Source organism: Oncorhynchus tshawytscha, linkage group LG20 (genome assembly GCF_018296145.1).
Source record: "Oncorhynchus tshawytscha isolate Ot180627B linkage group LG20, Otsh_v2.0, whole genome shotgun sequence".
NCBI lineage: Eukaryota > Metazoa > Chordata > Actinopteri > Salmoniformes > Salmonidae > Oncorhynchus > Oncorhynchus tshawytscha.
The window spans coordinates 13,964,538-14,036,626 of NC_056448.1; the positions used below are offsets into that span (position 1 = coordinate 13,964,538).

At 42.3% G+C, this 72,089-nt stretch overlaps 2 protein-coding genes, 1 long non-coding RNA gene and 1 pseudogene across 4 annotated transcripts in view; 3 read left to right on the forward strand and 1 right to left on the reverse strand.

Annotated features, from left to right (window-relative positions):
* Positions 1-3,755: 3,755 nt before the first annotated feature.
* On the forward strand, positions 3,756-31,264 carry LOC112219735 (annotated as a pseudogene).
* Positions 31,265-31,997: 733 nt separating this feature from the next.
* On the reverse strand, positions 31,998-43,194 carry LOC112219428 (zinc-binding protein A33). The gene is made up of 6 exons (XM_024380662.2): positions 42,394-43,194; positions 41,794-41,889; positions 41,479-41,712; positions 40,960-40,982; positions 40,735-40,850; positions 31,998-33,049 (listed from the first exon to the last, which is right to left on the reverse strand). Exons 1-6 carry the CDS (start codon positions 43,024-43,026, stop codon positions 32,505-32,507), a joined length of 1,647 nt encoding a protein of 548 aa, XP_024236430.1. The 5' UTR covers positions 43,027-43,194; the 3' UTR covers positions 31,998-32,504.
* Positions 43,195-47,612: 4,418 nt separating this feature from the next.
* LOC121840192 lies at positions 47,613-53,394 on the forward strand. The gene is made up of 5 exons (XR_006079448.1): positions 47,613-47,787; positions 51,496-51,562; positions 51,700-51,890; positions 52,530-52,655; positions 52,932-53,394. It is a non-coding gene; the product is annotated as an uncharacterized LOC121840192 (long non-coding RNA).
* Positions 53,395-59,934: 6,540 nt separating this feature from the next.
* Positions 59,935-72,089, forward strand: part of LOC112219430 (calsenilin-like) — a 16,122-nt gene continuing 3,967 nt past the window's right edge. The window contains exons 1-2 of one of the 2 annotated variants that reach the window (XM_042302229.1): positions 59,935-60,089; positions 67,793-67,973. In XM_042302229.1, coding sequence (XP_042158163.1) covers positions 59,955-60,089; positions 67,793-67,973 — 316 coding nt within the window. In that variant the 5' untranslated portion in view covers positions 59,935-59,954. Of the gene's footprint in view, positions 60,090-67,792; positions 67,974-71,816 lie in introns of those variants that run through there. The other variant, XM_042302230.1, reaches the window with a different exon arrangement.

A 72,089-nucleotide genomic window follows, 5' to 3' on the forward strand; every position in this document is an offset into this window, starting at 1 on the left:
TATATACAGCAGGGAGAACAAGTATTTGATACTTAAAAAAAAAAAATCTGGTATTTTACCAGGTAAATTGACTGAGAACTCGTTCTCATTTGCAGCAACGACCTGTGGAATAGTTACAGGGGAGAGGAGGGGGATGAATGAGCCAAACTTGTAAACTGGGGATTATTACGTGACCGTGATGGTTCGAGGGCCAGATTGGGAATTTAGCCAGGACACCGGGCTTAACACCCCTACGATAAGTGCCATGGGATCTTTAATGACCTCAGAGAGTCAGGACACCCATTTAACATCCCATCTGAAAGATGACACCCTACACAGGGCAGTGTCAAACACTGGCATTGGGATATTTATTTTTTTAGACCAGAGGAAAGAGTGCCTCCTACTGGCCCTCCAACACCACTTCCAGCAGCATCTGGTCTCCCATCCAGGGACTGACCAGGACCAACCCTGCTTTTAGCATCAGAAGCAAAACAGCAGTGGTATGCAGGGTGGTATGCACTGCCGATTTTGCAGGTATTCCTACTTACAAAAAATGTAGAGGTCTGTCATTTTTATCATAGGTACACTTCAACTGTGAAAGACGGAATCTAAAACAAAAATCCAGAAGATCACATTGTATGATTTTTAAGTAATTCATTTGCATTTTATTGCATGACATAAGTATTTGATACATCAGAAAAGCAGAACTTAATATTTGGTACAGAAACCTTTGTTTGCAATTACAGAGATCATACGTTTCCTGTAGTTCTTGACCAGGTTTGCATACACTGCAGCAGGGATTTTGGCCCACTCCTCCATACAGACCTTCTCCAGATCCTGGGTTTCTGGGCTGTCGCTGGGCAATACAGACTTTCAGCTCCCTCCAAAGATTTTCTATTGGGTTCAGGTCTGGACACTGGCTAGGCCACTCCAGGACCTAGAGATGCTTCTTACGGAGCCACTCCTTAGTTGCCCTGGCTGTGTGTTTCAGGTCGTTGTCATGCTGGAAGACCCAGCCACGACCCATCTTCAATGCTCTTACTGAGGGAAGGAGGTTGTTGGCCAAGATCTCTCAATACATGGCCCCATCCATCCTCCCCTCAATACGGTGCAGTCGCGTCCTGTCCCCTTTGCAGAAATGCATCCCCAAAGAATGATGTTTCCACCTCCATGCTTCACGGTTGGGATGGTGTTCTTGGGGTTGTACACATCTTTCTTCTTCCTCCAAACACGGCGAGTGGAGTTTAGACCAAAAAGCTCTATTTTTGTCTCATCAGACCACATGACCTTCTCCCATTCCTCCTCTGGATCATCCAGATGGTCATTGGCAAACTTCAGACGGGCCTGGACATGCACTGGCTTGAGCAGGGGGACCTTGTGAGCGCTGCAGGATTTTAATCCATGACGGCGTAGTGTGTTACTAATGGTTTTCTTTGAGACTGTGGTCCCAGCTCTCTTCAGGTCATTGACCAGGTCCTGCCGTGTAGTTCTGGGCTGATCCTTCAGCTTCCTCATGATCATTGATGACCCACGAGGTGAGATCTTGCATGGAGCCCCAGACCGAGGGTGATTGACCGTCATCTTGAATTGCTTCCATTTTCTAATAATTGCGCCAACAGTTGTTGCCTTCTCACCAAGCTGCTTGCCTATTGTCCTGTAGCCCATCCCAGCCTTGTGCAGGTCTACAATTTTATCCCTGATGTCCTTACACAGCTCTCTGGTCTTGGCCATTGTGGAGAGGTTGGAGTCTGTTTGATTGAGTGTGTGGAAAGGTGTCTTTTATACAGGTAATGAGGGGATTGTGCAATAAATCTACTGGTAGACGCTGCACTTCCCAGGAGTCACGTGTATCCCCTGTCGCAAGCGGAGACGGTGGCTATGGAGACATATGTCTCCAAATCCCTGCGTCAGGGGTGCATTTGGTCATCCATTTCACCCACCTCCTCAAGTTTCTATTTTGTGAAGAAAAAGGATGGAGGTCTGCGCCCGTGCATTGACTATAGAGGTCTCAATCAAATCATGGTGAGGTACAGTTACCCCCTACCTCTTATCACCACGGCGATTGAGTCAATGCACGGGGAGCGCTTCTTCACTAAACTGGATCTCAGGAGTGCGTACAATCTGGTGTGTATCCGGGAGGGAGACGAGTGGAAGACAGTGTTTAGTACCACGTCAGGGCATTCTGAGTACCTCGTCATGCTGTACGGGTTGATGAATGCTCCATCAGTCTTCCAATCCTTCGTAGATTATATTTTCAGGGACCTGCACGGGCAGGGTGTAGTGGTGTATATAGATGACATTCTGATATACTCCGCTACACGCGCCAAGCATGTGTCCTTGGTGCGCAATGTACTTGACGACAGTTGGAGCATGACCTGTACGTCAAGGCTGAGAAATGCCTGTTCTTTCAGCAGGCCGTCTCCTTCCTAGGGTATCGCATTTCCACATCAGGGGTGGAGATGAAGAGTGACCGCATAGCAGCCGTGCGTAATTGGCCGACTCCCACCACGGTGAAGGAGGTGCAGCAAATTTTAGGGTTTGCCAATTACTACCGGAGATTTATCCAGGGTTTTGGCCAGGTGGCTGCTCCCATTACCTCACTGCTGAAGGGGGGTCCTGTACGTCTGCAGTGGTCGATTGAGGCGGACAGAGCTTTTGGGCACCTAAGAGCTCTGTTTACCTCGGCTCCTGTGCTGGCCCATCCGGATCCCTCTTTGGCATTCATAGTGGAGGTGGACGTTTCCGGGGTTGGGATCGGAGCCATGCTCTCTCAGCGCTTGGGCACGCCACCGAGGCTCCGCCCCTGTACTTTCTTCTTGAAGAAGCTCAGCCCGGCTGAGCAGAACTATGATGTGGGGGACCGGGAGTTGTTGGCTGTGGTTAAGACTTTGAAGGCGTGGAGACATTGGCTTCAGGGGGCTAAACACCCTTTCCTCCTCTGGACTGACCACCGCAACCTGGAGTACATCCAGGCAGCTAGGAGACTGAATCCTCGTCAGGCAAAGTGGGCCATGTTGTTTACCCATTTTGTGTTTACCCTGTCCTACAGATCAGGTTCCCAGAATGTGAAGGCAGACGCACTGTCCAGGCTGTATGACACAGAGGAGCGGCCCATGGATCCCACTCCCATTCTCCCGGCCTCCTGCCTGGTGGTGCCGGTCGTGTGGGAGCTGGACGCGGACATTGAGCAGGCATTGCGTACAGAGCCCGCTCCACTCCAGTGTCCCGTCGGGCGTCAGTACGTTCCGTCTGCTGTCTGTGACCGGTTGATCTATTGGGCCCACACATCACCCTCCTTTGGTCATCCGGGGATTGGTCGGACAGGGCGCTGTCTGCCTGGGAAGTACTGGTGGCCCACCTTGGCTCGGGACGCGAGGGTTTATGTTTCCTCCTGCTCGGTGTGCGCCCAGTGTAAGGCTCCTAGACACCTGCCCAGAGGTAACCTACATCCCTTACCCATTCCACAACGGCCTTGGTCACACCTGTCGTGGATTTTCTAACGGATCTTCCTCCCTCACAGGGAAACACCACGATCCTGGTCATTGTGGATCGTTTCTCTAAGTCCTGTCATCTCCTCCCTCTGCCCGGTCTCCCTACGGCCCTACAAACTGCGGAGGCCCTGTTTACACACATCTTCCGGCACTACTGGGTGCCTGAGGATATAGTGTCTGATCGAGGTCCCCAGCCGGTTCTGGCACCGTGGCATCAGAGTCAGACCGAGGCTCCTGCGGTGGACGATTGGTTCAGACTCGCGGAGGAGACCTGGGAAGCCGCCCATGGTCACCTCCAGCAGGCCGCACTGCGACAAAAGACCAGCGCGGACTGTCACCGCAGTGATGCCCCGGTGTGGCTCTCGACCTGAAACCTGCCCCTCCGCCTGCCCTGCCGGAAGCTGGGTCCGCGGTTTGTGGGGCCATTCAAAGTCCTGAGGAGAGTGAACTAGGTATTTTACAGGTTACAGCTTCCCCCCGATAACCATATTAACCCCTCGTTCCATGTGTCTCTCCTCAGGCCAGTGGTGGCTGGTCCGCTCCAGGAATCTGAGGTATGGGAGGTTCCTCCTCCACCGAGGGGGCCCCGGCGTACTAAGTCCGTTCCATCCTGGATTCGAGGTGTCAGGCGAGGGGCCTTCAGTACCTCGTGGAGTGGGAGGGGTACGGTCCGGAGGAGAGGTGCTGGGTTCCGGTGGATGATCTATTGGACCCTGAACTGCTGCGTGAGTTCCACCATCGCGTCGACGCAACGCTGGAGCCGCGCGTCAGGGGCAAAAAAGTATTTAGTCAGCCACCAATTGTGCAAGTTCTCCCACTTAAAAAGATGAGAGAGGCCTGTAGTGTTCATCATACGTACACTTCAACTATGACAGACAAATTGAGAAAAAAAATCCAGAAAATCACATTGTAGGATTTTTAATGAATTTATTTGCAAATTATGGTGGAAAATAAGTATTTGGTCAATAACAAAAGTTTATCTCAATACTTTGTTATATACCCTTTGTTGGCAATGACAGAGGTCAAACATTTTCTGTAAGTCTTCACAAGGTTTTCACACACTGTTGCTGGTATTTTGGCCCATTCTTCCATGCAGATCTCCTCTAGAGCAGTGATGTTTTGGGGCTGTTGCTGGGCAACACGGACTTTCAACTCCCTCCAAAGATTTTCTATGGGGTTGAGATCTGGAGACTGGCTAGGCCACTCCAGGACCTTGAAATGCTTCTTACGAAGCCACTACTTCATTGCTCGGGTGATGTGTTTGGGATCATTGTCATGCTGATAGACCCAGCCACGTTTCATCTTCAATGCCCTTGCTGGTGGAAGGAGGTTTTCACTCAGAATCTCACGACACATGGCCCCATTCATTATTTCCTTTACACGGATCAGTCATCCTGGTCCCATTGCAGAAAAACAGCCCCAAAGCATGATGTTTCCACCCCCATGCTTCACAGTAGGTATGGTGTTCTTTGGATGCAACTCAGCAATCTTTGTCCTCCAAACACGACGAGTTGAGTTTTTACCAAAATGTTCTGTTTTGGTTTCATCTGACCATATGACATTCTCCCAATCTTCTTCTGGATCATCCAAATGCTCTCTAGCAAACTTCAGACGGGCCTGGACATGTACTGGCTTAAGCAGGGGGACACGTCTGGCTCTGCAGGATTTGAGTCCCTGACGGCGTAGTGTGTTACTGATGGTAGGCTTTGTTACTTTGGTCCCAGCTCTCTGCAGGTCATTCACTAGGTCCCCCTGTGTGGTTCTGGGATTTTTGCTCACCGTTCTTGTGATCATTTTGACCCCACGGGGTGAGATCTTGCGTGGAGCACCAGATCGAGGGAGATTATCAGTGGTCTTGTATGTCTTCCATTTCCTAATAATTGCTCCCACAGTTGATTTCTTCAAACCAAGCTGCTTACCTATTGCAGATTCAGTCTTCCCAGCCTGGTGTCCTTTGACAGCTCTTTGGTCTTGGCCATAGCGGAGTTTGGAGTGTGACTGTTTGAGGTTGTGGACAGGTGTCTTTTATACTGATAACAAGTTCAAACAGGTGCCATTAATACATTAATACAGGTAACGAGTAGAGGACAGAGGAGCCTCTTAAAGAAGAAGTTACAGCTCTGCGAGAGCCAGAAATCTTGCTTGTTTATAAGTGACCAAATACTTATTTTCCACCATAATTTGCAAATAAATTCATAGAAAATCCTACAATGTGATTTTCTGGATTTTTTTTTCTAATTTTGTCTGTCATAGTTGAAGTGTACCTATGATGAAAATTACAGGCCTCTCTCATCTTTTTAAGTGGGAGAACTTGCACAATTGGTGGCTGACTAAATACTTTTTTTGCCCCACTGTACATGTATTTATTCCTCTGTTCCCCATCATGTCTTTGTGTAAGATTGTTTGTGTTACGTGTGTATTGTTGACACGCCAGACTGGCTTGTTTTTTCTGTGTTATTTTTCACAAAGATGTTTATTGTTAAACATAATCCTTGTGACTGTTTTGCACTTTTGCCTAAATAAAGTGTGCGCCTGTTCACAAATCTCTGCTCTCCTGCACCTGACTTCGCTAACAGTACGCACACATTCTGACATATTTCTCTTACATTCTGTGCACAAATGTGTGCATTTCTCCTTTGCCAAGATAATTGACCTGACATGTGTGGCATATCAAGAAGCTGCTTAAACAGCATGATCATTACACAGGTGCACCTTGTGCTGTGGACAATAAAAGGCACTCTAAAATGTGCAGTTTTGTCACACGACACAATGCCACAGATGTCTCAAGTTTTGAAGGAGTGTGCAATTGGCATGAGACTTGAATGTTCATTGCTCTACCATAAGCTGCCTCCAACGTCATTTTAGAGAATTTGTAAGTACGTCCAACCAGCCTCACAACTGCAGACCACATGTAACCACGCCACCCCAGGACCTCCACATCTGCATTCTTCACCCCATGGGATTGTCAGAGACCAGCCACCTGGACAGCTGATAAAACTGATTAGCATTTCTGTCTGTAATAAAGCCCTTTTTTGGGAAAAAAAACCTCAAGTCTGATTGGCTGGTTCTGGCTCCCTAGTAGGTGGGTGTCACATCCATTGTAAGGAGGAGACCAAGGCGCAGCGTGGTATACGTACATTCTTCTTTTAATAAAGAAAGAACACTGAACAAACTAACAAAACAACAAAAAGAACCGTGAAGCTAATATGGATAGTGCAAACAGGCAACTAAACATAGATCAAGAACCCACAAATACCCAAGGAAAAATGGCTACCTAAATATGGTCCCCAATTAGAGACAACGATAAACAGCTGCCTCTGATTGGGAACCATATCAGGCCACCATAGACATACTGTACAAATACCTAGACCTACAAAAAACCTGAGATATACAAAAACCCTAGACAATACAAAAACTAGCATACCCACCCTAGTCACACCCTGACCTAACCAAAATAATAAAGAAAACATAGATAACTAAGGTCAGGGCGTGACAGTGGGCCTGGCTTCCAAGTGTGTGCCCTCCCAGGTCACCCATGGCTGCCTGCGCCCCTGCCCTGTCATGGGAAATCCATAGATTATGGCCTATTAAATTTATTTCAATGGACTGATATCCTTATATGAACTGTAACTCAGTAAAATCGTTGAAATTGTTGCATGTTGTGCTTATATTGTTATTCCTTGTACATTTGTTTTAGTCTAACCTTCAGTTGAGTATTATACACTCAAGTACTTTGTTTTTCACCTGACATGTTCTAGTCAGGTTGCTTGTGCATGAAAGCATTAAATCTTCTAATTAGTATACATATTATAATAACAATGTCATTGTCAGGAACTGGTTATCTTCCTTCAAAACAAACTCTTTGCACCTAGATCTGACTTCAAAGAACCCTGGGATGCCACGGGGATTGGGTCCTGATTGTGATTAGAATGATTTCACAGAAGACTGATACCTTTTCATTTCTGTCTCGTGCATGTTGTTACCCTGTTGGTTTTAAGATTTTTTACCTCCACCAACACTTTGCAGGCCAAGGTCATGGTGGCAGGCCAGGGTAAATATAGAGCTGTCAGTTGGGTCTTTGTTTGGGACAATCTAGGCTCTCAGTGCTGGGCTCCACTGAGCCCGTTGGCACAGCATAAAGCCCTCGTTCAGACTGCTCCATTTTCACATGCCTGCCATTCACGGGTGCATTACCATGGGAACTGGGTGACAACTGGCTGCTGGGGGGATAGAAAGGGAGGTCGATAAAGTAGAAAAGTGTCAAACTGGAACCCCGTGTGAAAATGTCTTATTTTCCAGTATTGGAACTGTTGTTAATGATGGTGATGTCTAGGATGAATGGTTATTTTCTAGTGATGGAACTGTTGTTAATGATCTAGGATGAATGGTTATTTTCTAGTGATGGAACTGTTGTTAATGATCTAGGATGAATGGTTATTTTCTAGTGATGGAACTGTTGTTAATGATCTAGGATGAATGGTAATTTTCTACTGATGGAACGGTTGTTAATGATGGTGATGTCTAGGATGAATGGTTGAGTTTTGACAGTACAAAAAAGGCTTAAAAATCAGCTGAATACAAATTAAACATTTTGTTTTGCAAAGAGAGAATAGGGAGAGGTCTCTCTCCTCTTAAGGCTAAGTGAGACGCCTGCGTCTCACTTAGACAACAGGAAATGCAAATGCGCAACGCCAAATGCTAATAGTACTCGCTAAAACTCAAACTTTCATTAAAACACACATGCAGGGTACTCAATTAAAGCTACACTCGGTGTCAGATTTTTAAAATGCTTTTCGGCGAAAGCATGAGAAGCTATTATCTGATAGCATGCAACCCCCCGAAATACCTGTAGGGAACGTAAAACAAAAGAATTAGCGTAGCCGGCGCTACACAAAACGCAGAAATAAAATATAAAACATTCATTACCTTTGACGAGCTTCTTTGTTGGCACTCCTATATGTCCCATAAACATCACAATTGGGTATTTTTTTCTGATTAAATCCGTCCATGTATACCCAAAATGTCCATTTATGAAGCCCGTCTGATCCAGGAAAAAGCAGCTTTACAAAACGCAACGTCATTTTTTTTTATTAAAAAAGTTGCCGATAAACTTTGACAAAACACTTCAAACTACTTTTGTAAACCAACTTTAGGTATTAGTAAACGTTAATAATCAATCAAATTGATCACAGGGCGATCTGTATTCAATAGCAGCATGTCTTGAAATGATGGTCCATTTTCTCTCTCTCAAAACTTCCTGCTGTGTACTCGATAACAGGAAGTGCCTATTTCTCATCTCACCAAGGATTAACTTCAAACCAATTGACAGTACTGGCGACATTGTGTGGAAGCTGTAGGCATTGTAAACTGGTCGCTATCTATTTTCCCTTGCCATAGACAATACAGGCAACTGGCGGAAGGATATATATATTTTTTTTTGTGAACAGTTTTCCTTGGGCTTTTGCCTGCTCCACACGTTCTGTTATAGTCACAGACATGATTTAACTAGTTTTAGAAACTTCAGAGTGTTTTCTATCCACACATACTAATCATATGCATGTACTATATTCCTGGCATGAGTAGCAGAACGTTGAAATTTTGCGTGATTTTTAACAAAACGTTGAAAAAAAAGACCCGATCTTTAAGAGGTTTTAAAGCTGGATCCGTAATGGCGAAACTACCACATCCATTTGTGATATTACAACAACAAAGAAGTTACTTCAAACAACATACACTTTTTTCCCCCTCATTTTTGCACATGTGATAGAACAGCGGAGTACTCTAATTAGCTTTTTTTTTACCACGATGCTGGATGCTCCTCTACCTTTCATCAAATAAACAAAAACAGAACAAATGCATTGGGGCGACGAGTGGCGCTGTTTCCCTTTATGCGGATTTCAACTTCAGAGGCATCTTCTTAGACACCATTCTGCCTGTTATGATGTCAATGGAGTCAGGCCACCCATTGGCCAGAGGACAAGGCTGAGCAAAGGGGACATCGCACAAGCTCGCAAACTCTACAAGTGTACAAGACATATCCAACTTCACAGACCCCCTGACTCATGTAGGCTTTTCACCCCTTGAAATGTCTGAGAGAACATGAGAATAAACCCTGCACAAGATCTGACTACTACCCATTCAAAGGATACGGATTGATTCTTTAGTTTCCAAAAATTGGAATTGAGTTTATTGTTGTAATCTGGAGAACTCAAGCCCCAGGAACAGGCCACAGTTGTTACAATTCAACAACCAATCAATCAGCAACCATCAAGTGCTTGGTATTGTGCCTCCTTTTTAAGGCTAAGGGAAATCTTAGTTGAGACAGCTGAAACAAAAGCTTGTCTTTTGTATCCCAGCAAAGTTTCTCTATTGTAGCTTACTGTATCCATTTCTGTGGTGTGTTTAGAGTGTGTATCTTTTTCACTGTGTGCTGTGTTGTGTTTCGTGGGCAGGGTGTGGGGACCGCCTACAGGACAGTAGTGGAAACTTCTCCTCTCCTGATTATCCCAATGGATATGCAGCCTATGTCCACCGTATCGGGAGGATCTCTGTCACACCTGAAGAGAAAGTAGGTTGAAAACAGCCACAGGCTAGCCGTCAAACTCAGTTCATATCTGTGCAGTGAGTTTCTCAGTGAGTTGTGAGTTCTGTCAGTTCACTTGACAACAAACAAATCGTATCCTACAACCAAAGGAGATGATAGTTCTGGTTGAATTTTATTGAAGTGCATTGGCTTCAGTCTTCCCTGATTAGAATTGTTCAGAAATAGCCTCTTAATAGCCTCAGAAGTCTGTGGCTCTGGAGTTGAATCCCTGCCTTGCAGCCAATGGCTTGTAGGTTTAAATCACAATTTTTTTGTGGATTTCTTGGGAGCAGCAGGTTTCCTATCGGTTAAAACCTCTTAGGGCTGAAATCCCGTTAACGGGATCGATATGACAACAGCCAGTGAAAGTGCAGGGCGCCAAATTCAAAACAACAGAAATCTCATAATTAAAATTCCTCAAGCATACAAGTATTTTATACCATTTTAAAGGTAATCTTGTTGTTAATCCCATCACAGTGTCCGATTTCAAATAGGCTTTACAGCGAAAGCACCACAAACGATTATGTTAGGTCAGAGCCAAGCCACAGAAAACACAGCCATTTTTCCAGCCAAAGAGAGGAGTCACAAAAAGCACAAATAGAGATACAATTCATCACTAACCTTTGATGATCTTCATCAGATGACACTCCTAGGACTTCATGTTACACAATACATGTATGTTTTGTTCGGTAAAGTTAATATTTATATACAAAAATCTCAGTATACATTGGGAGCATTATGTTCAGTAGTTCCAAAAACATCCAGTGATTTTGCAGAGAGCCACATCAATTTACAGAAATACTTATCATAAATGTTGGTGAAAATACAAGTGTTATACATGGAATTAAAGATATACTTCTCCTTAATGCAACCGCTGTGTCAGATTTCAAAAAAGCTTTACGGAAAAAGAAAACCATGCTATAATCTGAGAACAGCGCTCAGAGAACAAATACATGTATCTGCCATGTTGGACTCAGCAGAAGTCAGAAATATCATTATAAATATTCACTTACCTTTGATGATCTTCATCAGAATGCACTCCCAGGAATCCCAGGTCCACAATATATGTTTGATTTGTTCGATAATGTCCATCATTTATGTCCAAATAGCTACTTTTGTTAGCGCGTTTGGTAAACAAATCAAAACTCAAGAAGCGCGTTCACTAGTTGCAGACGAAATGTCAAAAAGTTACGTTACAGAACGTAGAAACTTGTCAAACAATGGTTGGAATCAATCTTTAGGATGTTTTTAACATAAATCTTTAATAATATTGCAACCGGAGAATTCCTTTGTCTTCAGAAAAGCAAAGGAACAGGAAATTACCTCTCATGTGAAATGCGCGTGACCATGGCGTGACTGCTGCCAGACCTCTGACTCATTCCACTCTCATTCGGCCCCACTTCACAGTAGAAGCCTCAAACAAGTTTCTTAAGACGGTTGACATCTAGTGGAAGCGCAAGATAGGAAGTGCAAGATGACCAATATCCCACTGTAACTTCAACAGCGGCTGAGTTGAAAATCAACCAACCTGAGATTTCCCACTTCCTGGTTTGATTTTCTCTCAGGTTTTTGCCTGCCATATGAGTTCTGTAATACTCACAGACATCATTCAAACAGTTTTAGAAACTTCAGAGTGTTTTCTATCAAAATGTACTAATAATATGCATATATTAGCAACTGGGACTGCGGAGCAGGCATTTTACTCTGGGCACGTCTGGGCACCTTATTCATCCAAGCTACTCAATACTGCCCCAAAGGCCATAAGACATTTTAAGAGCATTGGGCCAGTAACCGAAACGTCGCTTGTTTGATTCCTGACTAGCCGAATTGGTGAGAAATCTGTCAATTTGCCCTTCAGCAAGGCACTTATTAACCTTAATTGCTCCTGTAAGTCGTTCTGGATAAGAGCATCCTGACTGGTTACATCACTACCTGGTACGGCAATTGCTCGACCTCTGACCGCAAGGAACTACAGAGGGTAGTGCGTACGGCCCAGCACATCACTGGGTCTAAGCTGCCTGCCATACAGGACCTCTACACCAGGCAGTGTCAGAGGAAGGCCCTAAAAATTGTCAAAGACCCCAGCCACCCCAGTTATAGACTGTTCTCTCTACTACCGCATGGCAAGCGGTACCAGAGTGCCAAGTCTAGGACAAAAAGGCTTCTCAACAGTTTTTACCCCCAAGCCATAAGACTCTTGAACAGGTAATCAAATGGCTACCCGGACTATGTGCATTGTGTGCCCCCCCAACCCCTCTTTTTACACTGCTGCTACTCTCTGTTTATTATATATGCATAGTTACTTTAACTATAAATTCATGTACATACAACCTCAATTGGGCTGACCAACCAGTGCTCCTGCTGTCCCACCACCCACCACCCGCCAATCCCTCTTTTACGCTACTGCTACTCTCTGTTCATCATATTTGCATAGTCACTTTAACCATATCTACATGTTCATACTACCTCAATCAGCCTGACTAACCGGTGTCTGTATGTAGTCTCACTACTTTTATAGCCTCGCTACTGTATATAGTCTGTCTTTTTACTGTGATTTTATTTCTTTACCTACCTATTGTTCACTTAATACCTTTTTGTACTATTGGTTAGAGCCTGTAAGTAAGCATTTCACTGTAAGGTCTACATCTGTTATATTCAACGCACGTGACAAATAAACTTTGATTTGATTTGAGTGCCTGCTAAATGACTCAAATGTAGTGTGCTACCCTTAACAAACTTTACTCCTTCCTTTCTTTTCTCTCTCACTGTCTCTGTCTGTCTGTCTGTCTGTCTGTCTGTCTGTCTGTCTGTCTGTCTGTCTGTCTGTCTGTCTGTCTGTCTGTCTGTCTGTCTGTCTGTCTGTCTGTCTGTCTGTCTGTCTGTCTGTCTGTCTGTCTGTCTGTCTGTCTGTCTGTCTGTCTGTCTGTCTGTCTGTCTGTCTCTCACAGATCATTTTGAACCTTACCTCCATGGACCTCTACAGGACTCACTTGTATTGGTATGACCATGTGGAGGACGGAAATGAGTTCTGGAGAAAAACCCCTCTGAAAGGTCTTTACATGGACGAAGATTTAGAGTGGAACCCATCCACAGGGAACTCTTCAGAGAGGCCTGCGGTCTACATCTGCCAATACAGTTTTTCTCAGTCGCTTTGGTGCATTTTTCACATCATCCCTAACATGTGCAAAATTATAAGTGCATTTCTCAGAACAATTTGTACAAACTGCAATATACAATAGATATATTTCTAAAGCTAGTTAGTCACTAAAAAACCTTAGTACATCTCTCAAAAGTAAATATTCATGCCAATGATCATGACAGTGTCATCAGAATGATAAGTCATTGAGTCATTGTTCACGAACAAGGTCGTCAAAATGTTTAGGCATGTTGTCAATGTAACTGTGTACTTTGACAGTATTACCTGATGTAAACTTAGGCTACAGTTTGGATGACAGTTACTGTATTGAAAATGCACAAGGCTGCACTTCTATGGCATATATCAATTTCAACAGTACTATTTACATATTACTGTATGTGGGTTATTGATTGAAAGAGACTGGACAACCCAAGGGGCACAAAGGAAAAAAAACTAAATTAGAAAGAAACACAGGAAACCACCCCTAAGGCACAATTTTGCCCGCAACACTGTTGTGCTGTCTCTACACATCCAGACGTTCCTGTCTGTCGGCCCACATAGTCTCATCCACATCACACAAGATATTTTCCCTTCCAATGCAACGTGGAAAGAATCTTTTGGAATGCCTTATCCATCCTCTGCAGGCGTCTACTGTGATGTCCTCACATGCTGCATCCATTGCAGCCAGCAGGGTCATCTGTGTGTGTGGCTGACAATCGTACACCTTCCACCTCCATGCTGAAAATAACTCCTCAATTGGGTTAAGGAATGGTGAATAAGGTGGGAGGAATTCTATGAGCATCCTCGGGTGGGTCACAAACCATTGCCTTATGATGTTTGATCGATGGAAACTCACATTATCACAAATGACCACATACTTTGGCAAATCCTCTCTAAACAGACCCCTCTCATCATCAGGGATGAGAGCCCTGTAGAGAGTCTCTAAAAAGTTGAGTAGATGCTGGGTGATGTATGGCCCTATAAGGGGGATATGGGTTAGGACACCATGCTCCGAAATAGCAGCACACATGGTGATATTTCCTCCCCGTTGGCCTGGCAAATCCACAGTAGCTCTGTGACCGATGATATTCCGACCCCACCTTCTGCATTTGGTCAGGTTGAAGCCAGCCTCATCCACGTATACAAAGTTGTGAGAGGGTTCACTTGATTCCAACTCCATTATACGCTATATCCCAGAACACACAGTTGAATTTGTTTTGGTAAGGAAGAGTGACATAAAATGTACATATATTGCATGGTCCTTCCACAGCAATGGAAATGTGTGCAGTTTATGCTTACTGTACTATGTACCACTATAAAATGTTGCTGTAAAGTAGTTACATAGATATATGTTTTACCTGTACATACTGGTACCGTAGCTCCTTAACTCTGTCCTCATTCCTTTGGAATGGTACACGGTACAGCTGTTTCATACTCATCTGGTTTCTATGCAGCACCCTGTCGATGGTTGAGATGCTAACCGTATGGATGTTTTCAAAGACATCGTTGTCTTCTATAATGGTCCTTTGTATTTCCCTGAGTCTCATGGGATTGTTTGCTAGGACCATAGTGCAAATAGCCTCCTCCTGTTGAGGTGTGAAAAGGCGTCCTCTGCCACCGGTTTGAGGTAATCTTGCAGAAAAATGCAGTGATGTATCGCACACTTTCACATAGACAAAAACTATGCGAACACACATTTTACTGTAAAACATACAGGTGGGTGCATGTAAGGTGCAGTATGTATCTGTATAGAGTATATTTCTGTATGCTGTGAAATACAAGTGGACTACTGTAATATGAAGCATTGTAGGGAGTATACAGTATACTGCTTATATTCAGTAACAGTGCACTGTACATTGGTGGACATACCTGTTCTCTCTTCGAAAGGTTTGAACTATTGAGGACACGGTTGATCTCCCAATATTCGGCTGCACCCTTCGACCCGCCTCAGCCATTGTAAGGCCATGATTGACAACATGGTCTACAATAGTGGCCCTTATGTCATCAGATATGCGCCTATGTCCTCTTCTGCCTCTTCCTCTGTTTTGCCTTCCACCACACATCCTTGCTCCTCTTTTTAATTTATTTATTTATTTCACCTTTATTTAACCAGGTAGGCTAGTTGAGAACAAGTTCTCATTTGCAACTGCGACCTGGCCAAGATAAAGCATAGCAGTGTGAACAGACAACACAGAGTTACACATGGAGTAAACAATTAACAAGTCAATAACACAGTAGAAAAAAAAGGGGAGTCTATATACATTGTGTGCAAAAGGCATGAGGAGATAGGCGAATAATTACAATTTTGCAGATTAACACTGGAGTGATAAATGATCAGATGGTCATGTACAGGTAGAGATATTGGTGTGCAAAAGAGCAGAAAAGTAAATAAATAAAAACAGTATGGGGATGAGGTAGGTAAAAATGGGTGGGCTATTTACCGATAGACTATGTACAGCTGCAGCGATCGGTTAGCTGCTCAGATAGCAGATGTTTGAAGTTGGTGAGGGAGATAAAAGTCTCCAACTTCAGCGATTTTTGCAATTCGTTCCAGTCACAGGCAGCAGAGAACTGGAACGAAAGGCGGCCAAATGAGGTGTTGGCTTTAGGGATGATCAGTGAGATGCACCTGCTGGAGCGCGTGCTACGGATGGGTGTTGCCATCGTGACCAGTGAACTGAGATAAGGCGGAGCTTTACCTAGCATGGACTTGTAAGATGACCTGGAGCCAGTGGGTCTGGCGACGAATATGTAGCGAGGGCCAGCCGACTAGAGCATACAAGTCGCAGTGGTGGGTGGTATAAGGTGCTTTAGTGACAAAACGGATGGCACTGTGATAAACTGCATCCAGTTTGCTGAGTAGAGTGTTGGAAGCAATTTTGTAGATGACATCGCCGAAGTCGAGGATCGGTAGGATAGTCAGTTTTACTAGGGTAAGTTTGGCGGCGTGAGTAAAGGAGGCTTTGTTGCGGAATAGAAAGCCGACTCTTGATTTGATTTTCGATTGGAGATGTTTGATATGAGTCTGGAAGGAGAGTTTACAGTCTAGCCAGACACCTAGGTACTTATAGATGTCCACATATTCAAGGTCGGAACCATCCAGGGTGGTGATGCTGGTCAGGCGTGCGGGTGCAGGCAGCGAACGGTTGAAAAGCATGCATTTGGTTTTACTAGCGTTTAAGAGCAGTTGGAGGCCACGGAAGGAGTGTTGTATGGCATTGAAGCTCGTTTGGAGGTTAGATAGCACAGTGTCCAAGGACGGGCCGGAAGTATATAGAATGGTGTCGTCTGCGTAGAGGTGGATCAGGGAATCGCCCGCAGCAAGAGCAACATCATTGATATATACAGAGAAAAGAGTCGGCCCGAGGATTGAACCCTGTGGCACCCCCATAGAGACTGCCAGAGGACCGGACAGCATGCCCTCCGATTTGACACACTGAACTCTGTCTGCAAAGTAATTGGTGAACCAGGCAAGGCAGTCATCCGAAAAACCGAGGCTACTGAGTCTGCCGATAAGAATATGGTGATTGACAGAGTCGAAAGCCTTGGCAAGGTCGATGAAGACGGCTGCAGAGTACTGTCTTTTATCGATGGCGGTTATGATATCATTTAGTACCTTGAGCGTGGCTGAGGTGCACCCGTGACCGGTTTGTAAACCAGATTGCACAGCGGAGAAGGTACGGTGGGATTTGAGATGGTCAGTGACCTGTTTGTTGACTTGGCTTTCGAAGACCTTAGATAGGCAGGGCAGGATGGATATAGGTCTGTAACAGTTTGGGTCCAGGGTGTCTCCCCCTTTGAAGAGGGGAATGACTGCGGCAGCTTTCCAATCCTTGGGGATCTCAGACGATATGAAAGAGAGGTTGAACAGGCTGGTAATAGGGGTTGCGACAATGGCGGTGGATAGTTTCAGAAATAGAGGGTCCAGATTGTCAAGCCCAGCTGATTTGTACGGGTCCAGGTTTTGCAGCTCTTTCAGGACATCTGCTATCTGGATTTGGGTAAAGGAGAACCTGGAGAGGCTTGGGCGAGTAGCTGCGGGGGGGCGGAGCTGTTGGCCGAGGTTGGAGTAGCCAGGCGGAAAGCATGGCCAGCTGTTGAGAAATGCTTGTTGAAGTTTTCGATAATCATGGATTTATCGCTGGTGACCGTGTTACCTAGCCTCAGTGCAGTGGGCAGCTGGGAGGAGTTGCTCTTGTTCTCCATGGACTTCACAGTGTCCCAGAACTTTTTGGAGTTGGAGCAGGATGCAAACTTCTGCCTGAAGAAGCTGGCCTTAGCTTTCCTGACTGACTGCGTGTATTGGTTCCTGACTTCCCTGAACAGTTGCATATCGCGGGGACTATTCGATGCTATTGCAGTCCGCCACAGGATATTTTTGTGCTGGTCGAGGGCAGTCAGGTCTGGAGTGAACCAAGGGCTATATCTGTTCTTAGTTCTGCATTTTTTGAACGGAGCATGCTTATCTAAAATGGTGAGGAAGTTACTTTTAAAGAATGACCAGGCATCCTCAACTGACGGGATGAGGTCAATGTCCTTCCAGGATACCCGGGCCAGGTCGATTCTTCCTCCTCTTGGCTGATGACCCTGTTCGTTTCCTGGTCCATCCATTATTGGAAAATTGCAACGCTGTTTTGTGGTCTGTCTATATATGCTTGCCAATTGATTCTTCATGAGATGCACCTTTGAGCAATTTAGACAACTGGTTGATTGTTGGTTGAACTAACACTTTACATTCCTTCATGAGTGAGGGTCAATTTCACCTGCACGATTCATCAATTCACGTTTTTGTACAAAAGGTCTAATAGAAATGTGTAAAACTATGCTTTGACAGTTTATGACAAATAGTTCAACAATTTTGCATGTAATGGCTTACGCAAGGAACTAATGCCTAGATGTTTTGAGGGGTAAGACTATTCAACAGAGAACCATCTACTATATTTTGATCAACATGACATGAGCAATTGCTAATGTGGAAAAAAGCTGACACTTGTACATTATCAATTGCAATTTGTTCAAAGGAATAAGAAATTGCTTTAATGATGTGCACAAGTGACTAGACGACTTGGAATTTGTACAAGTAGTATCAAGAATTGCACTTTTGATCTAAGAAATGCACCAAAGCGACTGAGAAAAACTGTAAGTAATTTAGAAAACATCTGTGCCTAATTTAATGTTCACCTGAGATTTTGAATTCCTAGAGCAGAACAGTTCATGAAAATGTAGAGAATTTCAATAGAATGTACAATATGTTCAGAATAATACACGGATGCATAAAGATCAGGCTTCACCAGCTGTCTTGTGTAACTGAGATTGACTAAGAGCTGCCCGTCTCAGTGTTGTTAGGCCTCATTGTTTCCACGGACTGTCGGCTATGGATAGATTCCAGGAGCAGCAGCAACTGGGTGGGCAAGGGTTTCTCAGCCATGTATGAAGGTAACATCAGCCATTTCACCACTGACCATATTGTCTGTATATTGTCTAAATGTCCTTCTTTTAGTGTCTGAAAAGCCTTAGTTTTCTGCAATATTCAAATGACGTAAGCGCTATAAACACAACACAAATCTCATGTTTTGCCACTATATTCCCTTGATTTAAAAAAAGAGGGAAGTTGATATTGTTGTTAGAAGAATTCATGGAAGGTGTAGCCCCCTTCCTCTCTCACCAGCCATCTGTGGGGGAGAGGTGAAGAGGAACAATGGCCAGATCCAGTCACCTAACTACCCAGATGACTACCGGCCCAGCAAAGAGTATGTGTGGAAGATCACAGTAGCGCAGGATTTCCATGTGGGCCTCTCCTTCCAGTCATTTGAGGTAAAGATTATGAAGCAGAAAGGGAAGTGGAATGTCATTTTCACTCAATCATGTACTTGTATGCAGTGCTTGACTTGGACTGAAATAGATGCCGGAAATTATTTTGGGTGACTGTACTGTTTATATTTAGGTGCCGGTTTATATTTAGGTAATTTTGAGCTAATATTTTAAACTCAGCAAAAAAATAAATGTTCTCTCACTGTCAACTGCGTTTATTTTCCGCAAACTTAACATGTGTTAATATTTGTAATATGAGATTTTTATGATGCTTTATTTTAAATAACTACACAATTGGTGACTTGTTTTTTAATATATGGTATTGGATTAAATCATTAATATATGTTTCAGATTAAATCATTTATTGCCAATTCTTATAAACAAGGCTAACCCTCTTCTGCCCTATGCATAATTCCTAAATATGTGCCTAAATAACATACCCAAAATGTTTTAAAAAATCCTGAACTATATGGACTGCGGCATCAATGTGGTACCGACAGAGAACAAGCATATGTGAAACTGCAACTGTAGTGTCAAGACATTATGTGGGCATTCCTGAGTAAGTTCAACAGGAGATAAACCATGGCAGAAAATACTCTGAAACAGTATTTTGCCCATCCCCGGGCAGGCTTGGGTAGAACATGTTAAGGCAGTTGTCCTTGTGTTTTTGTTCCCTGTAAACAAAACTCATATTACACTGCCCCAAGAGCCCAGTGTCGAGCCTTCTTGTGGAGCAAACCCATTTATAATGTCTTTCCAGTTTATTTTTCACCAGCTAACTGGTTTTCAATTGAAGGATGGCAGGCTGTTCAACCTGTCTTGGCACATTGTAGATCTCCGATAGTTCTTTATAAGTTTCAGCTTACTGAAGGCACGTTCACCTCCAGCAACTGTTACAGGCATTGTACAGAAGATTCACAGTGCAATGCACACCTCTCCAAAAATGCTCTGCAGCTGCATCTTGTGGATGTCCGTTAGGAGCTCTACAGGAGAAAGACCATCTGAAAAAGTGACACCATATATTGTCTTTAGATGTCACAATTCATTTTCAAATCCATCTGTGAGATCTTTTGGAGTACTTGTTTCTCAATTTGTGGCAAGATACACACATTTTGTTTTTAGTCATTTTCCTAAATGTAAGTGTTGGTGAAAACTCCTCGCATATAGTTGCAATCGTGTGGAACCGCATGTCCAAATGATTGTTTATACTATCCAGAGCCACATAAAACAGTGTGTTGAGAAATCCAGTGTCTGACTTCTGTTCATCTGCTATGTCATCTTCAGTCTCATCAGGGAAACGTTTTCTTTTTTTCTGGCGGCTCCTCTGTTCTCTGTGAAACTGAGTAGTTGAGTAGCTTCTGCCAGAAGAGCGTCCCATTGATTACACAGAGCCTGTATTTCTTCCTGCAGTGCCTTAATGTGAGCTGCTTCAGTGTCCAGAGAAATATTTCCCGACGGAAGAATTAGGCTTAATTCTCAATGCACTGCAAAACCTTTACCCAGAAAGTGAGCGGGAAGATTTGCCTTGAAAGACATGAAGTAGCTTTTCAGACCTTTTGCCTCGGATTTGGCTTGGTTTGTCAGGCTGCAGGTAGCAAGAGGCATGTCTAGGGCCTTGATGATAGACGGTAAATTAGTTACCACTGGTTGGACCGCAGCAATATGCTCACTCCATCACGTGTCTGAAAGGCGTTTAAGACAGGAGCCAGTCTTTTCCTCGAGAATGGCCCATCGTTCTGGGCTAGCACTTGACAGATTGTAAAGACGATTCACACAGCCAAAAAAGACTGATACTTCTGGGCACGACTGAGCTGCACGTAATCCCCCAAGATTAAGAGTTGAGAGAGTGGGAGGCACAAGGTGAGTATGTGGCCAGTGGATTATTTTGCAGTATGTTTGCTTGAATTCCCTTCACTTTCCCTGACATATTTGCACCATTATCATAGCCTTTACCACAGCAATCTGCTATGTCAATACCATGCCCTTCCAATATTTCACTGCCTGTCTTTCTAGCAAAATCTTTAAATTCAAGAAAACGTTCAATTATTTCCCAGTGACCTTGTCACACCCTGACCATAGTTTGCTTTGTATGTTTCTATGTTTTGTTTCAGGGTGTGATCTGAGTGGGCATTCTATGTTGTGTGTCTAGTTTGTCTGTTTCTGTGTTTGGCCTGGTTCTCAATCAGAGGCAGGTGTTAGTCATTGTCTCTGATTGGGAACCATATTTAGGTAGCCTGTTTGGTGTTGGGTTTTGTGGGTGATTGTCTCCTGTGTCAGTATTTGTACCACACAGGACTGTTTTGGGTTTTCACAGTTCTTGTTTTTGTAGTTTATTCATGTATAGTTTCTTTATTAAAGAACCATGAATTATAACCACACTGCATTTTGGTCCGCCTCTCCTTCCCAGGAAGAACCTCGTTACACACCTGTTCCCTGAACTTTATCTTTGTGTACATATCTCACCAATAATACATTTTGCTCAGTACGAGAAATGTTGGGAGTTGCATCACATATAACCAAGTAATAGATTGCATCTTCTCTTTCATAAAGTATTGTTTACAAAACCCTTTGACCACATATTCCTGAGAACTCATTTTGGCTCTCAGGGCTGAGGTAATGAGTCAGCCGTGCTCCTTTCTTTTTGTCCCTGACTTTCTGTAAGTGATCACGTAATAGCAGGTCATAATTTGACAACAGTTCAAGTAAGCCTAGGCAATGTCCATTATGCACATCAAGATGGAGTGATTTCCCCTGGAATGGCAGATTCCTAGAAGCTAAGTACAGTGTCACATCCACAATCCTTTCTAGAAGTGCTCAGTTTTTTTTCTGACTGGATTTGTTTCTGCCGCTGACTGTCTATACCTGTAGCTGTTGTTACGGTATGCGGCAGATCTTTCCATTTCCAGTAACAGCTCTTGTGAAACACACCCTCCTCATTCTCTGGTAGTTTGTCATACATGCCTCCGCCATTACACTGATGATATCTTATAGTCATCTTTACTATTCAGAACTGGGTGATGGTTTACTTTGCTCATGAGAACACACAGAATGCAATATAATGCCTTTACACTCTTACTATAAATAAGCCAGTCTCTCTGCACCTTTTCTCTTCTGTTTGCTGACTTACTGTACTGTTAATAGTTGGGGAATGGCTTGCCTTCTGAGTCTGGGGGCATGATTTTATACAGTTTTGTCTCCTCACCACACCTGTTGGCTAGTCTGCGAACCCTTGCTTCTCTTTCATGATCTTGTACTTTCTCTGGCCACAGTGCTGGATCATCTAAAACCTCATCTTCCTCACTTCTAATCTGTCCATACTCTTCCTTTCCGTTATCACTTGCTTTACTTGCAATCTCTTCTGTCACTCCTTCACTGGCACTGCTGCTACGCCTATGTAGATATTCCATAAAAAAGCAGCCGTTTCCAGCTACAATAGTCATTTACAACATTAACAATGTCTACACTGCATTTCTGGTCAATTTGATGTTATTTTAATGGACTAAATGTTTTGCTTTTCTTTCAAAAACAAGGACATTTCTTGGTGACCTCAAACTTTTTGAATGGTAGTGTATTTACTAAGCCAGGACTGTGCAAATGCTGGCCCGGGGGCCGTATGCGGCCCGCGACCTGATTCAATATGGCCCGCGGAATCATGCTCAGATCACGTAAAGATTTTGTGATAGTAAAGTTTTGAAAAACATATTTGTTATTCAAATTAAAAGCCCAATGAATACTCGCCTATGTGTAATGATTTAACTCCTACCGCTTGTGGGACATTTATTTTCAAGGCACGTATAAATAACTGGACGAGGACAGGCAGTGACTGACAGGTTGATATACACGTCACAGTTACAAATAGTAGCTAGCTAGAAATTGTGCCAAAATTAGTTTTTCAAAGATTTCAAAGAAAAGGAAAGTAGACAATTGAATGTTGGGTGTTCCAGCAATAGTGGACATCAAAATATTTATTTATTGAGGTATCAGGGAAAGCTGTGTGCTTAGTGTGCAAAGAGAGCATCGCTGTCTTGAAAGACTACAACTTATCCCAACACTTCCAGGCAAAGCATGCAGAGAAATATAGAAATATGTCTTCTGAGCAGAGTGCAAGTACATCGAAATAGTTGCTTTCTCAGTTGAAAAAGCAGCAATGACTTTTCACAATACAATAACGACAAAATTGTGAGAGCTAGCTATGTACTGCCCCACAATTGCGAAACATAGCAAGCCATTCGCTGAGGGCGAATTCATTAAAGAATGTTTCATTGACTCTGCAGCAATACTTTGCACCAACAAGAAAGAGCTGTTTGAAAATGTTTCCATGTCAAGACAAACAGTGACATGGTGTGTTGAGAACATTGCAGAGAATATAGAACAACAGTTGAAAGACAAGGTAAAAGATTTCACCTATTTCTCCTTGGCCCTGGATGAGAGCAATGATGCACATGACACGGTGCAGTTGTTGATATTCTTACGAGGCATAACCCCAGACTTTGAACTTACAAGAGGAGTTTGCTTCAGTGCAGTCAATGAAGAGTGCCCAAACTTGACAGGACAGACTTGACAGGTTGGCCTCTTGAAAAGGATACAAGATCAAGTAGCTGAGCTGAATCCAGATCAGAATTGTTTTTTTTCCTGCATTACATTATTCATCAGGAGGTTCTCTGTAAATGTGTTCTGAAAATGAGTCATGTTGTGGATACAGTCACAAAAGTGGTAAACTTCATAAGAGCAAAATCTTTAAACCACAGGCAGTTAAACCACAGGTCATGCAGATCTCCCCTACCACACAAACGTGAGATGGCTGCGTTTGGGAAAGGTGCTTAAAAGGGTGTGGGACCTGAAGTCAGAGATTGCTGAGTTTTTGCAAATGAAAGGAAAATATGTGGATTTCCCTCAATTGCAAGACAAAGAATGGTTGGCTGACTTTGCCTTCACCATGTACATCATGGCCCTCATGAATGAACTGAATTCCAAACTACAAGGGAAGGGCCTTTTTGCACATCAGATGCACAGCCTTGTCAAAGCCTTCAAGGAAAAATTACTCCTCCTGACCCGTCAAGTAGAAGCCAACAAATATCACCCACCTTCCCATTACTAGTCTGTTCACTATCAGATGACCAGCAGGAGAAGTACACATCGCTGCTGCCTGCTTTGAACAGTGAGTTTTCTCGTTGTTTTGAGGATTTCAAAGTGTTGGAAAATGACATGCTGTTGGTTTCCTCTCCTTTCACCTTCACTGTGGATAACGCTCCCACTGACCTGCAACTTGTGCATATTGATGTACAGTCTGATGCAGTGATTGGAGAACTATTCAAAACAATGTCACTGACGAGGTTCTATGCATCTCTCGATTAACAAAATTTCCAAAGATTAGGAGTCATGCTCAAAAGATGTTTGTACATTTTTGGGTCAACCAATGTATGTGAACAGACATTTTCAGTGATGAAATATAACAAGTCAAGGCACAGATGATCTCTTTCTGACTCTCACCTCTCAGCAATCCGACGCATAGCGACGTCAGAAACTATACCTGACTTCGCGAATCTAGTCAATGCCCATCAGAGACTTCACTCCTCACACTGATTGAATAGTTTAAATGTAATGTTGAGCTCTCTCTCTCTTTCTTGTGTTTTTGTGCATACCCGTTAACAAGAGTTCTGTCCGTGGTGCTGAATGCGCAGTGTACTTTTCCCTGCTGCTACTCACTGCTACTCACGGTTTATTATCTATGCATATTAACTTTACAAATTACGTTGACTAAACTGTACCCACGCACATTGACTCCGCATTGGTACCGGTACCCCCTGAATATAGTCTCGTTATTATGTAATTTTCTTGTGTTGCTTTTTTATTATTATAAATATTTATTTTTTTAACTTTAGTTTATATTCGTAAATATTTTCTTAACTCTATTTGTCGAACTGCATTGTTGGTTAAGGGCTTTTAAGTAAGCATTTCACGATAATGTGTACACATGGTGTATTCGACGCATGTGACAAACACAATTTGATTTGATTTGTGATGGAGACTTCTATGTCGGTTTGAAATAATCATATTTACAACCGACATAGCAGAGTAGATGTGAATTTGTAGGACAGTTGAGCATCCTGTGTCAACATTCTCCAATGTGCCTTGCCTGTCTCTACCACAGATTGAGAGGCATGACCGCTGTGCCTATGACTACCTGGAGGTGAGAAACGGGAAGTCAGAGAGCATTCCACTGCTGGGCTGCTTCTGTGACTAAGACAAACCAGATGACATCAAGACCAGCTCCAACCAGCTCTGGATGAAGTTTGTGTCTGATGGGTCAGTGAACAAGGCTGGATTTGCTGCAAACTACTTCAAAGATCGGAGATCAAGAATAGTGTCCATCTGTGACTAGTGTTAGTGATGATGATGAGATGCCACAGGATTGGGTAATTTTGCACCAAAATCCTTTACAACATTTACTACCAGTGAAGGATTTGTCATAATATATTAGTTCACATGAACATCTGTGGAACCATCTTCTAACATGGCTGATTTATGTAATAAAAGAGTTACGTTACGTCTTCCTCCGCATATCAGTTCATTTGATATACTTAGTATTTGTGGGCTTTAGATGGAAGGCTGGATGTCCACCTGTGTGTACACAATAAAAGTTTCAATAATTTTACTTTGGCCATTTGCATCATGATTTTGTGGTTAGTGTACGCTGCTTCAATGGGAGGGAAGTCTGAGGGTTTCTTAGAAATGTTAACTCCATTTTCTCTTTTTCCTTCATGGGATTTCACAACGGCCTTTCTGGATGAAAGAGATGGAGTATATTATGAACTCTTTATTTCTGTCGACTGGAAATACTATGTGAAGGAAGTGAAAGTATTAATACAAGAAGTGATGGCTTCCTCTGGTTCCTTTCTTCTTAATGGTATATCCTGACAGCTTCTGTGGGTGGTAGAGATGGACGTGTGTTCCAAGTCTGATATTGGGCTCTGTGAGCAGCGCTGTGTGAATACCCTGGGCAGCTACCGATGCGCCTCTGGCCCTGGCTTTGAGCTCGCCTCAGACAGGCACAGCTGTGAGGGTGAGTGCAAGGAGTGCTTACTTAACCATCTCCTAAAAACACCGCCAACGTAGTATGAATCACACAACTTCACCATCACTGGACTGTCTCATGGTGTTAAACAACTCAAGCCACAGTCTGACATCACCAAATAACCATCTGAGCAATTGTCCTAATGAAATAATGAGCTTCTCAGGAGATAAATATCCCAATAGTGACATCATTGTAGTTTAAAAAAAACACTAATCAGTCCCTGTCTTCTAACTAAATGTTGATGTTCTTTATCACTTGGACATCAATTAGACAGAAACTTATTCATGAACTCAGTGTCTGCCACCTCAACGATCCTCCTTTATCCGAGGAAACAGTGTTTTTAGAACAGTCATAGCACTTCATCACAGTTGTATTATCAACGATGCACTAAATGGATTTTGAAAAAGCTAGGATACATGCAAAGAGCCTTTTCACATATTCCAGAGCAACAAGACCTGATTCAAAGTCAATTATGAAAATTATTCCATCAAGCTTTCATTGGCATCTGAGGATACTTTCGTTTTTATTTTTTTTAAACTTTATATTGCATCAAGAGGACATGATTGCACTTTGAGTAGTATACATTTTCCATTGCTAGCGCTAAAGTTATTTTTCTTTCCTAATGCCACTCGAAATATGGTATTCAAAATTACTCTACTTAACGATAATGGATGCTTATTTCATTTTGTAGAGCTGTAGTGTTACGATAAATGAGTGAGGAGGTGTGGAGTCAGGCGCAGAGAGCAAAAGATGTGGGAAAAAACACGCTTTAATGTCCCGGAAACATAACATGAACCAAAAGTAGAAAAACAAATGATCAGAAATATAAACGGACAGCGTGAAACCCAAATACAAACAAAATACACTCAAACAACAAAACAGACTAACAAGCCCGCACGAAACAGAAGCGGGCTGAACAAACTATAATATATAACCCTACCCTAACAACCAAACAAGAAACAGGTGATACCAATCAGACCAAACCAAAGGAACACAGAACAACGGATCGGCGATAGCTAGTAGACCGGCGACGACGAACGCCGAGCGCCACCCGAACAAGAAGGGGAGTCACCTTCGGTAATATTCGTGACATGTAGTCTACACCCTAGTGCATATTGAATAACTGAACAACATACAGTTCCAGTCAAAAGTTTGGAGACACCTACTCATTCAAGGGTTTTTCTTTATTATTACTATTTTCTACATTGTAGAATAATAGTGAAGACATCAAAACTATGAAATAACACATTTGTAATCATGTAACCAAAAAAGTGTTAAACAAATCCAAATACATTTTATATTTGAGATTCTTCAAAGTAGCCACCCTTTGCCTTGATGACAGCTTTGCACACTCTTGGCATTCTCTCAACCGGCTTCATGATGTAGTCACCTGGAATGCATTTCCATGAACAGGTGTGCCTTGTTATAAGTTCATTTGTGGAATTTCTTTCCTTCTTACATGTGTTTGAGCCAATCAGTTGTGTTGTGTCAAGGTAGAGGTGGTATACAGAATATAGCCCTATTTGGTAAAAGACCAAGTCCATATTATGGCAAGAACAGCTCAAATAAATAAAGAGAAATGACAGTCCATCATTACTTTTAAGACATGAAGGTCAGTCACTACTAAAGGACACCAAAAATAAGAAGACTTGCCTGGGCCAAGAAACACGAGCAATGGACATTAGGCTGGTGGAAATCTGTCCTTTGGTTTGCATTAATAAGTACCACTTTTGACTGGTACTGTAGGTGGGACCTGACGTTCTCATTAACTTCACTTACTGTAGCAGTTTGCAACCTAGTGAGCTCTCTCAGAGTCGTAAAGAATATCAACATTTAGTTAGAAGACATTGATTGATGACAGCTTTTTAAATACAATGGTCTCAATATTGGGATACTTATTTCCTGAGAAGCTCATTATTCAATTAAAAACCTTGAGACTGTCCTGTGAGTGGGATGGTGAAGTTGTGATTCATACTACATTGATGGTGTTTTAGGAGAACTAGGGTCAGAGGCACATTGGTAGCTGTCCAGGGTATTCACACAAGCGCTGCTCACAACGCCCAATATCAGGCCTGATATTGAAAGGCCGTATCACCCAGAAAGGCCGTATCCATCCATCCAGGAATTACATAAAGCCCTTGACATCCTACTTTACATGGCTCATGAAATCAAAGAGCTGGGGATATGATCTGTCCTCTTGGATTACTGAGCTGTTCTGCGATGTTTCTTTTCCAGCCGGCTGTGATCATGTGGTAAGCAGTGTGTCGGGCCTCTCCGCCAGCCCCAACTGGCCTGAAAAGTACCCCAGCAAGAAGGCCTGTACCTGGGCCCTCTCTACCACCCCAGGCCACATCATCAAACTTCTATGTTTACTGCTAGTATCATGACAAGATTGGCATTGTTTTAATAGTACCTGTTATGTCATGCTTGTCATTTACATTGTAACAGTACATAGACATGATCAGAATAAGGTTCATGTAGATTCTTACCACCTACCTCGCTGAATCTTCATACAATTTTCAGGTTTTCAAAGAGATCGACATGGAGGGTCATTCGGAGTGTGCCTACAACCACCTGGCGATCTACAATGGGCGTGACGGTTGGGCCCCCAGTCTAGGATGCTTCCGTGGCACCAAGAAACCCTCGCCAGTCATCTCCAGCGGCAACAAGATGTTCCTGAGCTTCTTCTCTGACAACTTAGTCCAGAAGAGAGGCTTTGAGACAGTGCAGGTGGGTGACACGTACACTGGCATTTGGATTTTGTGACACCAGAAAGGAAAGGACTGAAATGGATCCTTCTTACTTGTGCACGGGGAGATGTGCAAACTTCTATCATGTTTTTTTTTATTTCAGAGAAATTTGAATAATCAACTAATATTGATTGTATAATCAATTATTCAACTTTTTTATTTAGGTCTGGTCAATCCACTGCCATAGCCTATTTAAAATATTGATAATAATAATAAATAATCCATCAATCTCAGCCGACCAGTTAAGAGGTATTCATTGATCTTAGCAAGGCCTTTGATCCAGGTGGGCTCATTTTGTCTCTCAAATCATTCAAAAAGGCGTTATCCCAGAGACAACTCCAATTACAGGTGGTTGAAAAGGATGGGCCACAAGGATTTGATCCTGGGACCATTGTTAACCTCCTTCATCATTAATGATCGGCTTTGTGTCCACTGATGCAAATTTCTTCTTGTATGCTGATGGCAATATTTCTGTTTTTTTGTTTTGTTTGTATTATATCATCACTAAAGTACAGTACATTATGTTAGTAATGCATGAACAACATATGTGGTTTTGTCAGGACCCCTGAATAATGAGAGGATTCATCTCAAGGAATGAAACCTGCATAAATTGAGGGTTACAATGTCCATGTTGCCATCTGGTTCTGTGATTAGTGGTCTCTTTCAACTCACGCGTATAAAGTTACACAATACCACAGGGAATGTAGTGGAATTTTTTTGGGGAAAATAACTGGCTCTCAGAGAATTATGTGTTGCTAAATTGCACATTCCATATCTGAATGAGTTCCTTCTCTAAGCCTCGGTCTCTCATTTTGTGGCTGTGCGTTCTCAGAGTGTGGAGGAAGCATTAAAGCTGAGGTCAAGACCAAAGATCTTTACTCCCACGCCCAGTTTGGGGATAACAACTACCCAAGGGTGTCTGACTGCCAATGAGTGGTCTCTGCTGAGAAGGGCTACAGAGTAGAGCTCATATTCCAAACCTTTGAGATTGAGGAAAAGGCAGACTGCGGCTACGACTACGTGGAGCTATTTGACGGTGCTGATATCAAGGCCCCAAGGCTTGGCTGTTACTGTGGATCTGGGGTAAGGACGACCAAAGGTTTCAGTACACCTACTAGACTGTAACAGCTACTGTACATATGTTTACTGTATGTAGCGTTTCACAAAATGCCAGGGGTGTTTGATACTTTTAAAATGTAGAAGTGTAAGATTATTTCTCTCTCTCCTCTCTCTCTCCTCTCTCTCTCTGACTCTCCCCGACTCTCTCTGACTCTCTTTCTCCTCTCTCTCTCTCTCTCTCTCTCTCTCTGACTCTCTTTCTCCTCTCTCTCTGACTCTCTTTCTTCTCTCTCTCTGACTCTCTCTCCTCTCTCTCTGACTCTCTCTGACTCTCTCTTTCTCGCTCACTTTCTTTCATCCCCCTGAGGAGATCCTACTCTGTTGGGGATGCCATCGTTATATAGTTCTGATGTCACCAGCATTAAGAAGGGATTCCAGGTACGGTACACCAGCGCAAGATTCAAAGACCCTTTGCACATGAACCCCTCTTCCCCAGACTTAAGAGGAGAATGTGCACCCCAATGCTTTGATACTCCCAGTTCCCTACGAGCAGGAGGGGCTTGGATAGCTGTCCCCCCACACTCCACCCTCCACCCACCGCCCAAAGCCTTACCCTCCAATCACAACTGTAAGGAGTGAAGCCATGCAGCAATAGACAGTGTTTTCAAGTTTGTATCATTTAGATTTAGGGAGGGTGGATGACAGGGTGGATATGTGGGGGAGACTTTAATTTAATTCCCCCCAAAGATTTTCATTTTCTCAACTAAAAAGATCCTATAGGCCTGTAAGGAACAGTGGGGTGGTGGTATTACTGTACAGGATACACAATGGTCAGGGTACATATCTGACTCAGTTGGTAGAGCATGGCAATGTTAAACACCAGGGTTGTGGGTTTGACTCCCACAGGGGTCCAGTATCGGTAAAAAAAAAATTGATCCGCTCAATACTGTAAGTCGCTCTGGATAAGACTGTCTGCTAAATGACTAAAATGTAACATGTTATAGGGACTAATCCCCAGTTCCCCAGCCACCTAACTTTGGGTGGCGTTTGGGTCATTTGGGTTCTCAGCTGAGCGTGATCTTCTTGGGTAGCTAACCTTGCCTTGGTGTGGCTTTGATAAAAGGTTGATTCCTAAATATGACAATTGACTCTTGACTTTAATTCTTGGCACTGAAACTACTGTATATCATTTCGGGTGCACGTGGATGATAAGGAAAGACAGAGAGAACCAGGGAAATGTGTTTTGAGCACACAGTTGTAATTTGTATGGTCCTCCACTGCAGAACAGGGATGACCCCCCTAATGTTAGAACGACAAGAAAAACAAACATTTGTTGTCATTCTTTTCAAGGGCTAAGTTAATAAACATTAATGTAAGGTGGTGGTCTGTTCTTTTCCATTTGTTTCGATGATTTGGCCCAAATATATACTTCACAGAAGGACCAACATAATCATAAGTCCCATGCTGTCCTCAATAACTGTTGCTAATGTTTGTTTCACTGTTCAGTTTTTATCCCAGTGTTCTTCTCTCTCTCTCTCTCTCTCTCCCTCGCTTACGCTCTATCTTTATTAATCCATTAAATCCATGAAACAATTACTGATTTATGTTTTTGTGTCAGCCTGCATGTTGGAATGACAATACTTTCCTTAAAGTGCTACTAATGGTGTACAACATTTCCATGTGCTTGTTTGAACTGCTCGCTCTCTCTCTCTCTCTCTCTCTCTCTCTCGCTCCACTGATAATAGCTTAGGCCTATGCCATTACGTTGAGTGCAGTTACCTTCCGAAAATAACTTTTGAATAATACCATTTTTTAAATTATTAGGTGAAGGCAAAGGGAATGGGAGGGAAGAAAAAGCGTATGAAATGTACTCTTGTGGAGATTGTACAGACATGTAACTTTAAAGGATCTTAAATGTTACTCCAATAACTTTGACCATTACTCAGCTCAGTAAGAAAAGGACACAATCACACAGAACACTATTCAAATGACATCTTAATGAGTTTTTTCTTTCCTGTGCTCTGATATTCACAAACAGAAGTGTGTTCATGCTTGTTGCTGTTATTTGCTAAGACGGTTCATATCAAAAAATGGTTATATTTTAACACTGAGACACAAAACAAGTTACTGTTTATTTTGAACGATATCTTGCAGTTTACTGATGATATCCAACATTTACATGAAAAGTATAATCATGCATTGAAAATGACTTATCCAAATAATTGGCGCATCTTTGTCTCAAAATACTGAACTGCCGTACATTGTAGACAATAAGGCAATTTTGTATTCATCATTCAGTTAACACCAGGCCCGTACAAATTAATGCTGTAATATTGCAAAAGGTTATTGTGGATTAATAATAATGATGACAAAAACATTCAACAAACCTTGATGCTGAAGCTCACTGACCCCCATCAAGATGACTTCAGTAAGATATTGAGACATTTCTGAAGTTGAACAGTTGGCCTACTTACTCGTTAACATCTCAAAACAATATGGTAGTATTTTGTGTCCGTTTTTTTATGTTGCATATTATCTGACAGTTATACTCTGAGGGAGGTTTAGCACCAGTATAAGGCTCGCCTCAGGCTTTGCGATGTGTAGATGCATGCCGCGGCTGTCAGATTTTGGGAAGGAAAACTTTGAGGGGCTCGTTCTCATGCACTTTATCCAGGAATCCCAGATTGAAGTAGGGGTACAACGTCTCTGTGAAGGTTTCACGGAAGGTATAGAGATGTGTCATGCTCTCTGCATTGTAGAAAGACACCAGACCCCTCTTATAATCCAGATACACCCCTATCCTAGCCAGAGGCTCCTCAAGTGACAGGACAGTAGGTGGCGATGTACAGGCCATGTACTGTATTCCATAGGACAAGGACAGGGTCCAGAAGCCATTGGCTGGCAGGGCTTTGATGACCCCCTTCCTGGATACAGACTCTCTGGCTACCCCCACAGTCCACACAGTGCTGCTGTAGACCTCTATCTCCCAGTAGTGGCGGCCATGGGTGAAGCCCTGACTGCCCAGTAGGGACAAGGCAGCGTTGAAGCGGTGAGGGTTGTCCTGGACAGAGTGGTTGAAGGTCTGGTAGCGGACACAGGTGAGGGATGAGGTCAGGCTGAGCCACGGGTTGGCCGTGCTTGAGTTTAAGGTGATGGCAGCTGGAACTGAGAGCAAGGAAACCAAGTATAACATTCCATAATACAGATAAAAGTGGTACAGCAGTGTCATTCTCAATGAAACAGTTTAACCTTCTGTCTAAAATAAGTAAACAACGATTCAATTGTCAATTCTGTGTAGTAAAGTAGTGAATTCTGTGAAAATCACCAGTGTTGTGTTGGAGACCAGCTAAAGCGAGACCGATTCAAACACAAGATCGGAGCAAATCGAATCCGAGTCAAGACCAAGACCAGAGGGGGGAGGGTGAGACCGAGTCAAGACCGAGACCAGAGGGGGAGGGTGAGACCGAGTCAAGACCGAGACCAGAGGGGGGAGGGTGAGACCGAGTCAAGACCGAGACCAGAGGGGGGAGGGTGAGACCGAGTCAAGACCGAGACCGCGAGGGGGAGAAGGGGTCCGAGACGGAGTCAAGACCGAGACTAGCAAAATGCGAGTCCAATTAAAGACCATGATTGTAATTTTGTCATATCACCACAACAATAAGAGTTGAAAATGTCCAGTATTTCTGTGTTCATATTACAAGACAACATATGGATTCTTTAGACATTCAGAATAGTAAATAATTCAGGCTGAGGGAAAATAGAGCCACTCCACCAATGATTACTAACCCAAACACAGTTCTACGCCTTCAGAGAAGGTTTAAGGATTTATAAAATAATGATTATAATAATAATAATGATATTATTATTTTCAAAGACAGTTCTGATTTAATCTCTTCAGTTTTTGTAAAGGAAAGTGTTAACACTGAAGAGAATTCCAGATGTTTTTGCTGGTCTCTGGGGGAGATAAATCTAGATAGCTAAGTCAGCCGTTGGCTAGGACATCAGAAGCTGGATAAAGGCATCTGCCATTTAACTGTATTAGGGCAACATTTTGGAGTGACAGTGGAATAAACCAATCACATTTTGACTTAATGAGTGGGACCGTTTTTACAACAGTCCCACTCATTAAAGTCCAACAGGTCACTGCGCAATAGCGAGCAGTAGTTTCCCCACAGTCTAGCTGACTAGGTTTTGCTGTCGGCTAGTTTGCGGCGGTTGCAGCAGGTGTTATCAAAGAGGATGTTGTTGATCATTCGTTAGCTTCTCCCTTTTCAAAAATAACTTTTAACAAGAAGTTAAGTTTTAAATGATCATCATCTTGTGAGTGGAACTGTTGTTAGACACCTTTTTGAAAATAATTTCTGTGTGTGAAACATTGTTGTACTTAAAGTGGAACAGACAGCATTTTAGAAACATGAAATCTTATTCAAATCTGTTCATATACACCCCCAGGAAGAATTAAAAATAAACATTCTGACAAGCGACCACTTAGATATGTTCATGTTTTCATCAATTCTTAGAATGTTTGGGAAAATATAGAGCGGGAAAGTATAAGTGCGTTTGGGTAATTTGGGTTCCCGAGTGGCGCAGTGGTCTAAGACAATCCAGGCTGCATCACACCTGGCTGTGATTGGGAGTCCCATAGGGACGGCACACAATTGCCCCAGCGTCGTCCGGGTTTGTCTGGGGTAGGTCGCCATTGTAAATAAGAATTTCTTCTTAACTGGCTTGCCAAGTTAAATGAAGGTACTAACATTTTTTTTAAAGCATAGACACTGCAGTATATAAAAACATCTGTTTTGTCCATACAGAGTCTACACAGACCGGTGCGACATAGCCGATCAGAGCTAAGGTTGACCTTTATACAAACAAGCCATTTGCCACACCGGCCGCCATCATTCACGTTGAACTGGACTGTGCATTTACAGGCAGTTGCAACATTCCGACTTTAGATCATTAGAACGCATTCGCCAAAAGCCACAAAATACACCTGAATGGGTTTCTGGATTTGGGAACTGTTGATCAAACAACCATGAAAATGTAGGCTCTCTCTCCCTCAGTTATGTGCATGAACAACAACAACAACAACAAGATCAACAACTATTGCTAGCCAGAGCAAAATTAGCTAAAATGTAAGGAAGGTACACTAGATACTGTAAACCCTCTCATACTTTCTCAGCAAGTTGGCTGTCAAAATTGCACTCATAAACAATGGGGAATTTCTAGCCTCCTCGTCCTTCTGCAGCTTGCCTGCCAATTCATGCTTGTTGGCTAGCTTCCTAGCTAACTACTTCCAGACATAAATGTATCTCACTCTGACCATTTTACTCACCGTAGCAGAGCTGGTTAGGCTGTTTACATGTTATCTAGAGCATTCTTCACTAAATATTACTTGTTTTGCCTATGTTTATTCAGCAGGCGTTGCGCATTTGTAAATTCATCAGTTGTTTTGCACTCTGGCAAACAGACGAGAGTGCTCTGGAATCAGAATAGATAGTCAGAATGAATTTGTGAACGCAAGGGATATGTTCATTTTATAACAGTCGCTCAAGTTCTTGCTAGCTAACAAAATGACACCTGCATCTCTAGCTGTGTACGGTGCATACGAAAAGTATTCAGACCCCTTGACTTTTTCCACATTTTGTTATGATTAAATATATTTTTTCCTTCATCAATCTACACACAAAACAGGTTTCAGACATGTTTACAAATTTATTTTAAAAAAAAAATGAAATATCAATATGGTTTACTCCAGATGTGACGCTTGGCCTTCAGGCCAAAGAGTTCAATCTTGGTTTCATCAGACCAGAGAATCTTGTTTCTAATGGTCTGAGAGTCTTTAGGTGCCTTTTGACAAACTCCAAGCGGGCTGTCATGTGCCTTTTACTGAGGAGTGGTTTCCGTCTGGCCACTCTACCATAAAGGCCTGATTGGTGGAGTGCTGCAGAGATGGTTGCCCTTCTAGAAAGTTCTCTACAGAGGAACTCTGGAGCTCTGTTAGAGTGACCATCGGATTCTTGCTCACCTCCCTGACCAAAGACCTTCTCCCCCCCGATTGCTCAATTTGGCTGGGCGGCCAGCTCTAGAAAGAGTCTTGGTGGTTGCAAACTTCTTCCATTTTAGAATGATGGAGGCCACTGTGTTCTTGGGGACCTTCACTACTGCAGAAATATCTCAAGGATGATCAATGGAAACAGGATGCACCTGAGCTCAATTTAGAGTCTCATAGCAAAGGGTCTGAATACTTATGTGAATAAGATATTTCTCTTTTTATTTTTAATAAATTAGCAAAAATGTCAACAACAAAAATGTGCTTTGTCATTATGGCGTGTTGTGTGTAGATTGCCGTTTTTATTTAATCAATTTTAGAATAACGCTGTAACGTAACAAATGTGGGAAAAGTCAAGGAGCCTGAATCCTTTCCGAATGCACTGTATAGCCCATGAAAAACGATATGAGGGGAAAAAGTCAGTCACTCACCCACTTATGACTGACTTGTGATCATTGCCCTTGCTAGTTTGATTGTATTGACATTCCCAGCCTTAGTTACATTTGTCAGTTTTTGTCCAGAATATTGAGTAATCAAAACTGAAACAGTGCATCCAGGATGCAGGCAGCAAACAATGTACCAGGCCAGCTTTGATTTACAACCTGATAGTAATATTTTTTGGACTATCAAGAAATGTATTGGTGTTATATTAATCATTCTTTTAACTGCATCCGTGTATTCTGCCAACAATGCCTTAATGTACATCATGGAATGTTGAGTCAAAAATATATATATATATATTTATATATATATATTTTTGACAGATATTATGATTGTCATATGATTGTTATGATCAAATATAAACTATTTTTATATATATATATTTTTGACAGATATTATGATTGATTTCATATCTCCAAAGTAGTTAAAACACTCAGTTCCAATTTAAACTTTAAGTCACCGGTTACTTGGTGTGTTAAAAATGCGATGGGAAGTAATAGTTGTACATTTCGATTGGGAAATGCTTAATGGTTGCGTTTTTGTATTTTTATGATTGGGACCTACTGGCTTACTGTGTCCTAGTTTATGGACGGCTTATCCTTTAATATCATTCTGTGTGTGACTGCTGTCTTTCCATCGGCCCCATGCAGTGGTGTAGTTGTGCCTTGAGAAGTGGGTATACTCTAATTTTGCCAAAAAGTTCCAAAATGGCCTGCCCAGAGAAGGAAAGGCACCCTGTTTGAAAAATCCTGTTTTCCTTTGTTTTTTTAATGAGTTTTCAAATAGATTTGTCTGATTTTTACACTCAAAATCACAGAAAAAATAGAGAAATGACAAAAGTCCACAGAAAAGCTTAAACTACATCCAGAGCTGGTCCTGACCTCCCTGGGGCCCTAAGCAAAATGCTGCCAAGGGGCCCTGCTACCTGACCCGCGACCCATGTAAACCATTTGCCATTGTCACAGTCACACCTAACACGCCAGTGTTCCCACTACAATCCTCCCTCCTTTAAAAATGTTTGCTCCATCAGTCAGCTTAAGAATAAGTAGACTTATACAGAACAGGATGAGGTATAAACAAACAATATTTATTGAATATAATATTTTCTATAGAATCTTAAGATAAGTGAATATTAACATTAACAAATAAGAAATTATAGAAAATATAAAATGTAAAAAATAACATTGAGCTTTGGCTCTGCTGCCTGGTAATGAGTCCAGTCCTCACAATATTATACAATTAGCTTTGTCTATACAATGTAAACATAAGCCTATAGGCTATGGCTGCAGCTATATGTCTCAAAATAGTCAAATAAAACCTATACAGCTGTGTGATAAGCTTTGGCTCCCTCTACAGCCAGGGCATTTTCAGCATCAGCATGGACACCAGTCTATCTGGGCACCAGTCTATCTGGGCACCAGTCTATCTGGGCACCAGTCTATCTGGGCACCAGTCTATCTGGGCACCAGTCTATCTGGGCACCAGTCTATCTGGGCACCAGTCTATCTGGGCACCAGTCTATCTGGGCACCAGTCTATCTGGACTGTCTGGAAGAAATTGAGAAAGTATTTCACGTAGTTAAACAGTCATTTACACAAATGCACTTCTGACATACAATCTTAAAATGTTACGAAGTGTGTAAACATTTGAATGTTTGAATTAAAATCTTACCATCAAAATATTCCTATTCTGCATTTTCTTGAGGCAAAATCATCAATGATGTCATCATAGGACATGTGTTTCCCCACGTCATGATTTATGTTCATGATGGCCAGACCACTCAAACGCTCATGATTTATGCTCATGATGACCAGACCACTCAAACCTTCCTGTGACATGGAAGACCTCAGGTAGCTTTTGATGAGCTTTCATTTTGAAAAGCTCCTCTCTGCCGATGTTACTGGTAGGATGACTGCAATTCTTAGGGCTGTCCATAGGTGAGGATAGAATTCCTTCAGGTTTTTCTCACAGAGAAATGAAAGCAGCTCAAAGGCAGTCATTTTATCTGATGGCAGATCAGGTAAATTCTAAATCTCGTGTGCCAGATCCATTCCACTGACGTCACAGTCATTTCTGAAGGTTAGAATGTTTAACTTCCATGCAGTGAGCCTTTAAAGATTCACTGGACATCTGAGAGGCAGTGCTGAAGGTCAGCAGCACTCCATATTTGGTTTTCACCTGGATGAGTGTTTCAAATCTTTCATCCATGGATGTCACAGCAGAGTCGACCACAATGCATCAGTCACTGGTTCATCACGAGCCTCATAGCTGAAATGCCTTTTGCTGTTTCTCAGTCTCTTCTCTTTCTGAACAGTCTCCACATTCATTTCTTCACAAATGCTTTTGGATGTTTTCTGGGCCTCAGAGAATCCAGTTTCCCGGTATGTAGTGAGGGAGGCCTTTGCATTTGAGATTAAATTCACTGCGATATCTAACTGCATTGAGGCGGATTGGAGGAGCTTGTTCACCTTGTTTGCCAATGTATCTGATGCTGGCTGTACACCTCTGGTTGTACTAGTACTGGCTGAGGCTGCCTATCCTTCACCTGGGTCTGTGTTAGTACTTGTTGAAGCCAGCTGTATTGGGTCTGTGTTAGTACTTGCTGAAGATGCCAGTACTGGGGTCTGTGTTAGTTATCTTTTCTGAGCTGCAGTTTATAAACACCGTTGGCTTTTATTAAACGTAATAAATAGTTTTATTTCAGTCTCACTTTTGTCAGGCACAAAGTCACAAAACACGGCCCTGGAAGTGGCTGGCAAGCAAGCAAGACACAAACAGACCAAGAAATGCACTGCCCAGCTAGGTTAGCAAGACACAAACAGACCAAGAAATGCACTGCCCAGCTAGGTTAGCAAGACAGACAGACTAGAGAGAGATGCACTGCCCAGCTAGGTTAGCAAGACAGACAGACTAGAGAGAGATGCACTGCACAGCTAGGTTAGCAAGACAGACAGACTAGAGAGAGATGCACTGCACAGCTAGGTTAGCAAGACAGACAGACTAGAGAGAGATGCACTGCCCAGCTAGGTTAGCAAGCACAGACAGATGCAGGTTAGCAAGACAGACAGACAAGACAGACTAGAGAGAGATACACTGCGAGCTAGCACATCAACTTAACGTTACTGTTATTTGCTGGCATCAAACTTGGAAAGTTTGAGAACACAAGTTTACCTGATTTCGTAACCAGAAGGATAGTTCCACTTCATCCTCTCATACAAGTTGTAAACATTGACACCTGCTTTGACACGAGGGGGAGGCGGGGCCCTTGCATAATTTGCAGTGCCCTACGCAACTTGCGTTGTGAGCGCATAGGGCCGCCCGACTCTGACCACATCAATCTGTCAGGGCCTGGCTCCCCAGTGGGTGGGCCTCTGTCCACCCAGGCCCATCCATGTCTACACCCCTGATTCAAATGGTGCATGATGGCAATAGCGTATCACAAATAGCCTACTAACCAACACTTCGGACTAAACATTTTCAATACCTGGTTTGCATACCCATTGATGCTTTAGTTAAGCATTTACTGGTAGATATCATGAGTTGAAATGTCTCTCCTACCCTACAGGGTACCGATGTCATTCTTCTGTGAGCTGCTCCATTCCAAAACCAGATGACAGCTGCAACACTCTTGCTGCCTACAGATGATATTCCTCTGAAACTGGGCTGTGTGTGCTGCGAGCATGTGGATATATTTCATGTGCCTTGCGATTGTGTAGGCTACTTTGTGCATGATTTCTCTATTATACTACATAATCGATAAGTCGTATACCTCCACTACACTACTTTCATATGCATCAGTAGGGTTTAAAAAGTGAGTATAAGCAATGCCAACTGAAAAAAAACGGCACATATTCTCCACTACACCACTGGCCCTTTGTCTTTTACCAAAAGTGTTCTCTCCTACATGAGTAGGCTGGTATTATGGCTGCTGTCCTTTCAGAATCATGAACCTGTCACACACTGAAGGCCTATAGGTTCGCCACTGTGCAAACATGTCTATAATAGATATAAGGGCTGTTAAGATATTGTTTCAAAAAAGGAGTGTATGTATTTGGCATGGAAAAACGGTTTTATGCGCTGACTGAATGGAAGCTGATAATTGAGATTTTTTTTACTCCACTGGTCTCAAGAAGAAATTGTGAGTCCTGGCTGTCCGAGACCGCGAGACAGAGTCAAGACCTAGTACAAATGTATCAGACACAGAGACAAGACCTAGACCACGTCTGGAGACCGCACTACAACACTGCAAATCACCTACATTGCAGAGCAAGAATAGTAGCTGAAAGCTCCTGAATTGCAACTCCTGCGTGCTGTAATTGACATTCACTCTATTCAAGATGAGTTATTTAAATTACAGTACCTGGGTAGATGCTTCCTTTCAGTGATTTCCACACTCGGTACTGCAGGGGCCCTGCGAACCGCCCCTCACACAGACTGGGAGCCGTGAGGGTAGGCTTCTCAAACTTTGGAGAAGGCCTGCCAAAGACAACACAAGCTTTAGACAATACATATCAGAAACAGGAAAACCCCATTATGGAATAACATGGTGAAAGCTAAAACGGCCCACGTCACGCCATGCTCTCACCTCTGGAGCAGGGTCTTGATATTCTGGGACGAGACAGGAAAAACAGAGGGGAGAGAGTGATAATCAGCTTTGGCAGTGGTTAACAAGTGGAAAAGCAGTGTTCCATATGACATCAGAGTCTGAGCTAATGCTGTCCCACCCTCTGGGATCTCCCCGTAGTTGGGGGAAAGTCCCTGGGTCTGAGCCTGTCCCTATAATCTCCTTATCCTCACCATCGACCAGGAGTGAGGTCATGGGCCCACATTCTGCCTGTGTTCCACCCTAAAGTGTTCCTCCCTCACTCTGGGGTCCTTCTGTAGAATGTCTAGAATAGATACTTACTACATTATTATAGCAGATATAAATGTCTAGAAGTGTGCAAGCTAGGTTTGTCCTCACATCCATATTTTTGTTCAAACAGCACATGCAAATAATCAAAATCTAACCTAAACATTGTTCAGTGTAGTCGTTCAAGAATAACTCCAGTAGCCAGTACAGTAGAGTACAGTAGTACAGTACAGTAGCCCTGTCCTGTCTCACCCGCAGCAATGTAAAGGGGTCCTGCACCCTCAGATTGTCCTCGATCTCGTTCAGGGCCCTCTGCAGACGGCAGACCTCCACACAGAGCAGGGCCTTGTGTTCGTCTAGTCTGATCAGCTCCATGCGCTCCACTGTCTTCAGCTTCACCTGCAGCAGCTTCTCCTCCTGGTAAAGGAACTGGTGCAGGTCGCTGAACTGGGCCTCGATGCGTTGCTTCAGGTCCGCCGTGTGCTCCTAGTTTGAGAAGATCAAGGTTTAAGCGCAATATATAGATTGTTATCAGGTGTAGGTATGAGATACAATAGTTTTTCTTACCTTGAGCTTCTTGACCTCCTCCTCAGTCTCTCTCTCACACTGCAGGGCCATGTTCAGTTCCCCTTTCAGAGAGTCCATGGAGCTGTTGAGAGAAGCCTGCATAGCCAGAACAAAGCAGCAGCATTACTGTAAGTAGTCATCAGCCTTGTGTTCTCTACAGTTCACCAGAGCTCAACCACGGTAAATACAGTAATCTGCCCTGGGAGTGAGGCTGGCACAAACAATGTTACGGGAAAAGAGCCGGATGCAACTTGAAAACAGACGAACAGCGGAGGATAATGAGCGGTTTACAAAAATATAGGGGCACCTGAAGTGGTATGACAAATCATTGACATTTTAGTTGTTGATGCCAAGTCACTTCAAGTTTTTCTGTGCTATATTTGATCCCAAAAAAGGTTTTGCTTCAATTCATCCCATGCATAATACTGCTACTATATCCATGGCCCAAAAATGGATTTTTCCTGTCCTCAATTTCCCCTGCATCTGTGACCCTTTGGCTTATTGTACATATTTTGCCCTGTACTAAGCCTTTTACAAGCATTCTTTGTGAAATTTAGTAGTGTAAAAAGGCAACAGAAATCAATTTGAATTTGGATTTACCCTGTATCTCTGCTGTGCCTCCTGGACACACACCATGGTGTGGTTCCTGTGCTCCTGAGAGAGTCCACACACCAGACACACCAGCTCCTGGTCCTCCTCACAGTAGAGCTTCAGCTCCTCTCGGTGCCGGCCACAGCGCGGGGCAGGAGCAGGGCCAGAGCTCCTCTCTGGTACCCCCATGTCCCCCAGCAGCCCCCCGCTCTCCTCCAGGCCCTGGCAGTAGCTCTCCACTATGTTAGCCACGATGCGGTTGGGCCGGTAGCTCTGGCCAGGGAATACCTTCCTGCACTGTGGACAGGATCCAGACCCCCCCTGGACCTGGCCTCTGGGGCCCCCCCAGTAGCCAGAGATGCATGCCTGGCAGAAGGTATGGTCGCAGGGCAGAAAGACAGGCTGCTTGAAGAGGTCCAGGCAGATAGAACAGGTCAGGTCTCGGCTGAGTCGCTGTGCTGAGCTCTTGGATACTTGCCCAGCCATAGTAGACGGCCTAGGCTTTTCCTTTGTCGTTTGCTTTGAATGCTCCCCCTCTCTATATTTAAAACTTTTCTTAGCGGATTTCTCCACCTCAACGGTGTATTGAGACGTTAACTGGAGTTTCTCCACCTCTCTGTGATTCTTACTCCTTATGTTCATTCCTTTTGTCAGACTTCTCTTTTGTTTATGCTGGATTTGCAGCTATTTAGACGTCCTCCTTCTCCTGAGTGTTTGGCTCCTCTCTCTGGTCTCCGGTCTGACTTGGCTCAGTCTTCCTGTTTACTGTGGGAAAGGAAGGGGCTGGTGAGGAGGCGGCGGCCTCTGTCTCTTGTTCCATCCCAAAAAGGCAGGGGTGAATTTTTGTGCCCCCTTCTAAACTCCCCCTCTGACGTCAGAAGTTAGGGTGGTGTGGGTGTGTGTCTGGAGTTGTGTGTGTGTGTGTTTTTAGGCCTACATTGTGCAAATTGTAAGTCAAAACAGATGTGCCCTATTTTCTCTTTAGCTGGCTGGAAAAACAAAATGGTTGAAAAAGGTACTATCAATACACCAATTACTGCAAATGGTTATTGACAGGGCTCGGACAATGGCAAGATAACAGGGCTTGGTAATTTCCTGGAGAATGCAGCTACAGCCAACTCCTGCACAATGAGATTGTAGAGAAAACAGCCATTACTGTTCCAGGAAAAATATGAAGAAGTTTTAAGTCTGGATTGCCCTCTAGCAAACAGGTTTCTGTAATGTATGTTTCCAATAGAAGTGTATGACATTATTAGGCTAGTTCAAGCAATTATGTTCATTTATAGTACCAGTACAGTGTCAGCCTGCGCCAGCTACTTTCTATTAAAGGCCCAATGCAGCCGCTTATACTGTGAGTAACTTATTTCTCAAGCGAGAATTTAGCTAGGACTGTTTGTTGGGAGTGGTCTGAGTGGGGAGGGGAAACAGAAAACTAGCTGTTATTGACAGAGGTCTGAAACTCTTAATCAATTTACATTTGGACATTTGGTGATGTCACGATGGAAAGCCGGAACTCCTGCCCATGCAAACCTGCAGATTGGAAGGTCCTGTGTAGATAGTTGCTTGTTGAAAATACAACCAGGAATAACACTGATCAAATTTTTTCACACATTTTCAGTGTTAGTTTCATCAGCTGTTGTTCAATATGATATAAAACATAGGAAAAACATACTTTTGACTGCAATGGGCCTTTACGTTGACAAACACCTTGTCAAACACTATGGGTTGATTTCATACTTTGAGCATATGCTCTTTTTTTATTTCTACTACCTTAAACACAGCATGCATGAGTCATGCTTCCAAAATTGTTCATGGCTCTAATACATTCTGTTCTGAAGGTGTATCTACCTTAGACTCAGGTTATGAACACAACATGCAACCATTTCTCTAAGACACTTGACAGGGTACATATTTACTCTGCTATTGGTGTTCCAAACATCAATAATAATTAGCTTACTACTTGTTAATTAAGGATCGAACCCTTTTTTCAATTTTCGTCTAAAATGACGCCCAACTCTAACTGCCTGTGGCTCAGGACCTGAAGCAAGGATATGCATATTGTTGACACCACTTGTAAGGAAACATTTTGAAGTTTGTGGAAATGTGAAATTAATATAGGAGAATATAACACATTAGATCTGGTAAAAGATAATACAAAGAACAAAACACACGTTTTTTGTAATTTTTTCATCTTTAAAATGCAAGAAAAAGGCCAATACATGACTTAGGAATCTAGGTGCAATTTAGACTTTGGCCAGCAGTGTATGTGCAAAGTTTTAGACTGATCCAATGAGCCATTGTATTTCTGTTTAAAATGTATCAAGACTGCCCAAATGTGCCTAAATGTTTTATGAATTCATTTTCAAGTTCATAACGGTGCACTCTTCTCAAACAATAGCATGGTATTATTTCACTGTAAAAGCAACTGTAAATTAGACAGTGCAGTTAGATTAACAAGAATGTAAGCTTTCTGCCCATATTAGATCTGTTTATGTTCTGGGAAATGCTCTTGTTACTTACAACCTCATGCTAATCACATTAGCCTATGACAACTGGGGGGGACGTCCCGCGGGGGGGACACTCTACATCCTGTAGAGGTTAAACTGAGTGTCTGACTCTTAACCCTTAAACTGTCAGTTAGTGTTACATTGCGTGTTTATACTGGTCTCTCTGTGGCTGACATAATAACGTAATAAGAATGCGGGACCTGACCATACAGACTACTGTGTACTTACATACTAGGTCACTCACTGCATACTAGTTCACTCTCTGTGGCTGACGTGATGAAAATGATAGTGTGTACTGGTCTTGCATACCAGGTCACTGCAGTTAAAGAAGAACAAATATGTCAGTAACCTTAGGAGACAGTGTAAACAGTTTTGGACAGTTTCAACTCAGTTTTACTCTGTTATAGATCCTTTACTGTCGATGACACTGGAGAAACGCAAGAGTTCAGTTAAGCAGTGCATTCATGCAAGTTATTGTCCTACATTGCAGAGGCATGCAGCCATCTGATAGGCTTTATGGTTGAGGACCACTGCTGATGCCTCTGTTGCTGAGGAGAACCAGAAGGAGATAGCGTGTCCGGCGCACGGCCACACCCCGGCTGGGCCTGTTTGGTGCGTAGCTCCATGGACCTCTCCCCTGGGGTGACCATGTTGTCCCTCACCAGAGCACAGCGCAGCCCCCCAGGCTTACCCCCAGGGTCTGGATGGCCTCTCTCTCTCCCTGGCCAGCAGCCTCCTAATCTCACACTGGGTCAGATGTTCCAGTGATCCCCTGGGGAGGCCGCCATCACCTTGCGGGTACAGACGTTCATCAACCCATAGTCTGCACACTGGCCCTCAAACATCACTCTGTCCACATAGTGCTGCAAGCGCAGCAATGCCATTCTGGAGAGGGGGTTGAGGGATGTATCCTTGAAAATAAATTGTTATTTTAGCCTGAGATGAAAGTAGGGACTGCAGAATGGTGATAAAGTATGGAGATAATTGATTATCTACCAATTATGGGTTCATATTGGGAAAGTGCTATACAGGAACCCAGCCTAAAACCCCAAACAGCAAGCAATACAGATGTAGAAGCACGGTGGCTAGGAAAAACTCCCTAGAAAGGCAGGAACCTAAGAAGAAACCAACTTTAGCCAATTAGCTTGGGTGCTTGACTGACGTTGTGAGGTCCGAAGGCTCGGATCAACCCTACTCCTTGGCCAGAACATCCAGTTTGCGCTCTGAACGCTCCGAGAGCGAAACTCTCTGAATTTAGGAACAGACAATCTGACAAGACTCTGACTTTATTAACACCCAGAGTGCACTCTGAGCACACTCTGGCTTTCCAGAGTGACTTTACAACACACCCTCCATCCCTTTTGTTCCTCGTAGCCTACCACTGAAATAGCCTACCACCTACCACCGCATCGCCTACCACTGAATCAGAAGCAGAATACCGACATCTAGTGGTCAAAGGGCCTGTTATCTTGGTCCTATGCACACACAGGACCCAGGAATGGAAGGAGATGGACATTTACTACACATGGAAACACTGAACTGGGGTGGAGAGAATAAGAAAATAAATAAGTCCAGAATTAATTTAAATCCAGAACTTGTTTATGTTTGATTCAATTCATAATTTCAGGAACAACCCGTCAAACAAAATGTTAGTTTTAAACAAAATACCTGATTTATTGCTGAAAACAAAATGATCCATTACCATACAAGTATGAATTGTAATCAACACAAGACCTCTCACACATCACTGTACCTTCTATCAGTTGGCAGGATGGCCATCCTTAACTGTAAGTCCACAGACTCACTGGTACATGGTTGTCTATAAAGCCATCTAATGGCAGCTGCCAATAAATTGAAGCACTTTACTCACCCTACAGGGTAATTGACATTACCATCTAAGATCACAGAACTGTATTTTATATCATGTTCCCAACACAAGACCTTAGTCTGGTAAAAGCCTTTAGCTTTGCTGCCCCATCATCTTGGAACACTTCGCAAAAGGACATAAAACTAGATCATTTTATTCTGCTTGATTTTTTGAAATCCCAGATTGGATGGCTGTTGACCACAGATTGCACATGTTTTTAAACCTTTTAAATGATCTTATGCACTGTTTTAACTTGCATTCATTGTTATGTTTTATGTTGTGTTGTCTCATGTGTAACTTAATGTATGCTGCTTTCTTGGCTAGGGCTCACTTGAAAAATATATTTAAATCTCATTGTGACTTCTATGATTAAATAAAGGATAAATAAATACAATTAAAAACAATTCTTACACCAAGTACCTCACATCATGGCAGAATATTCGTGAGGTTTTACTTGTGCAACACGTCTGCTTTGTAGACGGTCTGGAACGCGGCCTACATTTAATTGTGGGAATAACATTAGGAGGGCTCCTTACGCATATTTCGACCTGTAGCAGCAGCTACCATCAACTGATCCTAAATACTGCTTTCCAAATCAGCAAAGAAACACAAGCAAACGCTAAATGTTTGAGGCACGATTGACCCCAGGTTTAATACTAAAGAAAGTTTTGAACGCTCTGAAAGACCTTATCACTGAAGCTTGCTGGGATGTGAGCTCCTCGGTTATCTCCCTCCAGAGTATGGACTCATCACATGTTTCCCTCGTGCACCTCAACTTGCGAAGCGATGGATTCGACTGGTATCGCTGTGATCGCACACTCGCTATGGGAGTCAACCTAACCAGGTGCGTGAACAAAGTGTGCATTCATTTTCATGAGTTGGCATTCATTGACAACTCTGTTGAGTTTACCTAAAATGAACACTTGCTGGCAGCATGTCCCAAGATTTTGAGGTGTGCAGGGAATGAGGACATCATCACCTTAAGTGCAAATGACACTGCAGAGACTCTTCTGATGTTTGAGACTGAAAGTAAGTAGGCCAGTAAGTAGGTCTCGGAGCATTTCATATTATTCTGTATGTAAATCCAAGACACTCCATTTATACTGGACAAAAAAATATATAAATGGAACAGGCAACAATTTCAAATTTTTTACTGAGTTACAGTTCATATAAGGAAATCAGTCAATTCAAATAAATTCATTAGGCCCTAATCTATGGATTTAACATGACTGGGAATACAGATATGCATCTGTTGGTCACAAATACAATTAAAAAAAGCTAGGGGCATGGCTCAAAAAAACAGTCTGTATCTGGTGTGACCACCATTTGCCTCATGCAGCGCAACACATCTCCTTCACATAGAGTTGATCAGGCTGTTTATTGTGGCCTGTGGAATGTTGTCCCACTCCACTTCAATGGCTGTGTGAAGTTGCTGGATACATCCTGTCATACACGTCGATCCAGAGCATCCCACACATGCTCAATGGGACATGTCAAGTGAGTATACAGGCCATGGAAGAACAGGGACATTTTCAGCTTCCAGGAATTGTGTACAGATCCTTACAACATGGGGCCATGCATTATAGTGCTGAACCATGAGGTGATGAATGGCACGACAATGGGCCTCAGGATCTCGTCACTCTATGTTAAGGGATTTTTATGAATAATGACTAAATATGTATACATTTCAGTCAGAACTATGACTAAACATAATACTACTATGTTACTGTATGGTGGTATGAATCTTATTATAATCATAATACTGAATGTAATGTGTGTAGTTTTTGGACTGTCTTTTCCTTGTTAGAAACTAATGGAGTTATCGTCAGACTGGCTAGAATGCTGTGTTCCTTACGGGACATCTTATCTCTACACAGGGAGAGCAGAGACATTGGGCTAGTTGTAAATTATTTAACAGGTGGTGGACGATGTGGGAAGGCTTGTGAACTATACTGCCATTGATTCGGAGTGGAGGAGAAACAGTTTAAAACCTATGACGTCATTTTTAGTTTATAACCTATTGTGAATTGTACCATGATCAGTACTCTCGAGAATAAACGCTAGTGATTGATTTTGAGACTGGTCTCTGTCTATTTTATGCAAATAAGTATCTTACAAATCCTTAGAAATGGGCAGAGTGTTTTAATTGAATTGGTTGATAAACATATAGGAATCAAATTCCTTTCACACTCTATCTCTATGAATTCAAATTGTCATCGATAAAATATGTTAGTTAGTTGTTAGTTGTCCGTAGCTTAAGCCTGCCCATACTGTAACCCCACCGCCACCATGGGGAACACTGTTAACAACAGTCAACAGCAAACCACTCACCCACACGACGCCATACAAGTGGTTGTGAGGCCGGTTGAACATGCTGTCAAAATCTCTAACACGACTTTGGAGGCGGCTTATGGTAGAGAAATTAACATTCAATTGTCTGGCAACAGCTCTGGTCAACATTCCTGCAGTCAGCATGCCAATTGCATGACATTTGTGGCATTGTGTTGTGTGACAAAACGGCACATTTTTAGAGTGGCCTTTTATTGTCCCCAGCACAAGGTGCACCTGTGTTATGATCATGCTTTTTAATAAGCTTCTTAATATGCCACACCTGTCAGGTGGATGGATTATTTTGGCAAAGGAGAAAGGCTCACTAACAGGGATGTAAACAAATTTGTGCACAACATTTGAGAGAAATATTATTTTGTGTACATATGGACAATTTCTGGGAAATGTTATTTCAGCTCATGAAACATGGGACCAGCACTTTACATCTTGTGTTTCTATTTTTGTTCAGTGTAGTATGATATGTCATGTTTCGTATGGTATATATTGTGGATGTCCATCACCCATTTCGTATGATATGTTACAAATTACAATTGGTATTACATGTTACAAATTTGCTAAACATACAGTATGTTATGAATTAGCAAAACATACAATGTTACAAATCTGCTAAACTTATGATATGTTACGAATTCTAGCTAGGTGGCTAATGTTAGCTAGGCTAGGGGTTAGGGTTAAGTTTAGGAGTAAGGTTAAATGGTTAGGGTTAGGGGAAGGGTTTGCTAAAGTGGTTATGGTTGGGGAACAGTTAGCTAAAAGGGTTATGGTTGGGGAAGGGTTAACTAAAAGGGTTAGGGGAAGGGTTAGCTAAAAGGGTTATGGTTAGGGAAGGGTTAGCTAAAAGGGTTATGGTTAGGGGACGGGTTAGCTAAAAGGGTTATGGTTAGGGGAAGGGTTAGCTAAAAGGGTTCATGTTAGGGGAAGGGTTAACTAAAAGGGGAAGGGTTAGCTAAAAGGGTTAGGGTTAGTTGAAGGGTTAGCTAAAAGGGTTAGGGGAAGGGTTAGCTAAAGGGTTAGGGGAAGGGTTAGCTAAAAGGGTTAGGGAAAAAGGGTTAGGGGAAGGGTTAGGGTTAGGGTTAAAGGGTTATGGTTAGGGAAGGGTTTGCTAAAAGGGTTATGGTTGGGGAAGGGTTAACTAAAAGGGTTATGGTTGGGGAAGGGTTAACTAAAAGGGTTAGGGTTAGGGGAAGGGTTAACTAAAAGGGTTATGGTTGGGGAAGGGTTAGCTAAAAGGGTTATGGTTGGGGAAGGGTTAGCTAAAAGGGTTAGGGGAAGGGTTTGCTAAAAGGGTTATGGTTGGGGAAGGGTTAACTAAAAGGGTTACGGTTGGGGAAGGGTTAACTAAAAGGGTTACGGTTGGGGAAGGGTTAACTAAAAGGGTTACGGTTGGGGAAGGGTTAACTAAAAGGGTTACGGTTGGGGAAGGGTTAACTAAAAGGGTTATGGTTGGGGAAGGGTTAGCTAAAAGGGTTAGGGTTAGGGGAAGGGTAAGTTATCAAACTTGGTCCAGGGCCCCCCGGGTGCAGATTTTGTTTTTTGCCCTAGCACTACACAGCAGATTCAAATAATCAAAGCTTGAGGATGACTTGGTTATTTGAATCAGCTGTGTATTGCTAGGGCAAAAGCCAAAACGTGCACCCGGGTGTGAGAGGGTGCCCAGGACCTGGGTTAGGGGAAGGGTTAGCTAACATTATAAGTAGCTAAAAAGAAGTAAGTAGTTGAAAAGTTGCTAATTAGTTCAAATACTAAAGTTGTCCGTGATGACATTCGGGTTGCTAGATGTTCGTGTTATATGCCTACCCACCCACCCCGACCAACCACTCTACTTTCATTTTTGCCTTAGCCCTTTGCTGCAGTCAATGACAAAAAGCATCGTCTTTGGCCTCTTGGGTGGAATGTTATTAATATTTTTCATAATACTTTTTTTTTTTTACAACAAAAATCTGGTTTCTACAGTATGTCAAACAGTTTTGATATACTTCAGTCTTCTGTGATGAATATAAAGTGTAATATTGGGATACAAACTCAAGATTGAATACATTTCAACTCTATATCTAACATGCTACATAAGCCCATAATCATGGGTGTGAGGTATTTACTTTTGTTTCAAAGTAGATTTGTTCAAGACTACCAAGAATCACTCTGTGTGACCCTGATTTAGCCCGCTGCAGTAAAAAGGATATTAAGTAACTGTCTTATGTAACCATACCAAACTTAACAAACTAATTTGTCCCAGATTTACATTTACTATCCTATGTCTAGTCTATGAGACCAGGCTGGCCACATACACACACTCTTTGTAAACACCTGCTGAGTGACCTGTTCCAAGTATGAAGGTCATATATTTTCTGGGGCATGTCCTAATGTATAACCTTGTCTCTGTGTTGTTAGATCAGGAGAAAGTCTCTGACTATGAGACTAAGTTGATGGACTTGGATGTGGACAGCTCCGTATTCCAGTAAGCAATCTTTATTCCTTATTCACAATCGGTTCAGTGCGAGTTAGATGTGATATTTTCAATGTCCATTGATGTACAGTGAAAGTGGAGGAGCTGGCAAAATGTTTAGCTCGCACCATATCCTGTTCTCTCTTTAGGAACAAGAGCACAATTGTGTGGTGAAAATGCCGTCTAGCGAATTCTCACGGATTTGTAGAGACCTGTCCCAAATCGGGGATGCTGTCCTGATCACTTGTGCGGAAGGCGGGGTCCAGTTCTCAGCCAGTGGGGAGTTAGGCACTGGCAACATCAAGCTGTCCCAGACCAACATTGTGGACAATGAGGATGAGTCAGTGAGAGAGGCCTGACTGCCTCCACACACATACTCACACGCCCTGACAGTCAAATCAACAGACACAGGACATCATTTGTAGTCAGGCAACTAACCACTAGGCCGACCACTTCAATAGCAATTTCTGTAGTTGTTTGGATTGTTGACTTGAGCCAAGTGCACTGCACACTTAATAATTAGATGGGTGCTTACATTTGTTTCAAGTGTGTATTATACACATGTGTGAACTGGAAATGTGTTTTTTGCATATCCCACTCCCCTTGAAAGCGGGATCAGGGCCAGGGATCATCCATTATTATCCATTGACCCTGAAGCAATTAAGGTTAAGTGCCTTGCTCAAGGTCACATCAACATATTTTTCACCTAGTTGACTTGGGAATTCGAACCAGCGACTTTTCGGTTACTGGCCTAAGACTCTTAATTGCGAGGCTACCTGCTGCCCCGACTTACATGACCTTTTAAATCAATGTCAAAAGGCTCAGCACAAGTACTATTTTAACAGAGAACTTTGCATAATAAAACCATTTTGCTCCACCCTCTGGGTTATTTGAGGCTGATTACGTTTAAATGGGTCAAGCTGAAGAAAGCGAAAGCCATAATTCCAAAGTGACCCATTTTTGATTCTGTCTCCTACAGGTGAACATTGAGATCAAAGAACCAGTATGGCTGATCTTTACCCTGAACTACCTGAACTTCTTCTCCAGAGCTACTCCTCTATCTCCAACACGGTTACCCTCTGCATGTCAGCTGGCGTCCCTCTAGGTACACTACATGCCCAGAGACTACAGAGGGAAGACTTCACAGAGAGTCACACCACTTACTTATTCATTTTTAATTGCAACCAAGGCCGTCCTTTACTCACGCTGCCCATTAGTAAGTAGCGGTACAGAACGGATGGAAGTGGTAATAGAATGGTAACAAGTTAGCTGTTCATAACTTCCATGATCACTGTTGGCCCTGAAAACTCAGGTCTGTGGAGTTTCTGTTCAGGGGTAACGTGTGTAAGACCATCTCAACCTGTTTGCTTTTTCCCTCCAGTGATGGAGTACATGATTGCAGACATCGGCCACATCAAGTACTACCTGGCACCTAAAAATTGACGAGGATGCATCCTAATCGTCAACCTGACCTAAAGCACGTCTGACAACACCTGGACTGAAACCTTTTAAGAAGACTGTCTGGTGCTAGTGGAAGGTTACCTTTAAAGACGTTTGGCGGTTCTGCACTTCCCAATATGTTACAGATGTCAGTTAAATCCTGTAGGAATGGTGTGTACTATATCATGGTTAATGACAATATAACTAGAACGAGGTTTTATGTGTTATGTAAGAAACATTGAAGTTGTCTGGTGGATACAGTATGTTTGCCACGGATTGTTTATCCTCATCATACTGCTCCTCTCAATAATGTATTCTAGGCTAACTGTTTATTCCTATTTTACACACATCCTTTGTAAATATGCTGTTTTGTTACACACAAATAAAGTTCTTAATTCATTATGGAACAGTGTTATATCCCTCATGTTGTTCATCAGAGTATTGAACTAGAGACACTGTGCTATTGCCACGTATGGCCACTTGATGGCAGTCAAGACCAAGTAAAAATTGTCTAATACATGTAAAATTGACTCCAGTCCAACTTTTCTCTGCTTTCTATCCTCTGAGGTTATCTGGTAAATTGAAGTGAGTACAGTCACACTCTTGGTATTAAGAGTAAATAAGCTGTAAGCTACGTTAATGTCTGATTAAAAACCACAACATAGCCTGCTGCTTAACTGCTCAGTGCTCAGCCCTCAAGTATTTAACAACTTAGGATGGAGTTCATTAAAGAGTGAAATGGCTTTTCAGTATTACTCTGTCTACTCTATGGGTCAAGTGTTTTAAAGAGGAACTCTAGCACAATTTATTCCTACCTGGTCCTTTACTTGCTGATGAAAACCTGAAATCAGTTGCTCAATATTAGTTGCTCATTTTTGTCTGTATACATTTTGTAAGCACATACAAATAGGCTATATTGTTTTGACATACTCATACAATGCTTTCAGAAAGTATTCACACAGCTTAACTTTTTCAACATTTTGTTGTGTTATCAAATTGGGATTCAAATGGATTTAACTGTCATTTGTTTGTCAATGATCTACACAAAATGCTCTGTAATGTAAAAGTGGAAGAAAAAAATATATATATTGATTACATAAGTATTCAGCCCCCTGAGTCAATACATGTCAGAATCTCCTTAGGCATTGATTACAGCTGTGAGTCTTTCTGGCCAGGTCCAAGAGCTTTGCACACCTAGATTGTACAGTATTTGCACATTATTATTATTGTTTAATTCTTCAAGCTTTGTCAAGTTGGTAGCTGATCATTGCTAGACAGCCATTTTCAAGTCTTGCCATAGATATTCAAACCGTAAGTCAAAACTGTAACTAGGCCACTCACAAACATTCCGTGTTGTCTTGGTAAGCAAAAGCAACTCCGGTGTATATTTGGCCTTGTGTTTTAGGTTATTGTCCTGATGAAAGGTGAATTTGTCTCCTAGTGTCTGTTTTAAAACGGACTGAACCTGCTTTTCCTGTAAGGGGTTCGTACTGGCGGCAGAGAAGTCAGACACAGGAGAGAAAAAACTGTGTTTCCAACGGCGCAGTTTAATAATGAAAACCCACCGGAAAACAGAACAATCAATGAATGGGTACATAACCCGACGCACACCAAACATAATGTGCACAAGCACATACAATAAACAATACCAGACAAGGACATGGGGGGAACAGAGGGTTAAATACACAACATATAATTGATGGAATTGAAACCAGGTTTGTGGGAAGACAAGACAAAACAAATGGAAAATGAAAAGTGGATCGGCGTTGGCTAGAAGACCGGTGACGTCGACCGCCGAACGTCGCCCGAACAAGGAGAGGGACCGACTTCGAAGGAAGTCGTGGCATTTCCTCTAGAATTTTGCCTGTTTTATCCCCCTCCCTAAATCCCTAGTCCTTGCCGATGACAAGCATACCCATAACATGATGCAGCCACCACCATGCTTGAAAATATGAGTGTTATTCAGGGATGTGTTGCATTTGCCCCAAACATAGCGTTTTGTATTAACATAACGTTAATTTCTTTGCCACATTTTTTTTGCAGTTTTACTTTACTGCCTTTGGAATATTTATAGACTTATAGACTGTGCAGACTTCCTTCTTTTCACTGTAATTTCTGCCAAATCTACACTGGAGTTGCTTATCAAGAAGACAGTGAATGTTCCTGAGTGGTCAAGGTACAGTTTTGATTTAAATCTACTTGAAAACCTATGGCAAGACCTGAAAATGGCTGTCTAGCAATGATCAATAACCAATTTGACAGAGTTTGAAGAATTTTCAAAAGAATAATTGGCAAATGTTGCACAATCCAGGTGTAGAAAGCTCTTAGAGACTTACCAATAAATACTCACAGCTGTAATCGTTGCCAAGTTGCTTCTACAAAGTATTGGCTCAATGGTGTGAATACTTATGTAAATGAGATATTTCTGTATTTAATTTTTAATAACATACTTTCACTTTGTCATTATGGGGTATTGTGTGTAGATGGGTTAGAAAAATCTATATGTTTAATTTTGAATTCAGGCTGTACCACAACAAAATGTGTAATAAGTCAAAGGTTATGAATACTTTCTGAAGGCACACTAACTGCAATGTTGTTGATTCATCATCGGTTTTCTATCACAGCCATTCAACTCTGTAACTGTTTTAAAGTCAACCTTGGCCTCATGGGGAAATCCCTGAGCAGTTTCCTTCCTTTCCGGCAATTGAGTTAGGAAGGACGCCTGTATTTTTGTAGTGACTGGGTGTATTGATACACCATCCAAAGTGTAATTTATAACTTCACCATGCTCATAGGGATATTCAATGTCTGCTTTAAAAATAAATAAAAATATCTGTCAACCAATAGGTGCCCTTCTTTGTGGACATGGAAACCTCCCTGATCTTTGTGGCTATAAATTCACTGCTCGACTGAGGGAACTGTGAGGTATAGACATGAGGTAGTCATTAAAAAATCATGTTAAACACTATTATTGCTCAAAGAGTGAGTCCATGCAACTTATTATGTGACTTGTTATGCACATTTTTACTCCTGAACGTATTTAGACTTGCCATAATAAAGGGGTTGAATACTTATTGACTCAAGACATTTCAGCTTTTTCTGTGTTCCCTTGAGGTTGTCAGATCCTTTTTTTTTGTCTAACATAGTATGTCCCAAATAATGCATGATGTGAACTTCTGACCTGATTTGTACATGGGTACACAACATGTGCCTCTGTTACGTACCTACTGTATATGGTACCTATATGGTGACGTTGACTTGTTTTCCCATTTGTCTCCCTTTTCCCAAGCACTCTGAATCCTAGCATTGGGAGTTTCAATACTGTATCACCCTAAATTAGTGAGGTATACATTTTCATTTTCTCAAAATCTCCAATACTTATATTTTGACATCTGCTATTATACTTCATCCATATTATCAATGCATAATAGATTTTTTGAATCTGCTGAACATCATATGATAGTCAGTATGTAAGCAAAAAAAAGGCGATACTGGATTGAATCTGCAGGTTGGCAGGAGGGGGACTGGTACGGATGGGATGACAGAGAGGAGGTGTGTGGCAAGTAAAGCAAGCAGAGAAAAGATGACAGAGAGTAGGAGTGAGATTGCAGAGAGGGAAAAAGAGAGATGACAGAGAAGGAGTGCAAGAAACAGGCTGAGGGATGAAAGTATAGAGAGAGGAGATGAAATAACGTGGCAAAGACCGAGGGGTTATTGTGTGTGTGAGTGCATGCACGTTTGCATGGTCCAACAGCATCCATTGTTGGAGAAGATATGATGAAAAAGTAAACACACACACTCGCATTCTCAATTAGACTCACCATTGGTGTGTAATCACCAGGGACGACACCAAGCGCTAGCTGGAGCGTACTAGTCACTAGGCTAAAAATAGCCATCGTGTCTGCAGGAATGAGATCGACCTGTAGGGAGATAAAGCACCCAGAGGCACACAGGGACAGACTCATGGAAATATGGAATCTTTTTTAGCTTGGTCCCTGTAACAGAAATTACAGTTGAATTGAATACATGTAGTGTAACGAAATACCAAAGAAATGAATCACATTAAAGAGTATAAGCCTTACTTGGTAGATCGTTGTGTGACACTAACTGATTGGCTCTTAAAACATAATTACTTATTACTCTATTATTATTTAATGAATTAAAGAGACATCCGCACCTGCTTATACCTTCCCTTTCTCTCAGAGAAGACGCGTTTTTGGATAGCTGAGATGGCTGAGAGAACATGTTTGCATTGGTCATTTTCATTTCTACCTACAGTATGTCGATTTCAATCCTTGGGATCATTGAGTTCGAGTCTTCCCTTTATGCTGCTATCTGCTTGCTCTCTACTTCTTTTTCTTCATTCAAAATGTTCTTCTCATCACTTTGTCCACCTCCCCCTTATGTCTGTTTAACTTTATTCTCTCTTTATGTTCTAAGCCTCCTAAACACTGCTTAGCAACAGTTCCCACAGCAACAAACTGAAAAACTTCACTGTCTGTCTGTCTGTCTGTCTGTCTGTCTGTCTGTCTGTCTGTCTGTCTGTCTGTCTGTCTGTCTGTCTGTCTGTCTGTCTGTCTGTCTGTCTGTCTGTCTGTCTGTCTGTCTGTCTGTCTGTCTGGCTGGCTGGCTGGGCTGGCTGGCTGGCTGGCTGGCTGGCTGGCTGGCTGGCTGGCTGGCTGGCTGGCTGGCTGGCTGGCTCTCTCTCTATATATATCTCTCTATCTATCTTCTTTCCCTGGCCTTTACCTTGCTCATTATAAAGTCACACAGTTCCACAGAAGTATAACAAGTTGACAGTTCTCGACAATAATAGCATCCCCAGGTGAAGAGAAGAAGGGGGGGGCGGGGAAACCGTCTGTTCCTGCTAGAGTCTATTGATCGGACTGTAATTTGAAAGTGATTTAATGGATTGATATATGATAGCACATACAGTAGACTCCGTTTTTACAAAGTAACAAGAACTGCTTCTTATAAAATTGCAAGTGACACCATTGGTTTGCGGTGATAAGATAATCAAAGCAGTGAATGGAATGACATTCAGATATTTGGCAAGCAATGTGATCAAATGGCTTTGCTTTCCAGTTCACATTCTGAATGAAACCCTACTTTCTGTAGGAAAGGAGCAGGAGAGGCTTTGAACACCTCATTAAGTCTGCCTATGCAGCAGGGAGATCAGTGCAGATAAAAATGCTCTGTCATTAATCGAATGATTTCGGAAGGTAACTAGAAACAAGGTCTTTGGGTGGAAATCTTAAGCACTCTTCAGGAGAGACCTCTGTGATTAGCATTGTCTGTTCTGTTATCTTGATTGAGTTCAATAGGAAATTAACCTCCTAATTGACTGTTGGGAGAAACGACATGAGAGGTCAAAGAGGACCAATCTCTAGTCAATCATCTGTCTATAGAAAAGAAAAGAGAAAGGACTCAGATAACTGTTTAAATAGGGAAAATACCACAGTGCAGGCTAATTTTAGAGGCAGGATTGTGTAAACATTGGTGACATGGCAATTCCCATAAAATATCTGGCAATACCATCAGCTTTGTATTAATTTTAAATGGGTACTTTATATGCTTTTATAACGTCTATTAATGTCCAGTAAATCAAATCAAATCAAATCAAATTTTATTTGTCACATACACATGGTTAGCAGATGTTAATGCGAGTGTAGCGAAATGCTTGTGCTTCTAGTTCCGACAATGCAGTAATAACCAACAAGTAATCTAACTAACAATTCCAAAACTACTGTCTTATACACAGTGTAAGGGGATAAAGAATATACAGTATATACATATACAGTATAATATACAATCACAGGTTCCTAAGGGATATTTGTACCTTGACCTTGCCACACATTCATCCTGTGTTCACTCTATCGTAACTGATAGAAAAACATCCTGAACTGCTAATAGCTAGCCTGAGTAGCCTCTGAATACAAGCCAAAACAGTGAGAAGTCATTCATCTCCTCATCCTCTCTTCTTCTGCTTGGCTTGTGCAATACTTCCAAGCCAAGCCACTCTTTTCAGTGCAGCACTGCTGTCTTTAAAACTGCTGGTTTTCTTTGGATATATTTTTATATATATTTCAACACTATGAGTTTGGAATAATACTGTGAAATTGTGAAAAGTATTATAATTCCCTTTTCATGTTAGAGCTGTTTGAAAAGGCTGCCTGAAATTGCAGCCTGTTTTGGTGAGATGGTGTTTTGGTCTGCCTGGTGACAGCAGGAAATTGGTTAATAGGCCAATAAGAAAGAGAGTTCCAAACCTCTCTGCCAATAACAGCTAGTTTTCCGTTTTTTTCTCCCAACTCAGACCACTCCCAGACAGTCCTAGCAGAACTCTTGCTTGAGAAATTGCTCTTTGCTAAGAAGCTATTTTTGTTTCTTTTTGACCATTTTAATTGTAAACAATCACAGTAAATTACTTAATTGTTACCCAGAAATGACTTGATATTGATATAAAATGGCTGCATTGGACATTTAAATCCTGGTGATGTGTAAACTGAACATGTGCCCAATTGCACATAGTTTAACTCATCCACAGATTTAGGGATCTCAAGCTAAACTGTATCTTGTTCAAATAAATAATTGTTTAATCTGCTACAGGCTCTGTATTCCGTTGTTTAGCCATAACAGTCTACAATTTACATGTAACTGTCCTACTTGCTTATCACAATGACCAGCAAAATGCGCAAAAGTCTACAGAAAGAACATCAAAGTAAGATATCCCCAATGGGCTCAATACAAATGTAGCTCCCTGTGGGATCAGTTTAATTGGGGATCCGATAGTTGGCCAGGTTCGTGACTGTCTTGTGCTAGATTGGGAAAGACATTCTGCCAGCGGTCAGAATCCCGACCAGGAAAACACCACAGCATGTTCAGAACCACGGACAGCACGTGGAAGAAGGCATACTGGTGGTGCTCTCCCTGTCTCTCTCTCTCTCTTGTGCGGTGCTTTGAAATGAGCGAGTTTATGCCTCACAGGTTACGGTTTACATCAGCATTCTCAGAACAGAAAGTGCGCGCGACTAGACGAACGCCTCAGAGCGGTTTACTGCAAAAAGCAAGAAATCAACATAACATCAACATCATGCAGGTAAATAAAAAAAATATTACATGTATATTTTGATGTGTTGTTTTAATTGTTGGAACAACCTAAACAAACTGCTCAGGCACATTCACTCTCAGGCACATTCACTCTCAAGTTTGAGTTCAGTACGAGGCATATCTGCCAAATCCATGCGCACGTCATTCGTGCAATAAATTACCGCAGAAAAAAAATCATAATTGAGATATTGCATGTCTCATAAAGTGGAAGCACGTGAGTGTTGTTGAATCAATCAAATGCAACAGTAACCAAACTGCTTGTTGATGCCATGGAAAAGTTGTCATGTAAGCTGCTTGGTGTATGAAAATGTATGCACTCTGGATAAGAACGTCCGCTAAATTACCTAAGCATAAATGTCAAATGTGTCACTGATATTGTACCTGCTCTGATAATGACTTTATTCTATGCCATGTTGTGAGAATGGCTAGGGTCAACTTAATTATATTGATTCTTACCATCTGTAGTATTGTGTGTCAGTAGCTTAATTGTGTTGTAACCATGTACTACTTAATTAATTATGAGTATCAAATTCAAGCAGGCCATTACTATTTCATTTTTCAAGTTAAGACATTGTCCAAAGGCAGGCATTCAGATATCACTTAATGTATTTAATCAACTAATGGTGTGCATATTGATATATAGAGTGACTGGCTGTTGTTCAAACCATTGTAGCAATTGTGCTAGACAGAAGTCTAGTAGCTGCAACAAGCTATTTAATAATACAATAGTTGAGCTTGTTGCTGAAGTTGTAAGGTATACGGGGGATTCTTTCTCTCTTGAAGGTGCTCAGCATTCTGTCAGATTCAGTATGTAGACATCACTCATTGCAGCTGCAGCTGGAGTTTGATTCTGTTTTCAGCAGTTGCCTTGCTGTTTGGAGCCATATGTTGAGATTTGACATGAAAACTATTTTGGTTATGACAACTCCCTGTAGAAGCTCAATGTGTTTACTTGTTAATGTGCGAAAGGCTAATTGGGAAAACAAACTGAAAAATATGGAGCTGAAATGCCATCTTGCTTTGAGGGAAAAACAGGTCAAGAAGTAGTTGCAAGTGCCTTCCAGTTAATACACTGTAAATAATGTATAATACACAACCCCCCTGCATTATACAACACACACACACACACACACACACACACACACACGCACGCACACACACGCACACGCACACACACGCACACACACACACGCGCACACACACACACACACACACACACGCACACACACACACACACACACACACACACACGCACACACACACACACACACAACACACACACACACACACACACACACACACACAGTGGGATGTTTAACTGTGATTTTTGATAATTGAACACATTTTTGTTGTTGTCTTCAAAGCAAATGCACACATTTTAATTTAGACAAGATTCCGTAAGTCAGGCATGCATCTTCCAGATGTGTGAGGGGACAGACATGCATAGCGTTACACACAAGAACGGTGTGATGTTGAACCACAACTAAAGGCATTATCCCCTTGGCTTATGTAACAGTGACCTCATGTGATGTCCTTTTCCATCACTCATCTTTCAGCAGCTGTCCTATGCGGTGTGTCTACTAATGCATTTACTGCACTTACTGAACAATATCACTTCCTCTCTTGGACAAAATGTTGACTGTGTTACAAATCAGCCATTCTTTAGGGAGTGAAAAGGACAGAAAGCTCCACAGAAAGTGGTTGTTGAATAAGACCTTAAGAATCCACTCAACAAGTTTGACTGGCAGTTTCACTGACTCCCCAATTGTAAATTAAACTGTGTTCCTTGTTAGATTCACATTGGGAAACAGAGAGGAGCCCTTGATCTTTGTGACCGGAGTGGAGGTAACAACAGAGAAAAAATTGATGAAGGGGAAACAAGGAGGGAGGACATTATCATCAGCCCAGGGATTAGGAGCACTGTGTTCTTTTTTGTTTCCTCTCTGTCTCTCTCTTTCTCTCACTCTCTCAGGTTGTTTGTTTCCACTGGCACTTTGTGGCACTTTAAATAGAGCCTATGGTGAGAGGCGTCTACTTTTGTACAGAGCTTGTGGAACTAGCTCTGCGATGGATTCAGGGTCCATTAGTCCGTTTGAATTTGGTTGATGGTCAGGAAAGTATCCAATGCTCAAGTTAATAATAGCGTATTTGTGAGGGGGAGAGTTCACACACCTAAATGTGAGCTGAAGAAAAGTAGTTGCATAATGAACATAAAGACACACTCCATTGCTCTAAGCAATGTCTTCTGCACAATGACATATAGAACTGCAATGCAAGCCTCTGTACAGCCTCCCTTTTGTATGTACAGCATGCCTTCAAGACTTGCAGTCCACCCCAAAGAAAATGTCATACACTTTTACACTGCCTTCAGACAGTATTCACACCCCTTGACTTTTTCCATATTTTGTTGTGTTACAAAGAGAGATTAACATGGAATTAATTTTCTTAATTTTTTTGTCAACAATATACACAAAATACTCTAATGTCAAAGTGGAAGAACAATTCTAACATTTGTAATAAAAATATATATATAAAAAAATAGATATATAGATCTTGATTAAATAAGTATTCAATCCCCTGAGTCGATACGTGTTAGAATCCCCTTTGGCAGCGATTACAGCTGTGAGTCTTTCTGGGTAAGTCTCTAAAAGATTTCCCCACCTGGATTGTGCAACATTTGCCCGGAATTATTACAAAATTCTTCAAGCTCTATCATTGGTTGTTGACCATTGCTAGACAACTAATTTCATGTATTGCCTTAGATTTTCAAGCAGATTCAAGTCAAAACTTTAACACGGCCACTCAGGAACTGTCTTCTTGGAAAGCAACTCCAGTGTAGATTTGGCCTTGTGTTTTAGGTTAATGTTCTGCTGAAAGGTGAATTCATCTCCCAGTGTCTGGTGGAAAGACTGAACCTGGTTTTCCTCTAGGATTTTGCCTGTGCTTAGCTCCATTCCAATTCTTTTTTATCCTGAAAAACCCAGTCCTTAACGATTACAAGCATACCCATAACATGATGCAGCCACCACTATGCTTGAAAATATGGAGAGTGGTACTCAGTAATGTGTTCCATTGGATTTGCCCCAGGCATAACACTTTGTATTCAGCACAAAAAGTAAATTGCTATGCCACATGTTTTGCCGTATTACTTTAGTGTTTGGTTGCAAACAGGATGCTTTTTAAATTTTTATATTTGTATTCTGGACAGGCTTCGTTCTTTTCACTTTGTCAATTAGGTTAGTATTGTGGTGTAACTACAATGTTGTTGATTCTTCCTACATTTTTTCATATCACAGCCATTAAACTATGTAACTGTTTTAAAGTCACCATTGGCCTCATGGTGAATCCCTAAGTGGTTTCCTTCCTCTCCGGCAACTGAGTTAGGAAGGAGGCCTGTATCTTTGTAGTGACTGGGCGAATTGATACACCATCCAAAGTGAAATTAATAACTTCACCATGCTCAAAGGGATATTCCATGTCCTTTTTTTACCCATCTACCAATAGGTGCCCTTCTTTACGAGGCGTTGGAAAACCTCCCTGGTCTACAGTATGTGGTTAAATCTGTGTTTGAAATTCACTGCTCGTCTGAGGGACATTGCAGATAATTGTAAGTGTGGGGTACAGAGATGAGGTAGTTAAGGGGTGTGAACACTTTCTGAAGGCACTATCTTGGGACCGTCCACAAAAGCAACGAGGGAGCGTTATGTAAATGATATAACCATTTCCACTGTAGTTGTCCCACTCTACTGTATTTTGACTGAGAGAGAGAGACACAGTGCACAGAGATGATATTAAATACAACATAATAACAGTGTTCTGAGTTACAGTGCATCCCTCTGTGACAATAATCAGCTGATCCCAGCTGTTCCATGCAGCCAGGCATTATGAGTACAACGGAAGCCTAGAGCAGATGTTCTCACCATAGGAGGCACAGCGTGCCAAGGTCTTGTGTGGGGTACGCGGGACCTGGCTTGATTGGATTTTTTTATTTGTACTTTTTCCGTTCGCAATTGTTTAGACCGATCTAAAAACAACACATGATTTCGTGATACTTTAGGCCAGAACCAAGTGGTAAAATGCCAGAGGAAAATGCTACTCTGATGCACATGGGAACATCAGAGGGGTTTGTCTCTATGACCGAAGCTGAGTTTCTATCATCTACAGTCGAGGAGTCAAAGAAATTGGACTTTGCTAGGAAGTGATCTTATATGGGACTCATTTGATCTGTTCACTTTCTGTAAAAGAAAATATGTAGAATTAAAAGGAGGGTTCATATTAATTATCATAATAAAAACATATGTAGTAGTGGAATAACATTTGGGGAAATCTGGTCCAGACAGTCCATTATCATTATTATTATTATTATTAAATATACTATCTAAAATATGTCAGGAGTCTTTTTAAACTAAGTAGAATTGTAGGAAATGAGCTTAAAAACCCTTAAATTAAACAACATCAAGCTGGTGGTGTATTTAATATAGGCTATCTCAATAGACAATAATAATACAAAAAGGGTGGGGCTTTGGCGTGTGAAAATGTGAAAAAGGGGGCACTTGTGAAAAAAGGTTTTGCCCTGCCCTAAAGGGTCTGCGATTTACCAGCCAGTTGCACTGTACCCTGAAGCTTCTCAACTGCTGGCCCCTTTCTAACCAAACTATACAAAACCGGAATAAATAGTTACAATTACTTAGGAAATATGTAAAAATGAGCTCTTTCCCAAAAGGTCACAGTAGTTGAGGAACCCCTCAGGCCTGTAGATCTAAACAGAAAGAATTTCATACATTGCGATTTCAGACTCAGTGGTCAAAAGTAACCACACTGTTGCTTCTATTGGATTGTTCATTGAACAATTCATACAGGCAAATAAAATGTATTTGTCGCGAAATCTGCTTTAGCTCGCCAATAGGAGAAAGGAAGCAGGATTGATTGAGAGAGGAAGAGACATCTTGGAGGAGTGTATGGGGACTATTTGAAGTATTTCTGTAAAAAAGCGAAAATGTATTTGCTTGTCCAAGTATGTATTATGTAGTATATAAACATTTCTCTTTGGAGTATTTCTCCCACAAGAAAATGTCCCTTGTGCATTGTCTTTAGCTAAAGGCCAAAAAGTTACCTTAAACTGTACTGTAGTGATCCAGGTCAGGGCAGGGAAAGTTCATCTTTCGGGATTGTATACAGACAATCTGTATTTAGCAATCCTGTTATGGGCCAGTTCTACTGGAGTGGTGAGTGTACCACCTCACTGTGATCCATGGCAAGAGAAGAAGGGGAAGGATGCTGTATCTGTGTTGCATGTCAATGAGCTCTGTGTACACTGTGTTCTCCTACTCTGTCAGGACCAAGGGAGAGGCTACAAACTCCACACACACGGGGAGAAAGAGGGGCTGACAATTAAGAGGGCATGTGTTGGTGACGTGTGGTGATCAGCGGATGGTGCAGTCTCCCACAGTGTGCATGATGAGTTGGATTATTAAGAGAGGATAGTTAAACCCTGCTGCATCTCCCACATGTCAGGCTAAATGTTAATAATGTAGTACTGCGGATGCCAGGGCCTACATGTATGTATGTATGTATGTGTGTGTGTGTTTTTGGGTTGGTAGGGGATGGTCTCTCGTCCTGGTGTTTAACACATGGCTGGTACTCAGTGTTTAACACATGGCTTGTACTCAGTGTTTAACGCATGGCTGGTACTCAGTGTTTAACACATGGCTGGTACTCAGAGTTTAACACGTGGCTGGTACTCAGTGTTTAACGCATGGCTGGTACTCAGAGTTTAACACATGGCTGGTACTCAGTGTTTAACACATGGCTGGTAATCAGTGTTTAACACATGGCTGGTAATCAGAGTTTAACACATGGCTGGTATTCAGTGTTTAACACATGGCTGGTACTCATCCCCACCATGGCAGCTGACTCTGATCTTTTATTCATGCTGTTTTAAGGAGTGTGAATTATTGAGTGTGTTCCTCAGTGCTCTGTACGCCTTGGCTTCCTTTCATATTCAAATAGGAGATGAGGAGATTACGAGGGGGCTGGGAATCTCCCCCGATATTTTGCTCCATTCTCTCCTCAAATAATGTAACAAAACAAGAACGCATGTGTGCCGCCTTGCGCATGCATACATACAAACACACACGCATACATACACACGCATACACACACGCATACACACACACACACACACACACACACACACACACACACACACACACACACACACACACACACACACACACACACACACACACACACACACACACACACACACACACACACACACACACACACACACACACACACACACACACACACACACACACACACATTAACAGAGAATATCTTTTACATAGTCACACACATACAGTACTCTGCCATGCACACCCATACCTACTAGTGGGCCTTCCATTCCCCATCAATCCAGGGGTGATAAAGCTTCCTCTCTCCTTATCTATTATTTTCTTCATCCATGTCATCCTACAGCCCATTCTCCTCTTATCTTCAGTCACAGCATCCTGCATGTCTTCAGCCTCGGTGAACTGACTGTAACTTTGATATGTAATGCGTAGGTGGCAAGTTGAAAGAATTGACAACTTTAAAGGATTTTTTTTCCATTTTGGTATATTGAAAATAAAAAGCAGAAATGTTTCATTTACATTAGTAATCACACCGCTGAGTCAATACTTTGTAGCAGCACCTTTGGCAGCGATTATAGCTGTGAGTCTTTTCTTATTAAGTCTTTGAGTTTCTGAGTTTTTGAGTTTCCACACCTGGAACATTTGCCCATTTATTCTTTTAAAAAACTCTTCAAGCTCTGTCAAATTGGTTGTAGATCATTGCTAGACAACCATTTTCAGGTCTTGCCATATATGTTCAAGTAGATTTATGTCAAAACTATAACTTGGCCACTCAGGAGCATTCACTGTCTTCTCCTGAACTTTTTTAGGCTTGTCATAACAAAAGGGTACCATCTCAGCGGTCTTCGAGTGTCCACCCTGACATTGGAAGGTTGGGAGTTCGATCCCCGGCCGAGTCATACCAAAGGCTGTAAAAATGGGACCTGATGTGTCTCTGCTGCTTGATACTCAGCATTAAGGAGATAGATTGTTTGATATTGAAAGAAAATGAAGGCCCTGCAATAGATTAGCGTCCTGTCCAGGGAGTGTATTTGTACATCACATGCCAAGGCTCGTGCAAGGCTACAAAGTGGTTGAATACTTATTGACGCAAGACATTTCAACTTTTAATTTTTAATTCATTTTTAAAAAACGAAGTTCCACTTTGACATTATGGGTATTGACAAAAACATCTCTAAGCCATTTTAAATTCAGGCTGTAACACAACCAAATGTGGAAAAAGTCCAGGGGTGTGAATAATTTCTGAAGGCACTGTATAACTTTCGAAATACTGCCACTATGATGCATTTTGCAAAAACGCACAATCATACAGTATGATGCAAAATGCATGGACAAAAATAGATTCATGAAACAAAAAGTGGAATAGGGATGGCTTATGGGTGGCTTTTTTGTCCACATTTTCCGTAATATCATGTTCTTTTTCTTCCTCCCCCTCTCTGTCCAGCCTATACATTCTCCTCTGTGCATCCTCTAACCCTTCTGTACCAGCAGTCTTCTCTGTAGTGTCCTTACCCCTCTCTCTGTCACCTGTTAACCAAGTTAGTTCTGTGTCCCCCAGGCTGATGGAAAGGGAGTGGACGGTGGCCTGCTGCCTGATGCCAACGGGAAGGAGCCCAGCCAAGGAGGACAGAGGGAGGACAGAGGGAAATGGCAGAAGCCCCGAATCACTCGTAAATCTCTGATGAAGTGCTGCCTCGTCAAATGGATCATTGACAGCACCACAAACACTCAGGGGCCAGGTAGGTCAGGGACAGTGCCAAACTTACATGAGGCTCTGTCATCCCAGCTACAGAGTTGTATGTGTTCTTCCCTGTGTGGGATAGCTGGGGTGGAGTGAAGACGAAGGCAGAGGAGAGGGGGAGGGGATGCAGGTAAGATTAATTTGAATGCGTCTACCCCATTTTATAGGACTATATTTTAACTCTGTCATCTCTCTTGCTGTCTCTCAGTGGACTTCTACTGTGCTAGCCACTCGTCTTTTTGTGTCACTTCAATATACTATCAATAAATCTCTATTCGTTCTCCACAATCCCAGCAAACTGATTGCCGTAGGCTTACTGCTGAGACTTGCCCTGTTAACTCTCCTGTAAACTCTCCTGTAAACTCTCCTGTAAACTCTCCTGTTAACTCTCCTGTAAACTCTCCTGTAAACTCTCCTGTTAACTCTCCTGTAAACTCTCCTCCTGTTAACTCTCCTGTAAACTCTCCTGTTAACTCTCCTGTTAACTCTCCTGTTAACTCTCCTGTTAACTCTCCTGTAAACTCTCCTGTAAACTCTCCTCCTGTAAACTCTCCTGTAAACTCTCCTCCTGTAAACTCTCCTGTAAACTCTCCTCCTGTAAACTCTCCTGTAAACTCTCCTGTAAACTCTCCTGTAAACTCTCCTCCTGTAAACTCTCCTGTAAACTCTCCTCCTGTAAACTCTCCTGTAAACTCTCCTGTAAACTCTCCTCCTGTTAACTCTCCTGTAAACTCTCCTGTAAACTCTCCTGTAAACTCTCCTCCTGTAAACTCTCCTGTAAACTCTCCTGTTAACTCTCCTCCTGTAAACTCTCCTGTTAACTCTCCTGTAAACTCTCCTCCTGTTAACTCTCCTGTAAACTCTCCTGTAAACTCTCCTCCTGTAAACTCTCCTGTAAACTCTCCTGTTAACTCTCCTCCTGTAAACTCTCCTGTTAACTCTCCTGTAAACTCTCCTCCTGTAAACTCTCCTGTAAACTCTCCTGTAAACTCTCCTGTAAACTCTCCTGTAAACTCTCCTCCTGTAAACTCTCCTGTAAACTCTCCTCCTGTAAACTCTCCTGTAAACTCTCCTGTAAACTCTCCTGTAAACTCTCCTCCTGTTAACTCTCCTGTAAACTCTCCTGTAAACTCTCCTCCTGTAAACTCTCCTGTAAACTCTCCTGTTAACTCTCCTCCTGTAAACTCTCCTGTAAACTCTCCTGTAAACTCTCCTGTAAACTCTCCTGTAAACTCTCCTCCTGTAAACTCTCCTGTTAACTCTCCTGTAAACTCTCCTGTAAACTCTCCTGTAAACTCTCTCCTGTAAACTCTCTCCTGTAAACTCTCCTGTAAACTCTCCTGTAAACTCTCCTCCTGTAAACTCTCCTGTAAACTCTCCTGTAAACTCTCCTGTAAACTCTCCTGTAAACTCTCCTGTAAACTCTCCTGTAAACTCTCCTGTAAACTCTCCTGTAAACTCTCCTCCTGTAAACTCTCCTAACTCTCCTGTAAACTCTCCTGTAAACTCTCCTGTAAACTCTCCTAAACTCTCCTCCTGTAAACTCTCCTGTTAACTCTCCTGTAAACTCTCCTGTAAACTCTCCTGTAAACTCTCCTCCTGTAAACTCCTGTAAACTCCTGTTAACTCTCCTGTAAACTCTCCTCCTGTTAACTCTCCTGTTAACTCTCCTGTTAACTCTCCTCCTGTAAACTCTCCCACTCTCTCCTTTTTCTCTTCTTTCCTTTTCCTTCAGTTATTTTAGTAGGGATTTAGAAAGCTTAAAATGATAATTGAAATAAAAGTCCCAGTGTTGACAGTAATGTACCAGTCATCTCTTAGTGGAGGGAAGCTGCCTCCAGAAAGAAACTATGGCCAGTCATTTTGTCAAATTGGTAATGATCAATGACTTTTATTTCAAAGCCTTTGTGGATGACTTGCTATACCCTTTTTCAGGAACACGTACAACACATGCAAAAAGATATTGTTAAGTAAATAAGGGTGTTGTTGAAAGAGTACATTATTTGTTTTTTCTGTCCAGCACCTGAACTAGTTTGATATTTGTAATTTTATACGGGTGGAAGTATGAGCTGAATATGGAGGGAGTAGCAGAGTGCCTGTTACTGCTTGTACCCCCGGTATGCCCTCGTTTTCTCTATCTATCTAAATTATTGACATTGCCCTTCTGTGCATGCAGACTGGGGCTAACATGTTCATGTGCACTCACCAGAGCGAAGAGACCTCCAACCACCATCCCGCCCCCCCATGTTAACCCCTCCGCCGCCCTGCCCTGCGTCAACTCTAAGCCCTTTCCAGTAAGGAACCACCAATACAACCATGTCTAGGCATTGCCATCTGCTGGATAGTATTAATCATTACATGACACAATATAAGTGCTCTCTATGTACACCAGATGGTAGTCACACACTCTGGCAGTCTTAGAACCTTTCAGAGGGAGGGAGGGAGGGAGGGAGGGAGGGAGGGAGGGAGGGAGGGAGGGAGGGAGGGAGGGAGGGAGGGAGGGGGAGGGAGGGAGGGAGGGAGGGAGGGAGGGAGGGAGGGGGAGGGAGGGAGGGAGGGACTGTAAGCAGATGGTTGTGTTTTTGTGAGTTGCTGTCGTATGATTGATATTCTGGGGCTATGGGCCTTCATGACGTTCTCATTACTGCTGTTATTAATGTTTGCTCTGAAGAGTGCAGAAATGCCGATATGCCAGCATTAAGCCTTGTCCATCTTTAATGAAACGGATAGATCAGCATTTAGGGAGCATGGACATTTTGCTGCTGTCTTCGTTTTCAATGGTTTATTACATGAGCTAACCTTGTACTGTATGCATGAACACAAGGCTCTGCCTGACACTGTTGTGGCAGTTCTTACGGTTATAGAGACATCAGTGGATTAAAAACGCTCTGTGATCATTCTGATGGTAGTGGTTTGGTCACCTGTGCTTGCTCTTTGTAGGAATAGAGTTGAAAGTGAGGATACTGTTATCTTTAAAATACAAATGTTTGACATTTATGTGTTTGCAAAGTAGTACTCGGAAATTATGAACAGGGGCTCATTTGTGGGACTGTGTTCCCGGTGCAGTGGTGCAGCTGTGCTTCAGTGGTTTCCCTACAGTGTCCACAAGGTGCAGCACCTTGATGTGCAGCATAAAGAAGATTGAGTCCAGTGGCTAACTCCATCTAAATCTCTCTCTGGTAAAAATGCATTTCTGGCCTGTTCCCATTCCAGTCCTAAGACCAGTATTTTGCATCTCACTGATTTATCCTCCCCTGCTCCTCTCTCAGCTCCTGCTTAAACTCTCTCCAATAAGATGTGCACACTCATCAGTTATGAACTCTACCTCTATTAGTATTTTTTACTGCTTCACACTCATCAGTTATGAACTCTACCTCTATTCGTATTTTTTACTGCTTCACACTCATCAGTTATGAACTCTACCTCTATTCGTATTTTTTACTGCCTCACACTCACCAGTTATGAACTCTACCTCTATTCGTATTTTTTACTGCCTCACACTCACCAGTTATGAACTCTACCTCTATTCGTATTTTTTACTGCCTCACACTCATGCACACCACAACTGATATCATGAAAGCATTGGTGGATTGTCAATGAATGTTGCTAAAACTTTACAGAGACTTTGTAAGGTGTTTTGGGATAGGAAAAAGTAATTAGGGCACTAATTACCTCCACAATTCTTATTTTTTAAAGTCCCTTAATAAACTCAATTGAAATATCAGTTTGTTGAATTAGAACCACAATGTGAGGTTTCTTTTTGAATCCAGTTGGCTGTGTGAATGGGGAGATAGACACAGGCAGCACCACACAGGGCAGGGCAGACTCCTTCACTCTAAGTGCTGCTGGTCATATTCCAGCCATCAGTGGATGTGGATCAATGCCTGGTTTACAGCTTTACATCATCCTTGAAATGCCTGGGAAAACAAAGAAACGCTCAGACCGTCAATTAGAAACTATTAGTGAAAAAACAACACATAATCTCTCCGGTCTCGCTGCCCTACTCCCCTCTCTCATCTTCCTCACTCGCTCCAACTGGAGACTGCACTAGAGGGATAATTCCTGTCTTGATGGACCTGTAGGACAGACTTACCCAAAAAGGGAGACACAGGGG

Bases quoted from the DNA above. Each gene is read 5' to 3' on its own strand.
- LOC112219428 (XM_024380662.2), bottom strand. From the start codon at position 43,026: ATGAACATAAGGAGTAAGAATCACAGAGAGGTGGAGAAACTCCAGTTA. The intron at 40,851-40,959 runs GTGAGAGCATGG...TGTCTTTGGCAG, and splicing joins ATCAAGACCCTGCTCCAGAG to GCCTTCTCCAAAGTTTGAGA. The intron at 33,050-40,734 runs GTACTGTAATTT...CCTTGCTCTCAG, and splicing joins GAAAGGAAGCATCTACCCAG to TTCCAGCTGCCATCACCTTA.